At 39.9% G+C, this 60,948-nt stretch overlaps 1 protein-coding gene across 1 annotated transcript; it reads left to right on the plus strand.

Moving 5' to 3' along the window:
- Nucleotides 1-32,871: 32,871 nt before the first annotated feature.
- Nucleotides 32,872-60,692, plus strand: DSG1 (desmoglein 1; the record flags this gene model as incomplete). The annotated part of the gene is made up of 15 exons (XM_080920517.1): nt 32,872-32,919; nt 42,228-42,263; nt 42,788-42,919; nt 44,062-44,217; nt 45,879-46,023; nt 46,834-47,000; nt 48,406-48,540; nt 48,825-49,010; nt 51,403-51,662; nt 51,970-52,109; nt 53,360-53,719; nt 55,749-55,885; nt 56,194-56,266; nt 58,355-58,563; nt 59,643-60,692. 15 exons carry the CDS (start codon nt 32,872-32,874, stop codon nt 60,690-60,692), a joined length of 3,234 nt encoding a protein of 1,077 aa, XP_080776643.1.
- Nucleotides 60,693-60,948: the final 256 nt, after the last annotated feature.

Consider the following 60,948-nt stretch of genomic DNA (forward strand, 5'->3'; position numbering starts at 1 on the left):
ATGTGGCTTTTTAAAATATGAACATGGCCAAGAAGCATTTACATAGAGCACTTTCTACTCATTTACTCCCCCAAGTTGGTTCCTTCCTCTGAATAGTTAATACAGGGGAGAGGTTCTGTAAAATCTGGACGTATCCTCTTCCTTCTGGGAGGTTATACTGAGTGTGTGGTGGGTGGGTGGGTTGAAGGGTGGGTGTGAATGTGAAGTGGGACCTGTGAGAGTGTGGGGGTGGGGTATGAGTGAGTGTGTAGGTGGGAGTGGGGTATGTGCAAGTCTGAGAATGGGTGTGCATGGAGTGAGGAGTCAGGTGTGTGTGTGTGTGTGTGTGTGTGTGTGTGTGTGTGTGTGTAGAATGTGCAACAGAACACAATAGGCGGGGCCCTGGACATCAACAACCAAGTGCCACTCAGGTAGGGATGAAGATGTGGTTTGTAAGGTTATAAGATTATAAGAACATATCCAAGAGGCATGTGGAAGGAAGCAACATCTTCCCCATGGGTTGGCACTGGTGGCACTGTGATGGGCAGAGCAGAGGGCTCACTCTCTGCAGAAGCTGAGCCTCGGGCAGGGGATGCGGTCTACTGCCCATGAAGGAAACGACCAGGCTCTTGTCTGTCTTTAAGTGGAAGGAATTAGATGTCTCCTAGGCTTGACTCTGAGGCTCACACCCCATGGTCAGGTAAAAGCTTGCACTTTCTATGATGTACATGGTCCCAGGTAGGATGATTGAGTCTCTAAGATGTCAGCCTCTCAATGGACCGCTTTCTTGTTGAAGTGAACCATTTAGTTCAAACCTTGGGAAGATGGGATCTGGGTCTCAGTGTGACACTCTATTTTCATATGTTTTACATACATACATACAAACACACACACACATTTATTTAATCAGTAAATATGGTAAGTGAAACTTGCTAACAATAAATCTAGAGAGTGCATGATCTCCTCACAAGAACTGATGATTTGGTGATTTCTGAATTTCAGTTACAGATTTTCAGTATGATTCCCCCTGATTCTCTGACCACTTTTCTTCTTCCTTTCTTTAATGAGTTTAATGAAACAGGGTCGAAAACAGCCTGGCAGGCCTTTGCTGATGCAAAAACACAGTTCTCATCTCCAGTGGGACATTTATTCTGGAGACAGATACGAGTGGCCACAGCTCAGAAACATAGGTTTAGGTTGCTCCAAACACCATGACAATGCAGTAGCAATGTCAAACGTTTTCATAGTAAGAGACCAAAGAAAGTTATAAATCAAGGCCTTAGCAGAGTTAAAAATACAGTGCTAAAACGAGTGGGTAGTTGGGTGAAAGGCAGAGCAGGGAGGTTTCTGTTACAGCCTCAGATGTTATACAACAGCATTCTTGCCTTTGTGTTGCTGGAAGTGATGGACTCTGTTTATGCATTCCAGAAAAAGGGGATTTTCAGCAGAAAATTGTCAGGTCATTAGGTCAAACACAGAGGTGGTTAATAAATGTCTATTTTGTAAACTAGAGATAAGGCAAGATAAATAATGCTGGGCCCCAAATGTTCCACCTCTCTGTAATCTGTGACGTTTCAGTCAATCAGCCTGAGCAATCTTTAACATATGTGTAACTTTTTAATGTTCCTCTTGGGGGAAGGGACTGGAATTAGAGATGAAAATAATCTTGAACCTCTGATCTGCCTGCCCCTACTTCCCAAGTACTGGGACCAAAGGTATATAGCACCAAGCCAGGTCTGATTGCTTATGTTATAAATAACTAAAAATTGTTAATATTTTCATTTATTCATTTTCAGCATTTGTGACAAGAGGTTGTATTCCAGTAATTGTGGGAGAATTTCAAAATAAGACATTTTACAAGGGTTCCTGGTGTTGTGTGGGTTGTTTGCCTTTGCTGCAAATGTTATAATATAAAGGAAGCTGCATAAGTGCTCTTTTGGGAGAACCCAGAGCCCTTAAGGGTCTGAGAATGCCATGTTGCCTAGCAATCAAAATGAAGTATGGTTCCAAAGCTTGGCTCAAGCTGGCCCTGAAGTAAAGGCAGGAGTGGCAAATGGAATAAGACCTGTGAAAAGTGAGAATCTGGGAATGATTGGCAGGCGTGACCAAGAGACTAGAGAAAAGAGAGTTACAATGGAGGGTCTCTGATGTGAGGAAGAAAGTCAGCTGGGATGGAAGTCAGCTTCCTGCTGCGCCCTGTAACTGTGAGGCCTCAGGTTTACAGCTCCCAGGCCTGAGTTTGAACTCAGAGATAACTCTGTGTAGAAAGAGAAAGTGTAAACTCCAAAGCAGGACTGTCTCCAACCACCAATTGACAGTCCAGACAACTCCAGCTCCCTGGGTGGTAGCTCATCACAGTGAACGTTCAAAGCCCTCACAGAGAGTCTCAAATCAGCTTCATCTGGCCAAGGCATAAGCTCTCGGTGGGTCCCTGTAAATATAGCTTCTGTGACAACCACGAAGCAACTTCTGATAATTCTAATATAAAAACACATGGTTCTTGGGCCTGTGAGATGACTCAACAAGTGAAGGCCCTTGTAGCCAAGCCAGATGACCTGAGTTTGATCCGTGGGACCCACACAGTGGAGAGGAGCAGTTCTTAAAAGTCTGACCTTCATATGCCCACCAAGGTATGAAAACAGCCTGCACACATGTATACACTTACTACACACACAATATGACTGCATGTAATAAAAATGTTTGAAGTACTAAATAAATGAGCATCTCTCCCTCCGTGCTCTTGGCTTATCCGGATTAAATGAGCATGTAGGAAATAAAAGCCATCACTGTTCATAGAGGTCTACATAGAATGCTTGCTCGTAGCACACAATGTTAAGCTGTGTCATTCTATTTAGTCTCAGAGCTGACAAAGAAAATTTTTGTTTTATTATCTTTTTGCAAATGCGTAAACTTGGACAGAGAAAGTTTCGGTAGCTTGCTGTAGGCCACAGTTCATAGCTACTATACCAGAGCCAGCTCACACACTGGCTCTAAGGTCTAGACTCCCGGCCAATCTTCTATAAAGAAATTCTACAAACAAAAGAATGAGTGTATCTGACCATTGTGGTTTTGGTAGCTCATTCAACACTGGAAGCATTCAAAGCCATCTTTTGTATTATGATCTTATCTTTAGAATGTTGGTAGATAACCAGGTAATTTCCTGTGATGTTATATCCTGGTCTCACTGCCAGATGGCCAGGAGGCCGTTTCCAATATTTGTCTTGAATCTCACTCTATGTGATGGAGAAGCATTGCCACAAACTTGGTCTTACGAGACATACATATGCATAGCTGGAGAGGTGGTTCTCTGTTAAGAGCACTTGCTGAAGACTAGGGCTCAGTTCCCAGCTCCCATATGGTGGCTCATAAGTACCTGTAACTCCAGTTCCAGGGGCTCTGATGCCCTCTTCTGGCCCCCATGCTGCACATAAACATGAAGGCAAACATACTTATACCTATAAATTATTTTTAAATGCTTTTTTAAAAAATGTGTTCTCTGCTTCTCCACTGTTGGTGGGGTTGTAAACTGATACAACCACTCTGGAAATCAGTCTGGCGATACCTCAGAAAATTGGACATAGTACTACCTGAAGACCCAGCTATTCCACTGCTGGGCATATACCCCAGAGACACTTTAATACACAACAAAGATATATGCACCACAATGTTCATAGCAGCTCTATTTATAATAGCCAGAAGCTGGAACGAACCCAGATGTCCTTCAGAAGATGAATGGATACAAAAATTGTGGTACATTTACACAATGGAACACTACTCAGCCACCAGAAACAATGACTTAACCAAATTCTTAAGAAAATGGCTACATCTAGAGAATATCATCCTGAGTGAGATAACCCAGTCACAAAAGAACAGACATAATATGCAGTCACTGATATTGGGATGCTAACCCCAGAGGCTTGCACTCCCCCAGAAACAACTCACAGACTGTATGAAGTCCAAGAAATAAAGAAAACAAAAAAAAAATTTACAAAACAAGAAGACTTTGACTATTTCTATGTTGCGCTTTGTTTTGCATGTACTTTACGCTCATTGTAACTATTAGGTTTTCAATGCATACTGTCAAGCCCTTGAAAAAATCAAGTACTGACTAAAAAATATATTCACATAGTTTTATGTAAAAATTATTTTAATATCTGAAAAAACAGTACTGACAAAAATGTATAATTTTAAGCAAAAAATGTTTAAAATCTGTACATTTATCTTTGTTTTGTAAAATAAAGTCGTTTTAAAAAAAAAAAAATGTGTTCTCTGGATTGAATTCTCCTGAACACACAAATGAATGTTCCTTTTTCAAATCCAAGGTTGTGTTTTTTCATGTCTGAGAAGATGTATATTTTAGTTCAATTTCTTTTGTTTTTATTGGTTTTGGTCTTCCTTCGCTTTGCTTTATTTTAGTGGTGGTAGGGAAATGATTGCATGTATGTAGCCCAGGCTGGCCTCAAGCTCAACCATGTAGCTGAGGATGACCTTGAACTCTTAATCCCCTGCCTCCACCTCCGCAGGTCAGAGAATATCAGTGCGTGCCATGCTTTATGCTGTTGCTAAGGATGGAACACAGGGCTGCATTCACACTATCTTCAAACATTGTAGCAGCTGAGCGATACCCTCAGCCACTCTGTTATCATCTAGTTTAGGCTGTATTCACTCTTTTTTCCCTAGACCCTTCTCTCCAGCTTTCTATCCCTCAGGTTCTCAGAAATTGGAACTAACTAATAGTCAATGTCAGGTGCTCAGTATAACATGATTGTACTCAGTATAGAAATCGTTCAGGCCCAGTGTGCACACTTCCTGTTCCACATCCCTGCTCACCTATCTGTACACTCATAGGCCAGCTCTGCATCCCCTTCCTAAACTCTTAGGGTTTTTTGTTTGCTTGCTTGCTTGTTTCACTCCCCAGATCCAGCACCATTTCTCAACTTTCTCCCTATACACTACTGGCTTTCTCCTCTTCTCTCGTGGTCTACCGTGACTACCGGCGTGTTATATCCAGCCCAGTCTTCTTCCTCCTTCATAAGGTTTTATCCAACCTCTAACTAGACATCTTCTCTTAGAAACTTTATCAGAATATCAAGCATAACATTTTCAACTAAATTCTTTATCTGTACACACATTTGACATCAAACTGCAGTGTCTGTAGTTGTTCACTGTTTATTTATATTATATTTATGTATGAGTTCATCTCTCCAGGCGCTCGGACAAATAGGGACAATGTTATAATGCTCCTTTCCTCCCATATCATACTGGCCCCACTTCCGGTGGCTGTTCTGAACAATAGACACCCCGCTGCATGGTTCCAAAACTGTCTCAAGTGACTTGATTCTCCTGAATCACTCCACTAGCCTAGTCGTTTCTATGTCTGTCGCTCTTTCTACATTCTACAGCAGCAGCTCTCAACCCGTGGGCCACACCCCCTTTAGGGGTCATAACTTGGGTATCCTGCCTATCAAATATTTACATTTCAATTCATAGCAGTAGCAAAATTATTCTAACAAAGTAACAATGAAATTAATTTTATGGTTGGGGTCACTACAACATGAGGAACTGTATTAAAGGGTCTCAGCCTTAGGAAGGTTGAGGACCACTGGTCTAGCGAGCATCCATTTTATACACTGTGGCTAGAGGATCCTCTATACATGAAGGTAAAATCACATTTTTTCTGTTAGAACTCAACCATATTACATCAGGTTCATTGCAAAATTCAAGGTAATTATTTTTCCCAGTGGTTTTACAAAGTCTCCCTCTGTTTTCTTTAGCTTCCTGACATTATCTCCTTCCCTTAAACTCTGAAGACTTTCATCTTTAAGGTATTTTCATCAGGTGCCATGTATATAGTCCAGTTGGGAATTGCTTGCCTAGCATTCCAGAAGCCCTGGATTTCCTCCGTAACACTTCATAGAACAGATGTAATGGTATATGCCCCTAATCCTAGGACTTAGGGTAAAGGCTACATAGTAGGCTGAGGCTGGTCTGGGCTGTAGAAGACACTGTTTTAAACAAACAAACAAACAAAGAAGGACGAGCAAGGATAATTGCTTGGCTCATTCCTCCTGATGAAATATCCGTTCCCCCCCAGAATGGACAGTCTCATTTTTATTCAAAGTTGGACTCAACAACTAAGAATTTGGTAAAGCTTAACTCAAGTCTCTTACTCAGCCACATGAAGTTCCACTCTTACATTCCCCTTTCTGAATTTAATTTCTTCCCAATGTGGCTCACACATTCTTAACTGACAAAATTGATTTATTTTGTTATCTCTGTCTGCTTCCCCCCCCCCCCCCACACACACAAGATTGTGAATGCCAATAGCTCAGGGATACAGGGATAATTTATTTACATCCTAAATGCTTTCAATGGTGCCTTGCACATGGTGAGAATTGATGAACAGATGCTGGGTGAATAAACACAAAGGTGTTTATTTCTTCCTTACACTTCTGTGCTCAAGACTGGTACGCACACTTTGTTGCTTTCAGTCTGCTTTTAAGTTCCTAGCTTCTCATCCATATTTATCACACAATTGCAATTCTGTTTACTATACTATTCCAAAAATCCGAAAACAGTTTGTCTTAGAAGGAAAAAACAGGAAGCTTGAGTCTGTCAATGGAGAAAGGGTCTGGCCTCTGACAAGCACATGATGTGACTGGCAGATGACTTGTTCCCTTGTCTAACTTCTTGACCTACCCTGCAGATGTTCTATAAGATTTATGCTCTACTGCTGTTGATGTTACTGCTGCTGTTGTTACTGTTGTTGCTGTTTTGAGGCAGAATCTCTACCTTGAAACTCTCTGTGTACCTGATGTTGACCTTGAACCCCCTGATCCTTCTGCCCACACCTATTCATGCTGGAATGACAGGCATGCATTATCTTTATGAATTTGTATATAGTATAAAACATTCAGCTGCCGCCCTACACTCTGCGTCTGCAGTTCAAGATGCATTTTGGTTTTGGTTTTCTCCTCTAACTCGCAAGCGCTTGGATTGTTCTGGAGACACGTGGGAGTTTATTCTGCAACAGGAAGATAGCTTTTAACAAAGGAACTGTGTGACAGCTACAAAAGCTCTTCCTTGTGTCAAGCATGATCTTATATACCCCATCAGTACCTTTAGCAAGCACAGTCCTTTTGAAAACAAATTGTAATTCAAGGGTCTGTTGAATAGAGAGCAGTAGGAAAATGACATACTCTTTCTTGATTTTTTTTAATTGTCAGATAAAATTTATAGTAAGACCTGTTGACAGCAGAACTTGATGTATTTATATTCAATTAAAGCAGACACTCATTTCTCTTCAAAGAGAGGGCTTACAGGAGGGCTTACTGTTAGAAGAGAGCTTCTGAGACACAACACTTGTTTCCCAGCTACTCCCCCTTACAATTAGTGAGCTTTGTTCAAGTCAAAGCCAAGTCCATAAGGCATATGTGTTCATATCAATAAAGATCTTATAATTTAACTGCAATGCCATAAACCCTACTTTGTTATTCAACAAATGCTTAAATATTTTATGCCAATTCTGCTGTGTATGTTTGACATAAAGTAGTTAAGTAGTAGTCCAAGTTTTCTGTTGTTCCTATGGTACTTAATCACAGCAGTAACCTCTTTGGCTAAACATTAGTGTTGCTGGGAATTTAAGAAACCATTTATAAAGTGTTGAGAGTAATTAAAGGCAAGTCTCCAGACAGTACCTCTTTTTCTCCAGTGAATGGTGCCTCATGCCCAGCACGGCAGTTCCTAACACTGATTACAAGCAGAAATTCTAATCTAGAGTTCAGAGTATTTGCTTGGAATTGATGATGTCTTTGAGCAGTACTTGATAAGTCAAGTGTCGACCACACACTGTCTATTCCGAAATGTTCTACGGGGTAATGAATGAACTTGGAAGAGTAAGTCAACACTGTCTCAAGCCAAGGTAAAACAGTCATTTCTCTTCTCTAGGTCTGCTTCATGCAGAGACCCAGAGAGAGGCTCTTGATTTAAGGCTCCAGAGTTTATTTGCAGTTGCAAGATTTTATGGTTCTACTTCTTTTAATTGTCCCAAATATGTATTTTAAGAACCAAAATATATTCTATATTTGAAATAACATGCTCATTTATGCATTCATATATAAGTTTTCTAATTTTATAGATTTAGAATATATATTTAAATTTTACCACTTCTAAATAAATGAACCCAAATTTCAGAGTCCTCTGCCTTGATATCTCTCTCTCTCTCTCTCTTTCTCTCTCTCTCTCTCTCTGTGTGTGTGTGTGTGTGTGTGTGTGTATGTCTATGTTTTGTTGAGGTATTTTAAAGAAAATTAGTGTGGTAAAAGAAAAAGTGAAGAAATAAAAAAATTATGACTTAGAGTTTTAATTTTCACAATAAAACACCCTGGCCAACCTACTTCCAATGGACAGGGACACCAACACACCCACAAAACCTTCAACCCTCAAGATGTCCCAGCTACCAATGTGTAAGAATAAGATGGAGCAGAGATTGAGGGAATGGCCAACCAATGACTGACCCAGCTTGAGACCTACTGAGAGAGAGAGAAAGAGAGAGAGAGAGAGAGAGAGAGAGAGAGAGAGAGAGAGAGAGAGAGAGAGAGAGAACCATTGGCCCTATTAATGATACCCTACTATGCTTGCAGACCAGAGCCTAGTTTAACTCTCTCCTAATAGGATTCAACCAAAAGCTGATGAAAATTAATGTGGAGACCCACAGTCAAACATTAACCAGAGTTCAGGGAGTCTTGTGAAAGATTTGGAAATAGGACTGAGAGAGACAGATGGGTTAAAGACACCGTAAAAAAAAAAAAAAGAAAAGAAAAGAAAAAACAAACAAAAAAACCCTACAGAGTCAACGGACCTGGGCTCATGGAGCCTCACAGAGATTAAACCATAGAGCATGAACTGTATCTAGGCCCACTACACATTTGTAGAAGATGTGCAGATTGGTTGTCCTGTGGATCTCCTAATAATTGGAATGGGGTCCATCTCTGACTTGAACTCTGATGCCTGCCTTTGAGTCCCTTTCCCCTAGCTGGGCTGGCTTGTCTAGCCTCGGTAGGAGAGAACACATTTAATCCTGCTGTGATTTGATGTGCCAGGAAGGACTGGGGGGGGGAAACTATCCTTCTCTGAGGAGGCAGAGAGAGAGAGAGAGAGAGAGAGAGAGAGAGAGAGAGAGAGAGAGAGAGAGAGAGAGAGATGGGAGAAAGTGTATATAAAGGTGAGTCTGGGGAGTGGAGGGTGGGACTGTGTCTGGGGTGTAAGTGAATAAATAAATTAATTAATGAAAAATGAGCATCATGGTCAAGAGTAACTTGAGAACGAAAGTATTCATTCCACCTTGTATGTCTGAGGTACATTATCCAGGGAAGTTGGGACAGAAACTCAAGTCAGAATCTGACATGAAAACCATCAAGGAGTGTTAGTAGCATTTCCTCCTGGCTTCTTCAGCCTCCTTTCTTATAGCAACAGGACCACCATTCAGCAGTGGTACCGCCCACAGTGAGCTGTTTTCTTCCACAGCAATCATCAATCAAGAAAGTGTATCACAGGTTTGCCCACATACTGATCCATTGGAGCATTTCCTCAATTGAAGCTTCCTCTTCCAACATGACTGTAGCTTGGGTCAGGAAGTCACAAAACTAGCAAAGAAGCACATAAGCACACACACATTAGTCTAGTCCCCCATACCCTTTAATCATAATGGTTTAAGATACTTATGATAAGAATCAAAACAATGTTAGCTTTTTTTAAAAAAAGTTTTACTTTCCAAGCAATGAATCTATTACACTAGAAAAGAGTCCTTGATCTTTAGTAGGGCACTAGACCAAGAACCTATTTATACAAAGCCATCCTTCAAGGGTTTTGAATTACAGAGAGAGAAGAAACCTCCTTTTTCATTGAAGTCCTTTCCATTTGAAATTAAAAGTCTTAGCAAATGTTCTTGCCCTAAATAATTTCACACCCTAAATGAAATACTGTTTAAAACATACAACCAATGTTCTCCCAAAAAAAAACTTAGACAAGAATTAAAAACACAGATGTTGTTAACCACTTTTTGCATTTTCTTTTCCAGTTGGTCAAGGGTACAAAAGCACTTCCTATAAGCTCCAGTCTACTCTTTGCTGGGTGCTAGAAAGCAGAATGCAGTCCAGGATTGGAAGCATCACACAGAGGCAGAGTGCCTACCTAGTGTGCAGGGCCTTGCAGTCAATCTCCAGCTCTAGGGAAGAAAAATAAATGCAGCCCAATATGGAGGACATATTAGCAGCTAATTAAACAGGGGAGTGTATTGGGCACCATAACCCACTAACTTTTCTCAGAGACTCACGAAATATTGCATAGTGGAGAAACCATCTGAGATCCTTCTCAAGGAATGAGAAAGAACTGAACTAAAAGGGAGAGGGCTGGAGGAGAAGAAGGAGGAAGGGAGAAAGGTAGGGACTAAGAAAGATTTCAAGGATAAGCCACAAGGGCAACATCTCATATGAGGAAAGGGCTTTGCTTCTGAAACTAAGAATCAGTAAAAATGGGCTATGTGCTGGATGCTAGTGGTGTGTGGGTAAGATTCTGGGATTTTTATATGCCATGCACACAACAGTTTTTGAAGTTAGTAATACTCTGCACATGTACACACACATACACATACACACACTTATAAACATAGGCTAAATTCATGCTTTTATGGTACTAAGAATTAGGAAATGAAGTGACAACTGAGCACTGTCCTGATGATTAAGGTACACAATTGTCACTTTGAGTTGCTTAAGATAAAAGTAAAATACATCTCTCTGTATTTATTTACTTAAAATAAAAATAAAAAGCATTTCTCTGTGCCCAGCCTCCTGTTCCAGCTCTCACATCCGTAGACCCCCATAGCTGCTTGAAAAAAAAATCTTTCTCATGCCCTATGCACTCTTCAAACAGGCATGTGTGACGCCATGGAACCTCATAACATACTGAATCCCATTCAACTGAGCTATACATGTACATGACTGACCTACAGAGAAAGAGGTCTGAGCTCCATTGCACATGAAACTGTGAGAAGTTCAGTTGGTAGGCTCTTGCTACTCTGCTGTCTATGAGACAGTGTCCCATCCCTAGGAAATGGATCCTGGGCTCAACTCTGTCCTAGGACACCTAATGTGTCTCATTCAGGCTCATGAACTTGCCTTCAAGCATCCACTACTGTCTCGTCCTCCCTCTCTGGCTCACTCTGGTGACATTTTATCCCTGTGGGACACAGTGCCCAGGATTATTATCCTCTTCTACTATTGTGTCCTTCTAGAGGAACCGAGAATCATCAAACTGAAGAAACAGTGTTGGATTTTCCAATGAGCAATCAGACGTTAATGAGACCCCCCCTAAATTAATCTGAATCCCCAGGTGTCATTGAAATGTCATTGCAGTGCCTCCTTTTCACCCCTTCAGTGGGACACACTGGGGTCAGGAGACAGCTACATGGCGATCAACATGATATGTTCCTGAGTGTGCGTGTGCTTGTTTTGTTCTTCCTTTTCCAACCAAGTTCTGTTTTGCTGAATAATTTTTTCCTCACTCTGTCCCCAAACAAGATTCTCTCTTATTACCTCATCAGTCCCTGGTGTGCATGACAGCTCTAACCAATTTCCCCATCCTTACTGAACCCAAGATACACAAATGGATACCAGAAAGGGAGGCTTCTGGGATATTCATCCTTGAGTCCCACAAGTCAGCAGGTCTTCTATCTTAGAACACACAAAAAGACAAAATTTTATTTGATGTTTGTATTCCTTGTATGTACCAAAACAGTTCTCTGTGTGAAAGTAAAAACTACTTTTAGATGTACAAAATGAAAGGATCTATACTTTATTCTTCCCCTCTAGCCCCGAAACCTTTGAAGATTTCAAATATTTTTAAAATTAGGTGAAGATATAATCAAGAGTTCAAATACCAATATGTGGGTATGAAGCTAGGCCGAGAAGGGGCAGGCAGAGCCGGGTCCAGCAGCAGAGTCTAGATTCTGAGAAGATGAAGCCACGGAGTACATAGAGTTAGTTATACATCAACAATACACCTCCTGTCCCACCTACACCTGAGAGTTACATAGACAGTGTTCAAAACCCTCCATTAAAAAATGTGTGTGCATTTACATGACACAGCCTTATACCATAGCCCTAGCTGGCTTCTTCATGTAGACCAGGCTGGCCTCAGAACACACTCACTCCTTCTTTACAGCTTACAATTTTCTTTAGAGAGAGAGAGAGAGAGACAGAGAGAGAGAGACAGAGAGAGAGAGAGACAGAGAGACAGAGAGGGGGGGGGAGAATTAGAGGTGTGTGTGAGTTTGCGTGTGTGTGTTTGTGTACGTGTGTGTGTTAGTTCTCAGAGGAAAGTTTGGAGGGATCATCTCTCTGACTCTTCATGTAGATCCAAGGGATAAAATACAAGTAGTCTGCTTTGATGGAAAGACTCTCCCCCAAATGAGCTGTTCTGCTACACTAATGCCTCATTTTTAATAAATAGATACATAAATCCTTAGCTCACTTAGCTAGGCCATTATTTGACGTAATATCTCCTTGGAGAAGGTCCTTAACAGACTCCAAAAATAAAAATTACATTTCGGTTTCAGTTCATTATGAATTCAGTTAAACTCAACCCATCATCAGCTGAGCTCAGATAGCGAAGTTAGACTTGGCTATTGCAGGTAGCAACAGCCTTCTCTTCTTCCATGAATCCAGTGTAAATCATACAGAGCAGCATGGCGTCGGTGGCTATTGTACCATGCAACTCTTACTTGGCTTTAGAAGCACAGTCTGATGCCCCATCTTCAGTCACGAGGACACTAGAGTGTCCACGATTTTATTCAGTTGATGCCAACCTTTCCTTAGCTCCTGTCTTCGATCACCATTGCTCTGCCCAGTCTCTCCCTCTGCCTTTTCCCTACCAAGTTTTCGACAATACCCTCCTCAGAACTGCACCCTACACCGTGCAAGTTCTGGCAGACATTCACATGTTTCCTCCCTTCTCTCAGCCTCCACGCCGTCTTTGCAAGGCCCAAACATGCCTAATCTCAGCAAAGCCTCCTCAGCCCTCAATAAGTCCCAAGCCCAGCCCAGAGTCTGAAAGCAGGTTGCTGCTTGCTCTGGGATCTCCTCCAGGCCCGCCCTGCGATCTCTCTCCACCTACCGCCCCCACCTACGCCAGTCTACGCCCAGATGTGATCACCTGCCCTGCCAAGCTAGTGATGCTCTCCAGCCCCAGAGCAAGTTTTCCTGCTCATTAGTCACTAGAGGGTGGAAATGGCGAGGCAGCAGTTCAGCGAGGCAGCACTGTAGCCTTCTCACCTTTTCCTTTTTCATTATAACCCATGTCAAACATACTTTTGTTATTCTGACTTAGTGCATGTTCGTGTGTGTGTGTGTGTGTGTGTGTGTGTGTGTGTGTGTGTGTGTGTGTGTGTGTACTCACACGCACACAAAACAAAGAAAATAGAAATGAACTCAATAGAAGAAATAACTAAATGCACAGGATAGTATGCACACACAGCTCCCACTAATTCAACTACACGTTTAAAAAAAGCAACAGAAATCAAAATTGCATGTGTGACTTTCATTATTTTATTCATTATATAGATTTCTGCATTGTAATAATAGGTTATATTTGTTCAGCCCTTGCTGGAGTCTGGAAAGTGTGTTAAATTACACAATCATCTGAGGTATCAAGTAAGCACGGAGTTTTGCTCTGTTATCTAGTAAGACCCTGAGAAACAGAAAGGCTGAGAGCATAGGCAGGCTGGTAGAAAGTGGTAGGAGTCAGATTTGAACCCACACTAATACAGTTGTAACTGAGGCCCTGGCCACAGAATCACCTATGTGCGAGTTTGTATCCCTGAGTAAGATTCAACAATGAAGTATATTGCAAGTTAGGTTAATTTAAGGCTTTTCACAGTTTTTTTTTTTTTTTTTTTTTTTTTTTTTTATGATTGAAGTTATCCCAGTTACAAGCCCTATTCAGAGGAAAAACTCATTTTGACACTTTTTGGTAAAATTTTTGAAATGATGTAATCATCTTAACACAATAATTTCTGTTAACAATATAGTATTCCTGTTAAATATAAAACACATTTTAATCAATCATGTATCTAACTTTTTAGACAGATGGATATCATAAATAAAACAAGAAAGGCGTTAAGCTAGCCTGCCTGAGTATCTTGTTTATTCTTTAGTTAAAAGAGAGAAAGTGCATACTAGTAACAATACTATAATGAATGGCAAAAAAATAATAATAATAAAAATAAAAATCCTAAAAATAGGACTATACTCATTTTCCCACAGTCTTAAAACCAAGAGTCTTATCCCCCCACCCACTTTAAAAATCTATTTGAAATTGATAATTACTGGGAGAGGAAAAATAAACATAATTCAATGGAGTAACACTGGGGATATCAACCTAGGGTAGGCCCCATGCTCAGACATAGTTGGCCCACACAAATCAGACTCTAAGTCTTGCTTGTTTATTTTCTGTTATTTTGTTGGGAGTTTATTTTCATTTTATAATAATAATAATAATAATTGTTATTATTATTATTATTATTATTATTAAACATGAATTTAAGTGGATAGACATTGGGAAGCATCTAGAAGGAGCTAAAGAAGAGCAAAGAATATGACTAAAATATACAATATGAAATTCTTAAAAAAATAAAAGCATTTTTAAAATTTAAGAGGACTAGCAAACTGAATAGATGTGTCATGAAAAATTCTCATGTTAGGAAAAAAACAACAGAACTCGGATCCTGTACCTGAATCTGTCTACCATTTTAACTCTTAATCGTGGCTCGCCTTGCTTAACTGTGAAACAAGTAGCAGTCTTGATATTAGTTTCATTATAGGGAAGTTTTCCAAGGAAAGTGTCGCCTCTAATGAAATGATGAGTGGACACAATGTGGAAGCAAACATAAAAAGAGCCAGAAGACTAAAGTGATGCTTGGACTACTTGTTGTCTGTGGTGGCCCTGCATTAAAGTGACAGCTGTTCCCAAACAGGGTTGATTTCTCTTAAGAAATATAGAGTGTCTGCTGGGAAAGACAAACTCATTAGCACTTCTAAAAGAAACAGCTTGCTATTACGACAGATTACAATTTTCAGCATGCAAAAAAAAAAATCACTGGGGAATTAATGACTGCCTTAAGGGTCGTCCAAACTCAACACAATTTCAATGTTTCCTGTCTCTGAAATTTAGAAGAAACTCCACTTATCACTAATGCTTGTTTCCTGGACTCTCACACTGCTATAGTCAAGAGCAGCCATACTTCATCCACCAAAACAACTCACTCTGGAGAAAAGAAGCCTCCAACCCAGAGATGGGCCAACAAGGTTTAACCGTAAATTATTTTACGATTAAGGCCCGAAGAAAATTACACACAACTTTCTTAAATGTCACCAAGCAAATGTCTCATCTTTAATATCAGGAAACTGGGAAATGTTTTAAAATTAAGCTTAGCTTCGTAATGCTCCATATGTCTAGACTCTTTGAAACCCTTCGTCCTCCAAACTGTTCTGTGTGACTAAAAGTTGGCCAAGAGGGAGAACAAATAGAGTGAAAAGCTTCATGAGCAGGATGCACCCACGCAGAGAAGAAACAGGTTTAACACGTTCTTGCTAAGCACACCCTTAAGCAGACCCATTAATTTAGCAAAATAATAGTAATATTAGTATAAGCAACTGCGGTAGTCAGTCGGATAATAAGACAGGAACCAGCATAAAACAGTGGGAAAACCTTCCCAAGTTGTGCAAGGTTTGTTCCACTTCAACATGAACCTGAACCATTAAGGCCAGTGGGAGGTGTTCACTTTGTGCTTGTGGTCCTGCCTGGGAGTAGCCACCAAAGAACAGAATGTGTAGTTAGGCAAGAAAACGATTCTGCTACTAGTAAGATCTCCAAACTCAAACTATTCTGAGATGCGAGGCTTAATGTTATAACTAGTCACCCCAGCTTAGAGAGCTTGGCAACAAGGTATCACTACTATATCTTAATTCTGCCTCCAGTTTGGGTTCTTGAAAATTCTATAATGTATCAACTGCCCAAGGTTCAGGGGATACATTGTCCAGGTTGGTTCTGCAAACACTTCCTGGACATGCTTGGACCCTCTAGAAAGCACCAAGCACACAGGTTATGTGCAGAGGATCAGCAAAGGGGCCCTGGTCTTCTAATTTCTTCATAGAATTTATTTTGGCTACTTCTAGACAGGACCTGGAACACTGAAGCATCCAGAACTTACTGGAACTCAAGAGCTGTCAACCAAACCATGTAGAACATCCTTTTAAAAATGTTTCAAGGGGTGGTAAATATTTCACTTCAAACCTCTCTCATACCCCTTCTCTCAGGCTAATAGTCTCTTTTTCTTTGATTATGTTTTTGCATGCATATATATGGAAATGTCTTCTCAAATATATATAAATGAAATCTGCTGAGTTCATATTTTGTTGTCCATGTGTATATGGTTTCAAGGTTAGCCAGTCTATACTGGACAACCAGCCAGGGGGCTTGTCCCAGGAAAAAGCTAATTCTCCTTTTCCCAGCAGTCATTAGTCTCCTACAGTTCTTTACTAGGGTAGCATCCCCTGAAACTTCCCCGTTCATATTAGCATGTCTATTGATGCTAAAGGTGTCCTGGTCTTCTTTATTCAGTCCTTCTAGGATGTACTGTTCCGCAGAGGACTTCCTAGCATTTTGGCTCTTACAAACTTTCTATCCCCTCTTCTGCGATGTCCTGAGCCATGGGTGCAGTAGTGATAATGCAGGAATTCCCATGATCCTCTGCTTCGTATCTCGTACTTTTCCGTGATGATCTCCAATTGCTCTACAGCAATGAGGGCCGACAGCCACGCCTATGCAGGAAACGTGGCACGGACATGGGGAAGATTCCTAATTCTTTTAAAATAATTTCCCAAATAGTTTGTGAGAGGAGAGGGTAATTTAGACATCAAGGGAAAGAGGAGAGCAGAGGAAATATAACTCGCCACTTTTTCTCACCTAAAATACACTAGAGCTGCAGCCACTGCTTCCCACACTCTTACCCGGTCAAATTATCTACTAAAATTGATAACAATTTAGCTGAATAGTAACAACTTTGTATGCAATTAATAAGAAAATTAGTTCATTGTGAAAAATTAATTTATTCATTGATTGTTCTAAGTAGCTCATTTCATTTATATTCAGCATTTGACATAAAACCATTGCTTTCAAAGTTCTGGTAGCTCTTGGTTCTCAAGCATTTGCTATTTTTAATGTATGAATTTTTTCTTACAGACATTATAGTTGTATAAAAAGAGTGTTACTGTAGCACACAATAACATCTGTGAAGCAAATTCTCAATGACTAGAGTTGTAACTAAGTGATTAATTAGCGTTTTATTAATTAACAGCACTTTGCAAGGAAGCCACACCTTATAAATACTTGGGAGTGTTCCTAAGATGTTTTATTCCAAATAATGAGTGGAAGCTGTGCAGGTTTGAATCTAACAATTACTAAGATTCTGATGATGGATTCATGCTCTCGGTCAGAGAGGCTCCTTACAGGAAAATTCAGCAATCCAATTCCTAGCATAGTGATTAGGCTCCTATAAACCTTATAAAATACATAAAACTAATAAAAATATAAAACAGTGCTCTCTAGACTGTGAGTCTCCATAAGTACATGCAATCCTACACAGAGCACCGTATCTGACAGTAAGTGTTTAACTTCTGCATGAATCAATAAATCAGCAGTGACTCCATTACAGCTTCCATTGCAAGATGGGTTTGTTGATTGTCTGTTTTATTCTATTGCTTTTGTTTTATTTTATTTTGGAGGGGAAGTCTGTAAAGGCAGAGAGTAAATACAGAGGGGGGGGGTGAGTGAATCTGTGGTGCATAATGTGAAATTCAAAAACAAATCAATAGAAAGGAAAAGAAAGGAAAAAAAATAACATGACAACAATAAAATAATGGTCACCCTTCCCTAGCAAGTCCATAAATCCATTCTCAGTCAGGTCTTCCAGTTATTCTTCTGCTACAATCTTTCTGTGTGGTGATCTGCTAAGACTCTTGTTCCAGAAGAGTGGTTGTGGGGCAGCATATGGTGGAGAGAAGGTACACTCATTGTAAGAAGAGGCAGGCCAGTGCTATCAATCTCACCACACTGCGCCACCACTGTCCCCACCACTGTCATTACCATGGTCCCCACCACTGTCCCCACCACTGTCACTACCATGGTCTTCACCACTGTCCCCTCCACTGTCGCCACCACTGTCCCCACCACTGTCCCCACCACTGTCCTCACCACTGTCCCCAACTCTGTCCCCACCACTGTCACTACCATGGTCTTCACCACTGTTCCTACACTGTCCCCATCACTGTCCCCACCACTGTCACTACCACGGTCCTCACCACTGTTCCCACCTCTGTCCTCACCACTGTCCCCACCACTGTCCCCACCACTGTCCCCACAGCAACAGCAAAACCACTAACCCTGATCCCCAAGTCTCTTCTTCCCTTCCATGTGTCCATTTTCCCAGCACACATCCCTCCTCATCAGCTGTTTCCACTCTCTCCTGGGCTCCGTTCTTGGGTTTTAGGATTTATTCATGCTCACGTCGTTTAAATGTACTCGTGAACGCTTTATCGTAGTATTCTCAGCCTCTGGGTTGCAAACCCTCTGGCAAAAGTCTGTCTCTGAAAATTTATAACAATAACAAGATTAAGGTCACAAAGTAGCAACAAAGTAGTAGTTGTGGGGTCACCACAGCATGGGGAGCATTAAGAAGGGTGGAAAACACTGTTTCACAGGCTTAAGATCTGGACAGAGAACCCATGAAGCTTTCTCAAAAGGTAAATATAGGACTATCTGACCCAGATATTCCTGAGTAACACGCTAAAGTCTCCATAACCTTCCACAGACACACTTACACCTCATGTTAATTTCTGCTCTGTATACAATAGCCAATGGGCCCAACCTAGATACCCATCAACAGAAAGCACATAATGAAAATGAGGTACATATAGACAATGGAATAGTCTCATTGTAAGACTCATTGTAAAGAAATATGAAATTTTCATATAAATGGGTGGGAGTAGAAAAGGTTTCTTTTTAAAAGAGGAGTGGGTCCTCCAAGGTGAAACCGACTCTTACCAAGAATCTCAGTCTAAAAAGAACGCTGGCCTTGGTAATATCAAATCCAAGGCCAAAGAGACTGATTCTAGAATTAGAAAAAAATGTAGACATTTCTCAGGAGATATGCAGCTCCATAAGAACCCTTCTTAGTCCTAGAGCATTTTTTTATGCTGTTACTTTGCTTTGCTTTGCTGTGTTAGCCGGGGTCTTTCTATTATTTAGCTCTGGCTGTCCTGGAGTGGGATGCAGATCTGACTCGCAGAGATCTGCCTGCCTCTGACTCCCGAATGCTGAGATTAAAGGTGTGTAGCACCACACTTGGATCTGTCCCAAGGCCTTAAAAATAAGTACAAGGTAGTCATGAAAGGAAAATGAGTATTTAACACACTGAGCCTTACATAACACACCAAGAAACATAGATGCACTAACACTCGCGCGCGCGCGCACTCGCGCGCGCGCGCGCACACACACACACACACAAAGAAGACCACACCCACCCCCAGCAGAACATTCAGGACAGAAATTGACAATCATATACGTTTTGAAAGGAATTTAGAAAGTTCTAAGAGTGCATTTTGTATTCTAGTTGCATAAATAAAATGGATGCGAAATGTCACCATCAGAAACTGTTCTTCTCAACCTGAGCTCAAGAGGAAGTGAATGTCATAGAGTATCCCAAGATACTGAAGAAAAGAACACTGCACAACTGCTGGACAAGCTTCAGGACAGTCACTCTGACGTGGGCTGCTGTGAGCAGCCTGGTGATGATTGCAAAGACACCTGTGAGGGCGTAGCTTGGTGAGGAAATAAGCAGAGGGGAGAATGACAGCCCACGTGGCATGCCAACCCTGTGAGGCTTTAGCAGCCCACTCTCTGGCAAGAAAAGGAAGTTCACTGGTGACTAGTAGTGAAATAAAGAAGGCAGAGCCATCTACAGCAGAGTTAATCCCAACGAGCATCAAGACTGCATCTCTTCCAACTTGTCAGGCTTAACACAACTATGCTCCCTAGAATGACAGTTTCCTCCTCCCGTTCATCTCCATTACAGACCTCCTCCTCCCCCTCCTCCTCCACACCTCCTCCTCTAACCCTCCTCACCTCTCCTGAGACACACCTCAGTTCATTCAGTCCTCTGGGAAGGCCTTTGCCAGTCCTTAGTGGTTTTCCCTTGCCTTTTCCTATAGATTTTTATGCAAAATTCTATTACAAAATTAGCTGCATTAACCAAGTATAGTGGCTCACACCTTTAATCCCAGTGCTTGGGAGGCAGAGGCAGGCACATCTCTTTTACTTCAAGGCCATCCTGGTCTACACAGTGTGTTCCAGGACATCCAGAGATGAATCAGGAGTGAGACCCTGTCTCAAAAACAAAAAACAAAAACAAAAAGCAACAACCAAACCCTAAATTTGCCACGTGACATTTTGATAAAGTTTGACATCCATGTATTTCCCCAACAGATTGTATTAATGAGTCCATTGGCCTCTCTTTCATAGTGTACTTAATAAATAGTAGATCATGCGCTGCCCCATGAAGTAACAATATACATAACTTCTTCTGATGCCAGATAGCATCCTCTGATGGAGCTCAGGTTGTCACTGGCAATGTTTCTTGTACCAAATCTTTCCCCATCTTTGTTCCTAAAACAATGAGTCTTCTCCCCTCCTCCCCAACTGCCACCTCCTTTTCTAGATTCTTAGATAGTAAGGCTAAGGTTAAATGGGGCTGAGTTTGTTCAAGGACAAAGCACAACTCTGGATATATCTAATAAGATGAAGACTGTGGAAGCACTGTGGATTTGGAAACCCGTCAACAAGTTCAATGACTCCCACTGGCTCAAAAACCATTCGTAACCACATCTGTGAGTTCCTTCTCTCTCTCTTTCCTTTCATACTTCAGCTCAGCAGACTAAAGAAAGCTACAAATTCATCATGGTTCCTCCTGACTTCATCTAAGCTATCACTTGCCTGCTAAACGTGATACAAAAGTCCACTAAGACATGTTTACTGATTAGACCAAAGGCTCACAGAAGAAGGCCCTGGGCTAGAGCTCAGCTCTTTGTGAGTCAAAAGCTTGGCTTTTCCTCTATATCTGATGGTCTCCTAAAATCAGCAGTGGCATCCAGACTGCTGAAAATCCCGCAAACTAACAGAAGCAGTTCAGGTTTATGTGTTCCCTAAGTGACCAGTCTTTGGTCATTTATCAAATATTTCCAGTACATGCACTAAGGCATTGTGGTGACATGTTATTAACAAACATATTACCACATCAAAGATCTTCAGATTTGGGAAGACAGCTACTTCATTATGGAAACTTGAGCTAAGTCATTTCCTGCCTGTGTTCTCTCAAAAGATGAATTAAAAGATGTAAAATCTAGCAAAAAAAATCTACATTTTCAAAAATTATCTCTATGGTTTTTATACAAGGCTATTATTAAATATCTCCAGTAAGAAGTATACACGTTTGATGATAAGATTTCTGATAGAGTCTTCACCTCTTTCTCTACTAGTGTGAATTTGGTGAGGTCAGCCTCTCCTCAGACTGGTCTGAGTTAGAGCTGTGGGTACAGCACAGACCCAGGATTCCTGATAGCCTCATGTGCTGCCACAGCGCATCTTCTCAGTGTCTCTGATCATACATAGTTTTGACTGGGTGTCTTCTCACTGCCTAAGTCCACTGTTGTGTGACTCAGAATGGACGAGTTTGACAGCTTGGATGTGAGCTTCCAAAAATTAGTCATCGGAGTTTCAAAGCACACTGCTGATTATATCGTGGAATTCTGATGATCTTCGCAGTTGCTTGAGTTGAAAGAAAAGCTTTTCCCAAACCAGGAATATGTTTTAAAGATCTGATCTCTGGCTTCTTGTTGTAAATACTATCATAACTGTCAGACACTATTCTCTGCTCCCTGACTACAACTTCAACTGAATTCTCCAAGTCATCAATACTAGAAAAGTTACATATAGTATCAATGTATATATGCACTTTATACATATTCGTCTTTGATTTTTTCCTTCAAGAAACAGCAATGAGGTTGAGTTTGTACAGAGGTTACCATGAGGCAGAGTCTAGATAAATACTACAAAAACATGGTGTGAGATTTTCCCGAAAAATGAGGCTTAATTTAACTGATATATTTTCCACACTTACTGAGTCTCCTCAAGCTGAGGAAAGAAGCGAATTTCTCTGCCTAAGCACCTTGTCAATTCAGGGACTGCATACACAGCTCCAGACCATAATTCAAGCCTCCCGAAACACCAGTTCCCAGGGCCACACCCTAAGGCTTTTGAGATCTTATGTCCTGACATGTAACCTCTAAGTGAAGGGTTCAATCTGCTGTACTGGAGATTACATTCACATCTGGTGTCTCTTTTGACCTATTAAGGCCTCATATTCTTATATTCTTGTATTTCTTAAACACAAGAACTTTCTCAATTTCATTTTTTTTTCCCTTCCAGAACAGCCCTCAGTCCAGCTTGTGGGCACTCTTTCCAAAGTGCCCTCTATTATTTGAGATGTTTCTAGAATTTCCTGAAATTTGTTTGCTCTTTCTAGGTACTTATATTTCTCTATAAAACTTGTCTTATTCTTGAAAACTCTTTTTGTTTTTATTTTACTAAAACACACACACAGAAAAATGGCTCTGTTTTCAAGTTTCTCTGATGTTTTCAGACTCTTTAGAAACCTTTTGTGTTGAAGATTTGACTATAATTTAAATTACTCCGGTCAGAGCTGGTTAGTCTTCGAAGCAGTGTTTTGTCATCTTTGCTGACTCTTTTCTAAGCAAATGAAACCAGAACCTCCCTTCAGGTAAGGTCTTCAGCCTTTCTCTCCAGGCCCTCCTCAAAAGGTTTCTTGTACTATCCAAAGCATTAGCATTTTTAACTGACAATCTTCTAATACCTCTCAGACTCACGTGGGCATTCAACACGATGGTCTGCTTTCACCACATCAGAATGACAACCATGACGCATAAAGTATTTCTATCACTCATGAAGAGTGTTTTCAACTATTGAAATGGCTTGAAAAGGTACATATTTAAATGTTCCCTTGTCCTATATGAAGATTTATGTGAATAATTCCAGAAAGGTCTTGGGCATATATAAATATGTATCCATAACATATTTTTTATTTCCTTACTGTCTACGTTTCCAAACTGAATATGACTTTGACATCTTCCTCTACCAATATCTAGGTATGTCCCTAATTTTGTTCCAATATGCAAATGTACAACAGTTACTTTGCCAACTCTGTTGTGATTGGCCTAAGTTGTTGGAATTTTTCACTATTCTACCAGCAGTGCAGCAAATATCTTCACATGTGACTTATAATCTGTTGAGTTGCTATACCTGTGACTAAATTCAAAGTCTAAGAAAATGCTGCATCAGGGACTGGAGGGGTGACTTAGTGGTTAAGAGTACACACTGCCTTTGCAGAGGACTTGAGCTTTGTCCCCCACACCCACATCAAGCAGTTACAGTGCCTGTCTCTCTAGGTTCCGGGGATTTGACTGACACTGTGGTCTCTGTGCACATTCCTACATGAGGACACAGGCATACCATTAAACAATCATGAAATATATACCTTGAAAGCTTGTTGCAACAAAAGCCTTTATGCTTTCTATTTTTGTTAGACTGTATCACATTGCCAGCAACGCAACTCTCACTCTCAGAGAGGTGCTTTCCTGTTCTCCCATCCTTGTTCATTAAATACATGTTTTGCTATCAAATGTCTAATATTTGCTCATCTGATTGGTGAAACACTTTGTTTTTGGGGTTGTTTTTATGTTTCTGTCTGAGGTCAAACATCTTTTCTTCTGCCTGTTAATCATTACACATCCCATTGAATGGAGGCTCCAGTTACAACCGCTGCCTGGGTTTGGATCAACTTTCTTACTGATTCACAAGTACTCGCTGAGCGTTGGGTTAGCTGGACCTTTGTGTTTTACACATATAAATCATCTTGTCCTGCTCTGCCAGTGTTCTGTGCTAATGCTTACCTTTCAGACAGACTTTCAGACTTTGTATTGGCGAACATCATCAGCCTTTTACTTTATTGGTTCTGGATTTGCACAGCCGGTCCTCACTTCAAAGTTCTTAAATTTGCACTCACTTCTGTTTTCTTCTACACTCACCATTTTTTTTCCCTTAAAATACTTGTATTACATTTGAAATATAAATACAGAGAATATCTGAAAAAGATGTTAAAAACAAAAAACCCTTTTATTAATTCTTTTTAAATTATTGTATAATGTATTTTGAACATATTCACCCCTTAGGCACCAATTCTTCCCAGATTCACCAACATTTCTCTAATCGCCTAAATTTGTGTCCTCTTTTTGTCTGTATGTCTGTCTCTCTAGCCATCAAGTGCAGATCTGTGCTGCCATGTGGAATGTGATCCTCTGATCTGGGGCTCCCAGAAAAGAAGAAACCTGACTGTCTCTCTGCAGCAGCTATCAACTGCCAAGAGCGCCTCAGCTAGGGGTCAGATTTTATGTCTGCCTCCACTCTCCATACTAGGACTTGGTCTGGCCTGAGCTTCCACGCGATTATAGTCTGGTCTTCTATTATAGCAAAATCTTCTCTCTATTAGATTTCTCTGATACAAAGGAGTAAGGCCAATTTCAAGTGCCTACTCAGGTGTCTCAGCATTAACAAGTCATCCTTGGTTTAGACAGGAGATCATCTCTTCACACACACACACACACACACACACACACACACACACACACACACACACAGGAAATTGCTTACAATACTGAGTTTTTTCTTCACAAAACCAAGGTTTCTTTTTATCCATGTTGCCTCCATATCCCTCTGGAAATTGTTAAGTTTTATTACGCAAGCACCTCACTTGTCATAGTTTTATTACAAAATACTTCCAATGTACAATTGGTCCACGAGTGGTGTGTATTTCTTTCTTTACATTTTGTATCCAACAACTGAACTAGTTTTCATCCACTTGAATGTTATTTCCTTCACTTTATGATGCAAACATTATAATTTGGTGATTGTACAATTTGTTTGCATTTCGGCTTCTCATTTTAAAATGAAGAGCAATGTTAAACTCTTCTAAGCTTTCGATAAGCTCTGAGCAAAAGCCCACGCTTCTTTACGACACTCACCTAAGGAGCCCTATGAGCGCACAGATCTTGCCAATTCTTTCTCAGTCAGTAGCAGGGGTGGTTGGCATCATTCTTCTTGCATCAAAGACACTTGAGCTATTATTATGCAGCGAAAGCCTGTTATTAAAACATACAAACCACAGCACTTAGAACCAAAGCAACATTCTACTCTTGGGTTATATTCAATCTTTTAATAAAATAAAAACAAGAAATGCATAAGTGGAGAGACAGACAGACAGAAAGACTGATGTGCCAAAATGTTGGGCACATTAGTATCCTTTAAATCTGTCATCCTCTCTTTGCATTTAATATCTAAGAGGAAAGCTTTCCCTGCCCCCAAGCCCCTGCTCCCCCACTCCTCCCCTCTACAGAGTCTCCTCTTGAACCCTCTGTTTCCACGTCATCCTTTCCTGCCTTAGCTTCTCCTTAGCTATTATGATTGTGTCCGAGTGGCTCCCTGGAGCCTCTCTTCTAACTGTTCCTCACAAAGCTTACAGAACAAACTCAGAATGCATAATGCTAACATGACACCTGACGGTGACTCTGTGACACAGGACGTCACCCATAGCCCTCAGCAGGACCTTCAGATCGCTGCCCCTGCTCTGCCCACCCTTTACCTCTGCTGCCTCTTCCAATGCATGGCCTGCTAATAAGGTTTTCTTCCCGCCTTTGTTCTCCACTCTTTGTGATGAGGGTGATCATCACAAAGTGTCCCCATTTCTCCTGTTTCTTCAGACGCCCCCCTCGATATTGACACTGTGCCCTGGCCCTTTTAAGATCTAGGCCACATTATCCCTGTCTTTGTGATGAGAACATTTTCAATTTTGTTTTTACTCTTTGAGGATTTCCTACCCACTTATAATGTGTTCTCACAAAGTCCGCATCCACTCCTTCTGCTCCATTTTCTCCTCCATTACTCCCATTGCTTATCCCTCTGAACTCCACCTGTTGGGTTTTGTTGTTGTTGTCGTTGTTGTTGTTTTGTTTTGTTTTTTGATCCACTGAGTCCGTTGATGCTGGTTACATGCAATGAATATAAGACTGCCTTCCAGAGGCTGCTTCCCTGAAGAAAACTGATTCTTCCTCACCTAGGAGCCATCAATAGATATTAGTTTTTCAGCTAGGGGCAAAGAAATGAGCCCCTCCCCTACCCATGCAAGGATTTTGGCTGCCTTGATTATATTTACGTCATATGCTTGCATTTATAGACTCTGTGAGCTCATGCATGCAATTGCCCTGTAATATCTGGAAGATATTTTTCCACTGAAAACATCTACTACCCCTGCATCTTATAATATTCCCTTTCTTTCATTATGATTTCTCCAACTTGGTGAGGGGTTCTCTGCAGGTGTCAGACAGAGAAGCAAATCGAAAACATGAAAATGGAAACTCGGGGTCAGACTGACTTCATCAACCTACATCAAGATTTCCAATGAACCTGCTATCAAGTTTATCACCAACATATTTAAGCCCAGAGTGATTTGGGGGAAAACATTTCCTGGTGTAATGCAATCTCCTGTGCACAAGGAACTGTAATTATATCTAAACTCAACTTAGGGTACATGCCATTTCTTCCAAGAATATGGGTTATAGAAATAGACTACCTGTGATAGTCTGAGGACTAAGGGTCTGGCCTGGTTTGGGACCTACAGATAACCTAGATGTCATTTGGGTTATTGACCAGTTCTGATCCCAGTTTTAGAAGCCTGGAAGAGCCTCTGTTTATGAGGATCATTTAGATTATTTGGTATCTCCAGGCATGAATGAGCTTGCAGGAGCATCTGCTTATGAGGGTCATTTAGACCTTAGGTATCTCTAGCCCTGTTTGTGATGGCCTGGGGAGCTCCAGTCTGCAAAGGTCACTAGATTCCTAGCCATTCTGGTCCTGGTTGTAGGACCTTGATATGGTTGACTCAACCCATTATGCAGGTCACCCGGCTGTTAATCACCTTCAATTCTCAGCTTTCTGGGTAGAGGAACAGGTTTTTCATTCTTCTCACTGGAAAGACAATCCTGTGTGCTTAGCATTTCCTGGTTTCCCTGGAGATCTGTGGGCATAAGGTCCTTCATGCTGTGCTCCCAACAACTTGTGAAGAGAGGTGTGATATGGATATCCCATTGAGAGATGAGCACTCCACAGTTTCTTACCCTCATGACCAGAGTCTCTGTGCTAAAAGGAAGCTACTGTGAAGAGTGCTGAGAGATGCACTAATCTATGGATAAAGGATAGAACGTTGGGTGGCGAGGTTTATCACTGTAGCCAATAGCAGAATAATAGCATTAGATTTTATGACCTGTGGACCTTGCCAGCCACAGATTCTTGGCTCTGTTAATGATACCAACATGAATTCCATCTTATGTAACAGATTTTAAATCTAGAAATAAAGTGGTTTGTTACTGTTCTATTGCTGTAAGGGGACACATCCTAACCACAACTCTTAAAAGAAAATATTTATCTAAGGACTTATTTACTGTTTCAGAGGATTAATCCATTATCATCATGGCAAGATGCATGGCAGCATGCAATCAGATGTGGGGCTGAGAGTTTACATCCTGGTCTATAGGTAGGCAGGCAGAGAAAGAGATAGACACAGGGACACAGAGAGACAGTGAGACATAGACTTTTGAAACCTCAAATGTACCCCAGTGACACCACCATTCCTCCCACAAGGGTATACCTATATACAAAGCCACACCTTCTAATCTTTCTACTAACTGGGAAACAAACACTAAAATGCAAGAGCCTATGGGAGCCATTCTCATCAAACCATCACAGTGGCTACTGTAACATTGGTCCCAGTACTGAACCAGAGCACATTTTGCCAGTTACTGTAGCTCTCAGGACTCGTGCTGTTTGGTAGGACCCTTGATGACTTTTCTCTCCTGCCGATGTGCATGGAACTGTGGCATCTGGGTATGAGGGAACGAAGCTTTCACATTGATGCTAGCTTGACTTCTCCTTGTCAAGTATGCGGTGTCTCAGCAAGGTGGTCTTAACAATCAAGCTCTGGAGAGCACCCAGGAACAATGACAATAGCGTGCAAATTTTGGGGTGTCTATGAGAGTCTCAAGCAATGCGCTTTTTATTGATAGCCTGGGATGTCTGTGAGAAGCATTGTCTCTACACTATATGTATATGTTTTAGAAATTTTCAAAAGTAACATAATTTACATGTAGACTTTTTAAAGTTTAGATATTCCTTGCTCTAACCTGCCTTCCCATTCCCCATCCCATTTCGTCCTTCCTGTTCTATTCCCTTTTCTCCTTCAGATCACCCAGGTTCCCACCCCACTCCCATAAAATCCAAGCCCATGGGCCTCACTGATGCCCCGACTTCTATATGTACTCCAATTTAAACACACATATTTAAAAATTCAAAACTAGCATCCAAGAGAGAGAACATGGGGTTTTAGTCTTTCAAAGTCTGGGTTGCTTCACTCTGAATAGTTATTTCTAGCTGCATTTATTTACCTACAAATTTTACGGTTTCATTTTTCTTTGCAGCTGAGTAACATCCCATTGCGCATATGGACCACATGTTTGTAATTCGCTCATCTGCCGATTCACATAGACTGGTTCCCATTTGCTGTGACTATAGCTGCAGTAAACATGAATGAGCCGCTGTCTCTGAAGTAGGACAGAGACCTCTGGAAATAAGCACTAGAAAGAAATGGGTGGGTCATACGGCCAATCTATTTCTAGATTTTTGAGAAATGCCTATACTGATTTCCACATGTGTTGCACCAGTAAACTCTCAAATAAAGTATAGGAACTTTTATAAATATATACATATATATGGATGTGTGTGTGTGTGTCTCTACAACCCTAATAGTCCATAATAGTCCTAAGAAATGTCGGTGGAACTAAATTTTTTACAAACACAGGAAAAACAATAGTTTCTGAAAATTCTGGAAAATCAGTGGAAAATACCGTGAGCCCACAACAATCACTGCTGTCTATAAAGATTACATAAGCTGTTATCTCTTAAGCTTTTTTGACCACCTGCTTTCTATGAAAACTCAGTGTTGCCTGTACAAAATAAAATTACCCATAAACCCCATGTAAGATCCTGTGAGGCTGATGACATTCCAACTATAAACAGAAACAGGCCAATATCCAGATTTGGTCAGTGTTTATCATTTTTAATTTCTACTCTAGTCTATTACTTTAATTTTATTATAAAATGTTAAATAAACAAAAAACAATATTTTATTCTAGCATTAATAGTTGCTAACAATTTTACTGTATTTTTCATTTATTTTAATTGCTGAGTGACCAGAAGAAATTTATGTTATCACAAGAGTTCCGTTCATAATATGTAACATATATATATATATATATATATATATATCATATATAGATATATAATGTGACCTATCATAGGAAACCTTATACTAATTCTCTAATAATCCTGTTTAAACTTTCCTAAACATCTCCATAACTACTTTCAAAGCTGCTTTATTGAATCAGTAATTTATTAAACATAAAACTGCATGTCTTTTTTTTTTTAATATATCTAATGTAGACACCACTCTTTTGGTCATTTTTGTGTAAGACACTAACTCATTAAGGTGTCACCTCATTTTGAGCAATATGCAACACTACATCACTGGAAAATTATCACATAGCTAAGAGTAACATAGAAATCTATCCTCCTTTTCTACCACCTGAGCTCAGGATTATAAGATTGCACCACTGATGGGGTACATGCAGTACTGTGGTTGAAACCCCCATCTGTCCTATATAAATGAACTCGTAGGGCTGGGTAAGATAATTTTAATACATATTGAAGCTAGAGGTTCACATGCATCAAAGTAGCATATTCTCTAAGATTTTTCTGAAATGTGAGTGTCTGCTCTGGGCACTCTAGAAACGAGGTCAGATAAGCAGAAATTCCACAGACTATGCGAACAGATTTCTAGCTTAGCGTGCTCTATCATCCTTAAAGATTCGTTTGTGTTCCGGAAAAGCGTTACACTGTCCTGAGTGCTGAGCAAAGACAGAAATGCTATCCCTTTGAGGTGACATTCCGGGGTTTGCCATGTATTATCAAGAAAAATGAAAGTTGATTGACCTTGTCAACTCACTAGGGAAAGTCCAGTTCAAAATTACCCTTCCCCTGACAAATATCATAGACGTTGCTATGAAATGAAAATTGATAAGCATAGTGACCAGGACTGAGGGGGGCTGGGGTGTGTGAGGATGGACAGGTACAAACTGAGTAGCCGTCACACCACAATAAAGAAGGGATGCAGAGCAAAGACCATCTAAAATAATGCATAAGGCGAGTGAGATTTGCACAGTTTATCTCAAGGGAGCTTCACTTCTTAGCATCAGGACCAGCTAATGGTATGAAGTCAGGAAAGAGACTGAGCCCATGGCTCATGGAATTCCTTTAAAGAAAGAAAGGAAGGAAGGAAGGAAGGAAGGAAGGAAGGAAGGAAGGAAGGGAGGGAGGGAGGGAGGGAGGGAGGAAGGAAGGAAGGAAGAAAAAGAAAGAGAGAGAGAAAGAAACGAAGGGTAAGCAGGCACAATGACTCACAGCTGCAACCTTAACTCTAGGCAAGCTGGAAACAAGGAGGTGCTAAGTTCAAGGGCAGCTTGGACTGTGTTAAGAAAAAAGTAGTGCTATTTGAAAACTGGAACAAAAGTAACAAGTGCATACCAATACATACATGTGCCACATTCTAAGTAATTAAAAGTACTTCCTCAGTGGTACTGCGGAAACTTAGATGGCACTGAAAGATGAAAAGACAAGGAAAGATGCAAAGGAAGAGCAATGGAGACTTGTGAGCATCCTCCCCACTTGTCTTGATGTAGCTGATTCTCCCACTGAGACTGTCACTGCTCCACCAGACTGGGGCTCAGCCCTAACTCCTCCCCAGAAAGCTGCTAGAGAAGTTACTTGTCCCCCACACTATCTGGTTGGTTGGGATTGTTGGAGCAGGGCCTTGACTTGGGGTGGAGCCAGGGATGGGCCAGGGAAAGATAATTCGATGGGTGAAGAAGGGCCATGAGCTCCCTGGCAGCAAGCCCAGAATTCCAAATGGGTATTCCCTTGTCATGCCAGTGACTACAAGAGTCCGCCCTCCTGTCGCTGGAGCCTAGTGAGTGCTCTGTCATTCCTAGTCCCAAGATCTATTTACTAATGCAGTGTTCAAACTGAGTCACAGGTGGACCCTCACACTGTCATTCCCTAGTAAGGAATTCAACCTGCTCCTCCCATTACTTTGCTTGGCCACAGCAACCAATTCCTCTCAACCATTCGACTCACTGCAAGCGCAGAAGGCCCTTATCCGCCCCTCTGTGTTCTCCAGTGAGTCATGTGACATCTCAAAGCACTGTCAAGTAAGTGTTGCCACACACCAATAGCAAAATGACAGCACTGTATAGACTGTCCCCCAGAGAGATCCTCCTTTTCTGGGACAAGTTTAGCCGTCTTAGACGATAATCTACATGTTATCACACTGGCCTGGGTTCAGAGTGCTATATCAAACCCTCACGATGTCCAGCTCCCATCAGGTTCCTGAAAGGGTATTTGAGAGAGATATCCCACGAGAGTCTTTGACTTGCTGTGTACGGGTCAACATTCTTGCTCACCTCAGACTCTTGCAACGCTGCCTGTGTGGGCAGCCTTACCCTGTGTCTTAATTGGCTCTGTGTGCAGTCTTGGCCCAGTGCTTGGGAATTGACACTGGCTTTTAACCACCTCACCTGAACTGTGTCTTCTGTATTCTCCTCAGTATCTCAGCGCTGGACTTTCACAGGATTCTAACTGGACACTGTGGCTCTTTCCTCCAAATCTACCTTGGTGAAATTTTCAAGTTTGTTTTGGTGCATTTTACGAGAACAGGCCCTTAAAGAGGAGAAAGTTAAAGAGAGAGAAGAAAATGCCCATAGAGAGGAAATGGGGACCTTCCTGGACTTACACAGGTCACACAAAGGAGAACAGGAATTACACAAAGAAGCCAGTGACCGTAAGGATTGTGTCTTGTTTGTTCAAAAAATACTTTTTAAAATTCCTCACTTGTCATTAGTAATTTTTAATCTTAACAACTTTGGAACTCGCCGCATCTTTCACAACATCTACTAAAATGAAAAGCTTATAATTTTCTACCGTGACCCGAGGGTTTGGCTCAGAACATAAGCTATTCGCATTTATGAATGACAAAGACACTCCGAATATGCTTGTCTTATTAATCTGATGAGGACTGAGAAGTTCTGAACAGCTGAGAAGCCTTTCAGCGCAAGCTGGAGCCCCCATGCTTTGGTCATGTTGACTGTCTGTCACCAAGAGCCTTCAGTAGAGGAGAGACAGGTACCACCCCCGTAGAGAGCAGCTTCTCAGCTGGCAGAAGGGTGTGTCCCTTAGCTTTTACCTGGGAGCAATGATGATCTTGTCAAGCATTTCACTGAGACCAGCCCAAGTTTTTAGGGTGGGGACCCAGACAGGTTATACCTATCTTCCCTCCTTCACCCAGTGGAAGGCAGAAACACCTCAAAGCCTGCATGTAAGAACATCTACTGGGAAATTATTTTAATCAAACACCAGCGGAGTGGGAGAAAGAAAAAGCAGAGAAGAGCAAACAAACTCCCTTGGACGTGGATGTAACAGAAGCCAGCTGCAGCGATGGACTGGCACTCCCTTAGGAGAGCTGCCCTGCTGCTCACTGTCCTGGTAAGCGGATCCAGCTGAAAGCATCTTATACCCGATAGCCACGGCTTAGCCAAGCCCAGGCTTTTCAGAGAATGTTATTTCCAGGCACTTCTATGCTAAACCATTAAAAGTTTATGTTAATGACAAGGTGGTTTTTATGAACTGCGATTTTAAAGTGGTGTTTCTCTCTTTAATTGAAGACTCCAGATCATATTAATGTCCCAGTTTCCACTCACCAAACCATGTCTGACATCCCAGTCAATGGTTGGTCACTCTGGGAAAATACTGAATTTAAGAAAGGCCTAAAGTTGCTGTGTTTGTTCAAATTCTCACTGGCAGGGATGGAGCTTTTGACCTGGATATTTCAGGTCTATCTGGGTTATCAATGGGAACATTTCCCCTTCTCTGGGTATTTTGATTGACAGACTGACAGTGTGTTTTAAAGCCAGGAAAGAATTTATAATCATGAGAATTACAGCTGTTGGTGATGAAGCTCTCGGTATGAGCAATCTCTTCCCTCCCAGATGCTGTCAGGATCTATCTTCTAACACCAAGTCTCTTTGCTGTTTAAAGCTTGAATGAAAATTCCATTAATTTCAAAAACTGTGAACATGGGGGTTTTATATAAATAATATAGCAGGTGATGGGATGAGCTTAATTAAGGGGTAAGAGTAATTGTTGCTGTCCTTGACCTCCACTTAGGATGTGGCACAGAAGTTGTATACCTGTTAGTCAAACCATACAAGTCAATACTTTTTGTCACCCCCTTACAAGCCACACTATTTTCTCTCACAGTTCATACATGTGCCACACCAGGATATTAATCTCATGTTCAACAAAACGTTTTAAAGTCATACTCTCTCTCCAAGTAGGATAAATGTCATCTCAGAGAACAAGGGCTACTTAAATCCCTCCCCAGCTTTTGGCAGGATATGGCTCTTCTTTGTTTTACTTGCTTGATTTTTGGACTGGAATGTCAGATTCATATTGCAACACATTAGAGTTTTGATTTACTATGCGTTAGCAAGTTTGAATCCAGTTCCTTTATTAAGAGGGGTCATGGGGATGTTGCTCAATGATGGGATATTTGCTTAGCTTGCATCAGGCACTGGGTTTGATTCTCAGAAGTGAATGATAAAAGGGCAGGGGTCATGAGTAGTAATACTTAGTTACATGTGACTCTCAGTAGCTTTAGTTCTAAGCCACTCTTCACGTGTGACTGCTATTCCATATGCTTTTTAATTGATGTTTTAGGCTCAGTTGATGTCACAGCCTGGGCTACATAAAAAACTAAAGCAATGACTATTATGCAGCAGGTCATTGAATGCCTGTGTATTGCTAAATAATCAAATACTTTAACTTTTGATTTCACATAAGTTTGACTCCTGAAGGCTTCTTGTAGCATTTCCACTCATGCTGCTTTTGCACCTGTGTGCTAACTTTCACTGAATTTATGAAAAAGTCTTTGTTTCTTGGTTTATACAACTATTTCTAATTAACTGCATTTTACTAAATTCCTCCGAACAGCTGTTTTCTGATTAATGATTTGTCAATGAAATCTATCATTAAAATCCTTAGGGAACTTTCTGCCTAGGGGAAGAGGTTTCTAGAAATATATAGTTTATTCTCTAGGCATGGAGAAGAGAGGGAGAGAGAGAATTGAGAATTGAGAATTAGTTTGGTGGTTTGCAAAAAGAGGTCTGTGGCCATATTTACTGTGGAATCTAAGCCATGTTTCTCAGATGCCTTATAATTCTTTCTGTTTTTACGTGTGTGTGTGTGTGTGTGTGTGTGTGTGTGTGTGTGTGTGTGTGTGACTGTATGCCACAGGTGTGTGGGTGCCCTCGAGCAGGAATTACAGGTGCTGACAAATCCAGGTGTGGGTGCTGAGAACTGAATTCAGTCCTCTGCAAGAACAGTGCATGCTCTATACCACAGAGCCTTCCCCCCAGCCCATCTTTGAAAACTTTTACTGTAACAACTTAAAATAGAGTATTTCCAGGTTAATTCAACTTTTCTGGTAAAATGTTTCACCTTTGAAGGTCTTGAGGATCCTAGTTTCACTGCTAATTTTAGCAGATAATTTTGCAATCTCAGTCTTCCGTCCCTAGCCTCACTGAGTGTATCTGTCTTTACCAAAGTAAAAGAGGGTAAAACAATATTCTCCACTGTTAAATGTCAACAAATAAAAATCCATGTTAGGAATATATTTGAAAAAAATTCCAATATATTTTAGATGCGAAAGCTGATAATTTTTTATACAAAGCTGTCTAGAGAGCTAGAGAACCATGTGTTGGTGGAATATTTCATGACCTGCACAGCACATGTGGAAGTACATGCTTTAAGCCTTCTCTAAATTAGTAAGTTGGGTCAGAGAGACTACAGCAGAGAAATTAGTCCTAAAGGGACCAAGGTTGTTGCATGAGCTTTCTACTGATTGCCCATCCACCTCGATAAATGGTAGCTCATATCTGCTACAGCACTACAATCGAAGGCATGAACTGACTCTCCCTCCTCCTCTTCCTCATCTTCTTCTTCTTCTTTTTCTTTTTCTTCTTCTTCTTCTTCTTCTTCTTCTTCTTCTTCTTCTTCTTCTTCTTCTTCTTCTTCTTCTTCTTCTTCTTCTTCTTCTTCTTCTTCTTCCTCATTCCTCTTTTTCTTATTTATTATCTATCTCCCATCTATTAATCAATCTATCTATCTTCTATCATTTATTATCTGTCTCTATCTATCTCTATTAATCAATCTACCTTCTATCATCTATTTATCATCTATCTATTTATCATCTATCTCTCCATCTTATATCATCTATCTGCCTTCTATTATCTATCATCTATCTATCTATCTATCTATCTATCATCTATCTATTATCTCAATGTATGGAAGGAATATTGTATTTTTTTCCTGCTGCAGAAAAGTGCTACCTGTACAACAATGAAAATAACGAAAATCCTTGCTGTTGGTTGTGACAATTATGAAGAGAATACCTCAGCCTCCATGAGAAAGAAAGTAGGATCTGAGAATTGCAGTGATTGATAAGAATGTGACCTGCAAATTTGCCAGGGCTGATTAATCTTCTAAAAGAGAACACAAATATAAAGACATCTCTCTCTACAGAGGCAACTTCTGCAGGTTAAGCTAAAGGAATATGGGGGGGGTGGGAACTCCTTATTTTATCTGCTAACGAAAATAATGCTAGTCATAGTTTGGTATTTTCTTTGATTTCAAATTTTTGACTCAAGATCTTCCTCTGCAGCTCAGCCTAACCACACTCACTAGGTAGCCCATGCTGGCCTTCAACATGTCCTCCTGTCTCAGCCTCCTCAATGCTCCAGTTATAGGCATGCGCCACTTAAGTAGGCTTCAGTCTACCCTTTTTATGATATTTCAATTAAAAACAAGATTTCTAAATGCCCAATAAACTAACCCCACGATGTGAACTTGATTTCACCTTTTAAGAGTATAAGCAGGAGTTAAAATGGTACTCATTTATGACATAGTTTATTAAGTTATTTGAACCAGATATTGAAAGTTCCCTTATTTATGTTAACTGACACCAAAAGTAAAAAAAGTATTAAACAGCTACTATAGACCAAACAGAAGCCAATTCACTAGGGAACCTGATGCTTGTCTGTACATTACTATATTACAAAGGGTAGCATTTCAGTCCATCATGTTATAGGAAATAGAGTTAGTGTTTCTAGTCCCCTCTGGTTAGTGAGACACAAACTGTAGTTGTACAAAATCATCTCCACAAATGTGGTGTTTGCAACAGTTTTATTAAGTCATTGACAATTTAGGAGTAGTGTATTCCTTCAACTTGACATGAATGAATGGAGAGGGCAAATCCATCACCAGGCAACTGGGGCTGTCCCAGTGTGAAAGAAAGCATTTCAGTGGCAAGAAAAACTAAGACATGGATGCTGGAGGGATGAATCAAGATGCACCTGACACCCTGGTCCCTCTGCACATCTCCTGCTTTATTTTGCACTCAACAAGGACTCTGTTGCTAAAAATCCTGGCACCTTAGCCAGACATTAGATATTGCCTAATACAAAGGCAGGAAGCTTGGTCTGTTGGGCATTGTGGGTAAATCTCTTCTGCTCCTTCAGCTGAGTTGACACCCTCCAGGGTGCTGATTCATGCCACTTGTACCATTTATGCTTGGCGTGCAAACTTGCAATGGCCTTAGATAGATCCAACTTTTCTCATGCCAATGGCTGGTGATCCATGCTCTTAATTGCTCTACAAACACGAGTACAGTCTTTAATACATGTCTAATTAGAATCATATTCCTACAAATTAATAGCTGATCACTGCTTTTGAAACTCTTTAACTCTATGCTACTTGAAGGCAAGCCCCATGTCTGATTAACCTTTGTGTCTTTCACAGCTCTTTCAACCAATACAAGACCACTCCATGGCGTTTCATTGCTCAGAACAGTAACACCAAAAGGGAATTCAGAATAACTCAAGTTACCTTTCCCCTACACACTCCAAAAATACATGCTATCAAGAAAGTCAGTGTGGAAATAATCATGTTGCCTTATTCCAACAGTGTGTGATGTAGTATTGCATCGTTTGAAATTTCAACCAAAGCTTGCCCAAATGTTACAGTCTCAAGCTTCCTAAGGCTGTAATTTTTAATACAGATTCTTTATGTTGTGATGATCCACAGCCATATGATCATTTCATGTTACTTCATATCTATAATTTTCTACTATTACAAATCATAACCTTGTATGCATGGTATCTGATATGTGACCCCCATGAAAGGGTTGTTTGATCCCCAGAAGGCTCATGACCGTTGATTGAAAAGGTTGAGAAGCACTGCTTTAAAGCCACCATGCTGTCTTAGACCCTTGTAGTACACCTTTGTCAAAGAAATGAACAAACCATGAATAAGTAGGAGAAATTGACACACTGAAGTATGGCCAAGCCCCACATCATAGCCTTTGTCAGACAGATATAAAAGAAATATAAAATGGGTGTTTTGTTTTGTTGTTTATTTGAGGGGTATTTTATATTTTAAAAAAAATTCTATTTTACCAATTTTTTCTAGCTTATGCTTGTGAAGTACCTAATAGTGAACAGAGACATTTTATTCAATAAATTGCCACTTCCTTGCTATTATTAATATAGGACATTTTCCTCATAAAAATGCCCTCAAGCCAAGTTTTATTATATCTAAATGACAAGTTTTAATAAAATAAAAAATCTTGTTAAAATTCATTTTTTAAGTGGATGATCATTACAAGTTGCACATGAAGTTGCATCCTGTGACTTTTAAATAAATGAACCTTGATTGGCCATAGAAGCAGGTGTGACAGAAAGAACTTATTGAGGTTAGTTATTTACTAATGTTATACAACTTTTAGACTCCAAGAGAATTTAGTTTTCAGTGTTGGTGAGATGAGACAGAGGTACAGACAGATAAGGTTTTCAGTGGACAGGAGAGTGGACACTTGCTGAACATTTGATCGTTCATGTCTCTGGGGAAACTGCCATTGCTGTCTACATTACAAAGTTATTTCTGAGCTCAAGCTACTCCATCATTGTCAGAACATTCCCATTTAAGTCATAAGACAAATGTTCTTTGACTGTGCTTTTCTGATGAATGTATCATAATCCCCATCCTCCCTCTCCCTTTCTGCTTTTTCCAGCCTATCCCCTCCTGCTCTCTCTGTTACACCTCTTTTAAAAATAAGCTTCTTTCTAATTAAAATCCCTTCTCAACTTCCAAACATAGAATCTCCTTCCTCTACAAATTTTCTCCTGATTCCCACACCTAATGCTACAATTCTATCTTGCTCTTTTCTCTTATCAACATGCTTGGGAAAGAAATTTTATGTCTTCCAATTTCTCTTCATCTTTTGTTCTCCTTTGGTAAAGCCAATCTTTGTCTTGTGTGACTGAAAATATTCTCTGGATGGACCCTGGAACTCCAGGATTTTCTCTAATTTCACACAGTTCAGTTTTTTAACATCATCTGGTCTTTCAATGACTGGTCTTTGACATCTGTGAGTCCTTTTATTTCTTCTGATCTGTATGGGACCACTTCACACCTGCCTTTCTTCCCTCTGCCCCCTGCTCCCTTCTTTCTAACTTCTCTTTCTCCCTCTCTTTCTCCCTCTCTCTTTCTCCCTCTCTCTTTCTCCCTCTCTCTTTCTCCCTCTCTTTCTCCCTCTCACTTTCTCCCTCTCTTTTTCCCTCTCTCTTTCTCCCTCTTTCTTTCTCCCTCTCTCTTTCTCCCTCTCTCTTTCTCACTCTCTCTTTCTCCCTCTCTCTTTCTCCCTCCTTTTCCCTCTCTTTCTCCCACTCTTTCTCCCTCTCTCTTTCTTCCTCTGTATCTCTCTTCCTCCTCTCTGTCCCTTCACAACCAATGCCACCACTCCACCCTCAGCTCTCCACACCCCACTTTCCAGTTACTCCCAGTTAAACAAAGTTCCCTGTAGCATCCTGGGGCATAGGCTGCTTCTTTGTCGCATCTTCCACTTCACAAACATCCAATTCTCCCATAATTTCAACAACTCTGCCTGAGTGGATGCAGCTCAGAATTGCAAAGCTAAGCCAGGTTTTTGCTCAGTGGCTACAGTCTTTATCTTCCATTTCTCCAGTACCTCCAACATTCTTCTTCCTCCACTTCTAGCCCACATTTACCACTGCTAGTCCCAGAGATCCCACCTGCACTTTATCTCCCACCGCATCTGTTCTCTAACCTTGTGGATCCTGTCAGTCCAGAATCTCTCCCTTGATCTTTCCCTGTGGCTCCCACTGACTCTTGCATCTACTTAGCTCTTCCTCGCCTCTGCTTTGATTGGTACGTAAGACCCAACAACCTTTAGCCTGTAATTTCTAAGTCTTCCCATTGCTCCTATCAACTATTGTCCAAGTAGTCCTTCAAACCTATAATTTCAGCATGCCTTTCCCATGACCATAATACTTCAGTATCCTTGTAACACACAAGGAATGATGTTAGGACTAGAAAGGCATTTGTGTGAGGTCTGATTACCCACATCTCAAATGCAATAAAGCTCTGAAAATAATATAGAAAGTAATGTGGGTGTGTTTGTGTGTGTGTGTGTGTGTGTGTGTGTGTGTGTGTGTGTGTGTGTGGCTTTTAGACTACCTAATGATCTTTCCAGGTCATTGTTTTGTCTTTAAAAGCCTAATACTTTATGTATGAGTTTATTCTACATTCTGATAAAATGAAAAAGAAAAAAGAGGAAGAGTAAGAGGAGGAGGAGGAGAAGGGAAGGAAGAAAAAAAGGGTGGAAGGAAGGAAGAAAGGAAGGAAGAAAGAAAGAAAGAAAGAAAGAAAGAAAGAAAGAAAGAAAGAAAGAAAGAAAGAGCTGCTTACACTATATTTTAAAAAGCAGACTAGGCAGTTTTTTAATTACCCATTCAATTTCGAGTTAGACTCTGTGGTGAAACCTTGGTCTTCTGCCGAAGTTGCCTCTCATGGGAAAGAGGATGACCTAGCTTCATAAAGCTGGGCAGAGTTCTTAGTCATCTGGCCAGTTACCCAAAGCTGCAGGCACAGGCACTCCACTCCTGGAAGAGAAGTGCAATAGCAGATAGCCAATGAGTAAACAGGGCTGGAGCTATGAAGAAATGACTTCCAGACAGATAAGGCAGCTCTGCAGCCTCATCACACCCAGAAGCACAAGCAAGACAAGAGTGCCCAAAATAACACGGGCAGCAAGAACTCCCTGGAATACATGAGCTCTGCAGTCCAGCTCAACTCCATAAACAAGGTTACAGTTGTACATCCTAACTAACAAGCCGTGTGGCTTCCACCGTGACCTTGTAATGTTATAAGCATTACCTATGGGGTGAAGTGTCAGCCAGGTGGGTCAGAGTGTGCTGGTTCTCATCAGTGAGCATCTGAGATTGAGTCCCCAGCATCCACATAAAAAGCTGAGCATGGCCACAAGTGCTGTGACCATACTGCCATGGAACAGGATGATTGCTGGGGTGGGCTGGCCACCAGACTAACTCCAGGTTCATCTCAAAGAATTATGACTAAGAGAATTAGGGCACTCATCATCAATCTCTGTTCTGTGCACATATGCATAGGTATTCACCTGGACACACGTATTCATACATGAAGCACATACACACACACACACACACACACACAGAGAGAGAGAGAGAGAGAGAGAGAGAGAGAGAGAGAGAGAGAAGAGAGAGATGGGGGAAGAGGGGGAGAGGGAGGGGGAAAAGGAGAGCAAAAAACCTCAATATGAATAATATGAGATTAAATCACTTTTAGTTCTCAAAGATGATATATCAATTCTTGGCAATGTTTTACTTAATTTATTTGAGGAACTATGCTCTTAAACTTGACTATAAAATAAACACATATTTACACTAAACTGTATGAAACTGCATTCTGCAGTAAGTTGGTAGCCCTGTGTGAGTTCTTCACCTGTGTAAAGAGATGATATAATGACCTCCTGCATCTGTAATGACTATACGTGTGCAGAGCTCACTAGCCACATTGTCTTATTCTTAATTATCATCTAGCTAATGGCAATAGTAACCATTACAGTGACTGACATAATATTGTGGGTAATAATTTTCTTCATGTTACTCATGTAGACCATAGATACATGTTTGGTTGTTTAACTTTTCCATTTTCACAGTTCTTCAAAACATTTTCTTGGAAATTAAAATTTGTATTTTCATTAAGGATGAAACTGAAATTGGCTATAAAAGCTAATCACTATGTTGAAAAATCAGTAATATTCATATTTTAATGTTACACTGTAGCTTTTTGTATCATTGCTAAAGTCTGGTTGTGAGCACGGATGTCAGGCTTTGCTCTTCTGAAAAAATTTAATTAGAAGTTGAATATCTCTTATTTGAAAATATATTTGCAAAACCTAAGGCTGCACACTCACATAAACTAACCCTCAGTGAAATATAAAATAATTAATGTAAAAAATGTTTAATTGTTAATTATACATTTTACCATGTCTTAAACAAATATACAGACACATTACATTGACATGTGGATATCATTGTCTTAAAAAATAATTGCAATTCTTAAATTAAAAATAACTTAATATATCCTGGTACTTCACTGCAAGTTGTTTGTAACACTCAAATCTGGAGCGTAACTTAAGCAGAGCTTTGCTCAGTAGCACACAATTTAATATAGAGAGAATTAACTAATCAGGAGAAATAGCTAAGGAACATTTAGTGCCATTAATTTACGCCACGCCTATATTGTTTGGTTTTATTTTTATTTTGTGTGTTTTTATTTATTGAGTAATATAGACTTTAAAACAGTTTAAAGCTAACTATTGTGACTGCTTTTGACAGGTGGTGCTTGAAGTTAACAGTGAATTTCAAATCCAGGTAAGATGTGAAATCTATTTTTCTCCAGACTGACTGATAAACAAAAGGGCCAGGCACAGTAGTGCATGCTTGTAATTTTAGCACCCCAAGGCTAAGGCATGAGGACTGTGGATCAGAGGTCAGCCTGGGACACATAAAGAAACCCTGCCTCAAATCATTTAATAAACAAACAAAAGAAAATAAAAAATGAGAAAGAGAAAAATGGAGAGAGGGGGAAAGGAGAAGACGGAGAGAGGAGAAGAAGGGGAGGGGAGAGAAGAGGAGAGGAGGAGAAGGGGAGAGAGGAAGCCAACCAAAGGAGAGTTTACTTGTCCATGAGAACATGTCCTCAAGAAAACCTTAATTCTTCTAAATACAAAATCACTGTAATATGATGGTTGCAAATGCTAAAATTATCAGAATTCTTAATTTTCCACTTAACCACCTATCTTCTCTTCCTGACTTCATTACTCTTCCTCCAAAATCTCCAGTGGAATCCCAATAATAAGCAATAGTTAACAGACACAATATTTTACCTATTTAAGGTACGAGATCATAATGCAAAAAATGGTACCATCAAGTGGCATTCCATCAGAAGGCAGAAAAGAGAATGGATCAAATTCGCTGCAGCCTGTCGGGAAGGTGAAGACAACTCAAAGAGAAACCCAATTGCCAAAGTGAGTGTGAACCCACAGCATGAGTTCGAATGGCACGATGGAGAAGATGCAGTTCTAGAAAAGTCCAGTTTCCATGTGCTTTGTGATTACACACTACTGAACAGTTATGGCCTGACAGCACCTCCCCATCCAACATATAAAAACTAAAACTCATAAAGGGATAAACCAAGAAAGCTGAGTACTTGGATAAAGTGCTAAACATGGTTTTGTTTCATTGGCAAAAATAATGCACATGAATGCTTGCTAGACTAGACTCTAAAAAGACCATGATCTACAAATGGACTGAGGACTCAACATGCTCAGAGTATGTGCTGTGTATGCTGGATAACCATCAGAAGTTACCTCTTATTTGCCTATATTTATAAACATCCAGAGGTTGCCTCATTCACAACCTCAGTCTCATCTCATTTTCCCTGTCTTCTCTTTTTCATACACAAAAGCACAAACTCAGGAACCTACTCTCTACATACACACAGGTTCATACCCACAGACATATAGATTCATACAGAGATGCAAAAACAACCATTTGTACAGCTATACATGCCAACTCCCTTGTAAGACTGACTTATATTCGTAAGCTATTTATTTAGAAGAAAAAAAAAACAGACTTTAACCCTTTATTGGGCTAAGTACTTTCCTTCCCCTTCTAACTTACAAAATTAGAAGTTTCAAATAGCCTATTACTATAAAATACTTTTAAATGTTTTTTGAATCTTTTTATTTTTAAAGTTATATTTAATTTGAAGACCAACATTATGTGATAACTGCATTATGAAACTCTCTACAAAGGCTAGCTCTAGACCAAGAGCTAGCATAGAGTCCAAAACTAATATGAAAATAAAACTATAAATGTTGAATGGTTATGACATTTATGAACAATGTATATAAAGACTTCTTGAGGTGACATTTGTTTCTTTATCGTTTGGTAGACATAGAAATGGAATTATTTTATTACATTGCTATTTATCATTAAAAATTCTACAGTGTCCATGTATCTACTGCTGCAAGTACATCTCCCAATTTTAAAAATTTCAAGGTGATGTCATAGACAACACATTCAACAGTTCTCGAAGGAGACAGTCATCGTTGCATGTAGAGGATCACATAGTCCTTGTAACATCTTCACCTGTGTCTTTACACAGATTCATTCAGACTGTGCTGCAAACCAACCAGTGACATACCGCATCTCTGGAGTAGGAATTGACCAGCCACCTTATGGAATCTTCATTATTAATCAGAAAACCGGCGAAATCAATATAACATCCATTGTTGATCGTGAAGTCACCCCCTTTTTCATTGTAAGTGGGCTTTGTGTCAATATCTATGTGCAGGTAGAAATTATTCTTGGAAAAATCTTAGACCATACAGAATTTGATTTCAAGAATCTCAATATTAGGTCTTCTGAGATGTTTCTTAATTCATTAACTCAATAGATGAGGAAATAGTAATAGAGAAATGTTTTCCTTGTAGGTTGGCAAAATGCTAGTTTACATTAGCTCCTTAACAAATTAGAGTATTTGCTTGAAAGGACAAATCTTTAGCTTTTACTCAAGCTTTAAAAGAGAAAAATTCATGGAAATTAATACTTCCTGTTTTTCATTAATTAACTTGTTTACTTTGCATCCAGATCAGAGCTTTCCCTCCCTGTCCTTCCCCTCTCCTTATGTCTCCTCTCTTTCTCCTTTTATGTCCACTGCTAAGAGCTGAGCCAGATCTCCTGGAGACCAGTAGTCTCATGTGAATGTACTTCATTATAATCAAGCTCATCTGAGCTCTAAATGAACTTCAGAAACTCACCCACCCTTACCTGGCCTTGTCTCTCTTTTTTATTCCTTCTAGTAGAAACTGTCATACAGCTTCCGTAATGTGGCATCTCAGTTCTCTTTAAGCAACTAACCCCAAAACAAGGCAGCTATCGTGATGACTCCCATACATACACATAGCATCCTCTCAGAAACGTTCGTCACTGAGTCTGAACCAGGATCAGCTTTGTGCTTTCCTGGAGCTCTCTCATGACATGTGGGCCATCCGTTGTTACTTATCTCTGAAAGAGCCTTAACCTCTGACCTGCCTTTTCCCTCCTGTTCTCCTTATCTATTGGCTGCCTCCATTTCCATCTACCATATGGTTGACGTTTCTTCATTAAAAATATAAAATAAAATAAAAACAAACTTTCCACTGATCCTGTAGTCTCTTCTATTAAAATCCCATCAAAGCTCTGAGAATGAAACTCAGTGATTACCCATTTCCTGACTGCATGAAAATGCCTGGGCTTTATTCTCAGCCCTGAAAAAGAAATCACATTTCATGCTCCCTTCAGATATTTCTGACTTTTTGCTGCCTTAACTCACACTGCTCCACTGTATCCCTAGAATTATTCTAATCACTTAGCCTCCAAATCCAAATCTGTCTTCTTGACTTCTTCCTTGTGCAGTGTCTCCCAACCAATTCACCAAATCAGCAAATCAGAATTTGAGACACAACTTGGTGTTGTCTCTCTCTCTCTCTCTCTCTCTCTCTCTCTCTCTCTCTCACACACACACACATACACACACACACACACATCTGTGAAGTAATACACATTACATGTCTTTACACTGGAAGCTGTAATAATAAAATAGCCACACAGCTACCCAACACTTAGGAATACCACTTGTTTTTTCCAAGTGCTCCTCAGATTCTCCCTGACCACATTCTCTAATGCCCTCCCCTGGCATTCTTCTGCTTCCTTTTAAACAGAGAATATACAACATCCCTTTTATCTAACACACCAGGCTGTTTTTAATGCTTGCATTTTATGCTCTTATTTGCCTATTCTTTTTTTATTGGTTGCTCTTGTCAATATTTTAGTGGGAAATGATAATAATATGGTGTCCCTGAATCTTGTGGTACCAAGAGCTTGCCTCAAGAAGTTACAAACACATGCCTTGCCACAAATTTTTTTTTCTTTCCTGTCTAGATCTACTGTCGAGCGCTGAATGCACAAGGTCAAGATTTGGAGAATCCACTGGAGCTTAGAGTCAGAGTGATGGATATAAACGACAACCCTCCCGTGTTTTCAATGAATACATTTGTTGGACAAATAGAAGAAAATTCTAATGCAAGTGAGTCACCTGCACTATTAAAGAAACAATGTGTTGATGACTAAATTGCTGTTGCTAGGCAATGGGGCTGAGCTGTGGTAAATATCAACTGGGAGAAACTGTAGAAAGCATAGTTGTAGTATCAGCCCAGGAACAACTCCAAAGAAACAAGAGGGATTAGTGCTCAAGCTTCATACCCTAGCTCCTATCTTACACTACATCCCAACAGGATCTGCAAGTGCCTACAGGCTCAGAGAAATGAGAATTTACTCTCTGCCTGAATGTGTTTGAAATACAATCACACTTCATGAGATCAAATTCCTTACTTTAAATGTATTTTCTATCCAAAGGTAAGAAATGTACCTCTTTATGGGAGTACATTATTCAATACAAAAAGGACCAAGACCATCCCCCTGTCATTAATCAGTCATTAACCAATAAGCACTGAAGAATTCCATACTCCCCTTTTGCAATTATTTCAAAATGTATTACAGATTGGTACTCTATTCTTCCGAAGAAGAACTCAAAGGAGCTTGCACATTGTAACTTTGATCACCCCTACACAAACCCAGCATCTTGTTTAAAACAAGTTATATTTAAAGAATAAACAGTCAGAACAACAGACTCCATTTTACCCTTCTGTAATATCTAGGCACCTCTTCAACTGTGGTCTTTTTTATTAGGACAGAAGTGAAGAAAGGAGCTATTATATTGGTATGTTGGTGTTGTACAAAGGGGAAAGAGTTAAATGCACACTATATGGACACAGGGAACATATTGGACTATAATAATGTTCAGTATCCAATTCTGCCTACTGCTCTTGATTTCTAGACACGCTGGTAATGAAACTCAGTGCTACTGATGCTGATGAGCCAAATAACTTAAACTCAGTAATAGCCTTCAAGATCATAAAACAGGAGCCTTCTAATTCACCAATGTTCATCATCAACAGAATAACTGGAGAAATCAGAACAATGAATAATTTTCTAGACAGAGAGGTAATCCTTCATCTTTTAACAGACTATTATTCAAAGGAACTAGCTCTAAAGTAATGGTACTTAAAAGAAAGAAAAACTAAAAGAATGTGTTCAAATGTATATTTATTGTTTGTATGTGTGGTCCTGTGCATGCTATAATATTCCTGTGAAAGTCAGAGGACAACCTCAAAGTTGTCCTCTCCTGGTATCAGGTGGGATGTCTCTCAAGTTGTCAGGTTTGTGGTAAGTCCATTTACCTACTAAGCCATCTCTTCAGTCCTGTTTATACTAAAACATTAATTTAAAACATTTTACAAACAATATGTTTTGATCATATTTTCCCCTCTTCTAACTCCTCCCAGATTTTTCTTACGTCCCTTTCCACCCAACTTCACTCTCTTCCCCCCTCACTAATAGACTCCCCACTCCCAAAAGAAATCAAAGATCAAAACAAACTCACAAAAAACAAATAATAAAGTAAAAATTTTGCACACACACACACACACACACACATAGGAGTCTGGTTTGTGTAAGTACTCCTAGACATGGGCCCTGCCCTGAACCGTGGCTGATATATGGCATAGCACTGATAGAAAAAAGGCTGTTTTCTCTTTTCCAGAAGGAATCACTTGCAAATAGCTTCTCAACTGAAGGTGGGACTTTATGTTCATTTCTCCCCAGTACTCGGACTTTGTCTTGTTTGAACCTATTCAGATCTCTGTGTGTTTTAGGTTATTTACGTTTCTTTATTTACTTGTTTGAAAAACATCTTTAGAAAAAAAAGATATGGTTGGCTAGCCTTTTTCTTTTCTCCCAGATTATTTTACATGGTCCGACAAAAATATATTAACAGCAAAATAATTTTAGCAATAGAGTTCTCTAGGAAAGGGAATCAGAAGTGAAGGCCCTCCACAATCACTGAGGATTCTGGGGAACATGAAGAGAAGTGCTGACGTTATATCCAGAAATGGGACTTATTATGTTTGTGCACAAGTCTTCCCATGGCTTTCACCAACTTCTAACAGTGGAGTAACCAGTGAATAGAATCAAAATAGAAACATAAGTGACTCCATTTCCCACTCTCTGCCTTCCACTAGCACCTCTGTACTTGTCTTAAATACGCAGTGGCTTGTTACACATAGCGTGCATCTTTAATGAATCATATCTTTCTCCTCTTATATATTTTGGCCTGTCTCATTCTTTATACCCTTCTCCTCTCTCTGGAGACACAATGAATAAGAAATGAAGTCTTGAACAACATTGTTGTGTCTGGAGAGCATGCTGGGTAAGCGTCATTGGAAATGGACGTACTGAACGGTGTGAGATCTGTGGATTTTACCTTCTGTTACCTTGTCTTCTATGGTGGATTTATGTTGAGCCAGTGTCTACATCTAGTGTGTGATTGCCCATAATGTGTCTTTTTCAGCAATATAGCCAGTACTCTCTTGTGGTGAGAGGATCAGACCGTGACGGTGGGGCAGACGGCATGTCTGCAGAATGTGAGTGCAGCATCACCATCCTGGATGTCAATGACAACATCCCATACTTGGAGCAGTCATCTGTAAGCAATCCTTCTTAAGGATTAGATTCCATGACTTTACATTCTTTACATTCCAGTTCTTGTAGGAACTTTCAGTTTCCAGATGCACTTGTATGTGTGCTATCTACAACACCAGCATAGACTCACACTTTCTCTTTGTTTCCTCAGTGGGAAAAGTGGATTTGAATAAAGTATGCAATTATAAGTAGAGATGCTTCTGAATAGATAACTATGAACATGGCGCAGACAGCTTGGTTCATAGATCTCTCCTGTGCTGTGCTCTGATACTTTGCCTCTCGTTCCAGTATGACATCAGAATTGAAGAAAATGCACTGCACTCTGAGCTGCAGCAGATCAGAGTCATTGATTTGGATGAAGAGTTCTCAGACAATTGGAAGGCAGTCCTTTTTATTGTCTCTGGAAATGAGGGGAACTGGTTTGAAATAGAAATGAATGAAAGAACAAATGTAGGAATTCTGAAGGTTGTCAAGGTATGACATTACCTTAAATTATTTGTTTTGCTGGTCTTTTCTATTTCATAACATCAAGTTAAAATGATATTAGCATTTCATAAATGACTCTATGAAATAACAGAAGTTGCTGTGTTTTAAAATTATGTAAAATACAAATAACTTTAATACAAATGCATATGTGAAAGAATCTCAGAAAAACAAGCATTAAAATTTTGAAACTCTTTTTATCAATGCAATTCTTCCAAAAGATCAGGTTTGGGGAAAGCATTTCTTTGCAAGAGGGTTTCAAACAACAAAGTACGATTAACCATTAAAGTTGGGGTTTGGTTTACATTTATTTAAAGATCTAATTCAACATTTTAATTGCATGTATGTTCTTCTGTATATGTGTAGGGGCATGTGCACATGAATATAGTGCCCTCAGAAATCAGAGGTATCAGATCCCCTCAAGCCGAAGTTTTGTGCAGTTATAAGCTTCTCAGTGTCTATCCTAGGAACTGAGCTCTGGTCCTCCTCAAAAGCATTATGTGCTCTAAATCATTAAACCATCTCTCTAGCCTCAAAGTCAATAATTAAATAATATTTTTAAAACCAGATTTTTTAAAAAATATGCCCATGTTAACATTGAGATGCTAAAATTATGCTTTAGGAATATTTATCATATAAATTAAGAGTTGATTCCCCCCCAAGGATAATAAAATTAATCATTGTAATTCTGCCGGTGTGCTTTTATGGAATTAAACTGTGGCAATCATAGAATCATAAAACCTTCATATTCTCATTTTATTGTGTCTGTTGGCCAGGCTCGTTTAGTTCTCCTCTGTATCAACCATTCACCACATTTACATTCAGTAAAATATCCTCTGCAATGCAAGGTGAAAATCTGACTTAGGAGAAGCTGAGAGAGAAGTTTTTAACCTTCTTACATCTTTAATAATTGTTTATGATTGTATGTGAGGCACACAATATGAATCATTTACAGTGCAACACAATCCCTCTTCATCCACCTCTTACTTCCACCCTCCTGCAGCGGCCCCTCCATTCCCTGAGGATTCTGCCTCTTAGTGTAGACCCAGGGGTCCCATAGCTTCTTTGCTCTGGTCTTTCTAGACTTATCTTTAATCCTGCTGCAGTCTGCCTTCCAGAATAACCTCATGAAGCACATTCCCAATAGACTCAGTCCCTTAGGGAAGTGTGGTCTTATGACTCCCATGTTTCTCAAATTTTTATTCACTGAAACCGTTGTTTCAATTTGCTTGAAACAGTTTCCAGATGTTTCTGGTCAGCTCTTCCAGTGCCCCTTGCAAATTAGGTTATATCAAATCTATATTTGAGATGGAGGCTCAGAAAGCATGCAACCTGTCCTAATTTTTATTGCTAGTAAATGACACAGTCAATTAAACTTAAGTTTCCTTGTCTATTAAGTTCATTTTTTCTGGTACTATCTAAAATTGAATGTTAGGAAAATTAATACTTTCAATTTTATGTTACTCTAAAAATTATTCAACTTATCTATTTGTTCTTAATATCTCTACCTAAAAACTAAGATACTTCTTCCTGATATGATATCACACATCAAATTCTTTATTATGAGTATGAAAAAAGTAATATGATTATATATCATTTACACACACACACACACACACACACACACACACACACACACACATATATATATATATATATGCTATAGTTGGTGTTTAAAGTTTTAAGTAAAACTAATTCTATAATCCCAAAATCATAGATTACTAGGAGAATTCAAAAGATTCAGAAAAGATATATTTGGTACATGGGAAACACATCAGCTTTCTAGTAAATTCTACAAACTGTAGATTTGGATATCAACTTCTATAAGAAAACTTATAACTTGATTATCTTATAACATGAAATAAATTTAAAACAAATTGAAGAAAATAAGGAATATATATGCATACATGCACATACATATATGTGTGCATATATGTATAACATTTACATTCAAAATGTCACACTTCAGTTTTTAGATGGTTCTTTGGGGATAAAACTAATTCATCTTTAATATATTTAACTCATGTTTTGTTATAAAAAGAGCTACTGTGTCAGAAACATGAAAGGTCACTGAACACAAATTGTCTTTGCATTGCAAATATATTAATTGAATCATATTCTGAATTTAAGTAATTAGGTGGTTTGGTGAGCAATTCAAACTCATTGCTCATGCTTTCCACCTTTTCAACAAAAGATCCAGGACAGACAACTAGATGTTTTCCCCTTACTAGGCTTATACTGTCTACCTTGAACATAATACCCAGCAAGTAAGACTAGACTGCATATTCATGTGGATTTGTGTTCAGTCACATACCTGAAACCATAACATGATAAATGTCTCTAACCTGTTTTCTTACAGTATAATTCTCTGTGTGTTTTCTAGCCCCTAGATTATGAAACCATGCAGAACGTACAGCTTGGTATTGGTGTTCGAAATGTAGCTGAATTCCACCAGTCAATTCTTTCTCAATATAAACTCACAGTGACTATGATCACTGTGACTGTGTTAAATGTCATCGAGGGCTCCGTGTTCCGGCCAGGTTCAAAGACATTTGAAGTGAACAGTAAAATGGAGGCAAATTACAAAGTGGGGGAGTTTGTAGCTACAGACCTGGACACAGGTCGAGCTTCCACAAATGTTAGGTAAGAATGGCATTTTCAAACTAAAATGTTAACCTTAGGGGACCATGATAAGGGGGAGGGAACGAATAAAAGCAAGAACCATTTGGAGGAAGGAAGGGAACCAGCCAGGAGGGCAGGCAGCAGGAGGTGGGTGGGAGGGAAGGAAACCGACTGAACACGATGTATATTTGACAAAGTGTGTTTTCAGAAACACATGGAAAGACATAAAAAAAAAACATTATTTTGTATATTAACCTGATAAAGATAATTTTACAATGTCTCAATTAAAAAGAGAGCTTTAATCTCTATTGTACTCTTATAAATGCAGATATGTGATGGGAAATAACCCAGAAGGCCTGCTGGCTGTTGACACAAAAACAGGCGTAATAACTTTAAGAAACAGAGTTACTATGGAGCAATACCAAAGGCTTAATAAGAGATATGAAGGAACAATCCTCTCGATTGATGGTAAGAAATCTATTTAACTCCCAGAGGAAGCAAAATATAAATATTCTCAGACAAGTTAAAATTTTTTATTGAAAAAAAATTCTTTTTGGGGTCCCTGTGAGGAAGAGGAGAAGGGGTAACATGGCAGAGGGAAGAGGGGCGGTAGGGGCTGTGCTCGGAATACATGAGAATTTGAAAAGCCCCTTTTCAGTAGACGTTGTCCTGTTGAGCTGAGCTGTCCTGTACCATCATTTGCTGCTTGTCGGTTCCTAGATAAGCCACCTTCTCCATCTGCCACCCAGTCTTCTTCAAATGGGAAGATAACAATGTCCGCTGATAATGGTTTAAAAAAGAAAATAGCAAGTCATGGAAAAATAGCATGAACCTTTAAGGTCGGATAACCAGACTTAAAATTATGTATGTTACACATCTCCAGAGATCCCTTGTCCTTTATTCACAAAGTATGTACCGAATCTTAACTAAATAAATGTGAGTCGTTGTGCTAGGCTCTGGGGCTCTGTCAGAGAGAGTAATCCTCATATCTACTGAATAGCACAAAGCAAACTCAGCTCTTCTCCTTATTCCTATCTGAGAATCCCACTAACAATGATCCTTGGGAAAGCACTGAATATAGAAGTCTGAACAAAGATGATAACACTTGAGTCTTTACCAGTGACTATTGAAAGCAAGAATCAGCAGGTAACTAAAGAAAAGAAAAACAATAGCCATTTGAGATAAAATCATGTGCCCACCAGAAACTCTGTTAATTAAAGGTGTATTGAGGCATGAAAACATGCATACAATTTAAACTAAAATCTCAAATCCCATTAGAAGTAGGATGAACCATAAGATAATATCAACACACCATAAACAGGCAGCATGGGCCTTATACCACCAAGGACAACTGATAATGAAGGAATCTAGAGGGTTATCCCTTAGATGCTGGTGCTATGGATTAGCTTTTGTTTCACGTATTTCTATGCTCTTGGATTTTTCAACCTAGATAAAATATCTAACTGGCAACACTATAAACTACTCAGTAACAGTTTTGCCATTAATAATGTTAACGCTGGTTATAATGATACAATCACTGTTTGGCTTAAAAACTGAGTAGAAGGGCTAAGGAGATAGCGGAGTCGGTGAAGCAATTGCTTTCCAAGGATGAGAATTTCCAGAAGCCTACAAGCTGCTGGGCATGTGGAGACTTGTAATCTATTCATTGTTAGGCTTGAATACAGACAGTAGTGCTTCCATTGTGAACCTTGTTACAGATTCCCTTCAGAGGACCTGCACTGGAACAGTCATCATTGAACTAAGTGGCACTGGCTGGAGAGAGGGTTCAGGTGGTGGTGGCAGTGACAATGGCACTGGCGGTAGCACTGGCGGTGGCAGTAACACTGGCGGTGGTGATGACAATAACAGTGGTGGTGGTGATCAAGGAGTGACTAATGGATATGAAGTTACTTCCACTAACGAACTTCAACGCCCCACGGGATCACGGGAAGACGGCACTGGCAACTGGGATGGCGATGGCGGAGGCACTGGCACTTACCAAGATCCTAATGGAGACAACGTTCACTTCGGTCCTGCAGGCATTGGGCTGCTCATCATGGGATTTCTAGTCCTAGGATGTAAGCATTTCAATACTTCTTTTGACATGCATCTCTCAAAAAAAATATGGCAAAAAGAAATCAAACAGTCTAGGTGTTTAACTTAATATATGTCTTGCAAGGATTACCTAACCAGTTGTTCTGAGTTTTGCTGTTGTTCTTACTAACCTCACAGCACCACTAGGTGAGGAAAGGTCCCACAAGCAAAGGCTATGGTACATCTGAGGCCACTGCAGTAACCTTCCTTAGTCATGGACAGAAATACAGAGAGACCATCAGATGTTCCTGTTGGAATTTACTATTGCTCTAAATCACAACAGAAACTGGAGTGGAAAGAGGGTAGCCTCTTGAAACCTGCACATTGTCATTAAATTAATATAAGCATCGACATTTGCAACTGAGCATGGTGACACATACCCACTGACACTGCATGTAGGAGGTCACCCTCTCTAAATGTAGAATCACAAAATAATGGTGGTAAAACAAGCTTCGCATATTTAATTGATTAATCACAAAATGTACATGGGAAGAACTCATGTACAAATTTTTTTAAAGTTTGCTACCTTCGTTTCTTTCTGTTTAAATATATTTATTTTTACTTTATGTGGAGACATTTTTCACCTACATGAATGTAAACATAAAGCACGTAGGCCTGGTCCACACATGCCTTGAAACTGAAGCTATGGATGGTTGTGAGTCACTGTGCAGATGCTGGGATCAGACTCTTAACCCCTTCCACTTGCTTAACCACCGCACCAGCCCCTCCTCATTTGTCTTAACGAGTGACTAGCTACTTCTTCGATAGGTTTTCTGTGACTTTCATAACTCACCTTTTAAAATATTTCCTCAACACAGATCCATATAAACAACAAAGAAATTTGGGCACACTGAGTGCAAGTTTAAAGTGGAGCATTTTCTCTAGAATTCTCTACACTTAAAAAATAAAAGAAAGAGGGTGGGAGGGAGAAAGGGAGGGAGAGAGAAAGGAAGGAAGCATGATCTGCGTTAAATAATAGGAATTCACCCATATTGGCTCACAACAGATAGAGATAAAAACCAGGAAAATCCCATAAGAAAAATAATGAGTTTGAAATGAATTCTTTTCATCAAAATAAACCAAGCTAAGGAAGATTTAAGAATGCTAGCAAACTTGCGGCCTAAAATGCGGGCTGTGTGAGAGCAGAGATAATCCTCCGTGCTCTGTAGCTGGCTCTTTGCTTTATTCAAGCAAACTAAATACCAAAGAGCTGATGATAAGAACAGCTGACTTCATTTTCCTAATGTCAATGTCCACTCCAGATAGTGTGGCTAATAATGGCTTTCAGTGTTATAAATAAGCCTTCGGGCCAATAACCGTACATTTAATTTCTTCTCTGCCTTACGGATTTCGAAAAAAGAGCAAAGCTAGTCATGTTTTTTCGCCTTCTCCTTTCTTCTCTTCCCCCTCTTGCCTGCTTTGTTTTTTTCCCCTTCAACTAATACACATTCTATCTTTCCTATCTTTCCATTCAGAATTATCTAGAAAGATTTTGTGAAGAGCTCAGACAGATTAGAAAGAAAGGACATTGCTAAAGTGTGGTGCTCTTCATGTGAGAATGTCTATAGGAAGATGTCTCTGCAGGGGACAACAGCAACCTTCCTAACAATAATTCATAATTGAACAAGACTTCTTTCTCTTAAAATAGAGAAAGAGAAATGTGTGTAAACAGAAAGGTGAATGCAGGCATGAAGGACCAGAACTAATGCCTGCCTTCAGCTCTTTTTAGTCCCTGCTGTTTCCTGGGTGACGGTGGGGAAAAAAATCACCTTTTTTTAACTGTGTGATTTTATTTATAATTTCAAAACTATAAAGCAAATTGAAATTCATGGCAGTCTAGTGTTTCCACGTTCGTGATTATCTGGGGTCTGACCATTATTAATTTGTTGTCCTGGTATATTAAATAGTAATTTTAAATTCACACAGGCCAGTAATTCTAATTTGACCATTGAAAATCAGAGTGTTTTCTTTCAATGTGGCGCACTGTTAACCCCTTACGCCTCTCTCGTTTAGTGGTCCCATTCTTGTTGATCTGCTGTGATTGTGGAGGGGCCTCTGGTGGTGGAGCTGGATTTGAACCTGTTCCAGAATGTTCTGATGGAGCAATTCACACATGGGCCATAGAGGGGCCACAGCCTGAACCCCATGATGTAAGTGCTGAGTCAAAGAATGAGCTTCAGGGACTCACCAAAATCCTGTCTCCAGATGTGCCCTACAATGACAGAAATTGTTTATTCTACACTAACTAGTGAGGAAAGGAAGAGGGGTCAAATGTACCTCAAAACACAGTAGCATTCACCAGACAAGGCTTAAAAATGGGATTCAACTTTTAAGTAGAATTCACAATTATCCTAATCTTCTTTTAGAAGTTCTGTGATAATTTCAGAATAAAAAAATATACAAGTAGAGGAAGAGAAGGCTCATTACAAATGGGAAAATGTCGTCTCATGTCTTTCAGGGGATCGCCACCATCTGTGTGCCACAAATGCTACCTGGTAATGCCAATATTATAGAATGTATTGACAACTCAGGTAAGAAAAAGACAACTTCCCAATCACATAAGTGGTTAAGATGGGACCTGTTTTCTCTGGTTGGGCATCTTGCTGTTTAGGGTTTTTGTTTTTCCGGGATTTGGGAGGAGTTGTGAGTTTTGGTTTTCTTTTCTCTTTAAATGTGTTTTTATAATTCTTTTCTCAATGACAGATTTGTGAATGAGATGAATGGCAAAAGAAAGCCTACTGTTATTGATCTGACATGCTGTATATTTTATTTTTGGCTGTCACCCTATCTATCCGTTAATAGCTGAGCCATCTGACCAGCCTATATCGGTATTTTAAAATCTCCTTTGACCATCAGAAAGATGATGTAATCAGGTTCTCTATAAATAGGAATACCAAGATGCAATCATGAATTATCTAACAGATGAAATACTACATAATGCATATATATGTGTGTGTGTATGTGTGTGTGTGTGTATGTGAGTGTATGTGAGTATGTGTGTACAGAAACTTATCCCAAAGTTTGCTGTCAGTTTTTTTTACATTCGTGACACTTTTTACAGTCAAAAAATGTGTTCTTTCTTAGCAAAAGTATAATCATTGACCTATAAAACATTTGTTTAAATTTTTAAATTGAAAGCAAATAGATAAAAACACTTTCAAAAGCTCCGAAAGCATTTAGCTAAAGTTGTGCACACACAGGGGAGTTTCTCTTTGCTTAATCTTAAGACAGAGTATCTTTCATTCTCTTGAACCAAATATATAGACTAATGCCCAAACAGAAGCCAGGAAGCTACAGCTTTAATAAAAAAGAAGTAAAAATGACTTATTCTTCTGTTGGTAGAAATAATCTTACTGTTTTACTTTTTTAAAAGTAAATGTTACTTGTTTTCTCTTAGTCTTTTCAACAATTACTTCTTTTATAAAAATTGGTTATTTTTATTTTCTGTGTACAAGTGTTTGTCTGATTGTATATCTGTGCAGAATATGTGTGTGTGTGTTGCCCTTGGAGGCCAGAAGAGAGCATCAGATGGTCTGGAGCTGTAGTTACAGACAGTTGTGAGCTGTTATGTGGGTGCTGAGAAGCAAACCCCTGTTCTTTGCAAGAGCAGCAAGTGCTTTAAACCACTGAGCCGTCTCTCCAGCCCCTATAGAATTACTCCTCTGCTTTGAACACTCTAAAGTGCAGCAGATATAGAAATGCTTCTGTTTTGTAGAATTGGATTCAATGATCTGTATTTCTCTTGTACAACGGACCACTGTTCCCATTTCTCTTCCCAGTGTGCCCATTCTTGTTAGTGCTGCCAGTATTCCCCATGCAGGAAGCAGAAACTCACTGAGTCACACCCCCCACCCGTCATTACTCTGCCGTTGGTTCCTGAGACCTGTCAATTCATCAAAACCAGCAATATTATCTAGGCATCGGTTCTCTCTTTAAGTCTATGAAGTTTCTCATGAATCCTAAAGCAGCATGAAAGGCATTAGGATAATAGGAATATGAAAGGCATGTTTGCCCAGACTCCAATTAGAATGCTGGACCATGGGCATCCGCCTTCCTGTGATCCCAGCTTCTGTTCACCACCTTTAATTTCATTACCTTTTCATTTCATACCTCAGCATTTAGCAGGCTCCTTCAGCCCTCTCAATTCCAAGGGCTTACCCAAGATAAATCCAGCAACCTTTTTTTTTCTCATTGTAGCTATGGCCTCTGTCTGAAATTCAATAGCTCTTAGGCCTTCTACATGACGCCATGGGCATCCAGAAACACATCAGAAGTATGCTAGAACTATTATTTAACTTTTAGAATCGGAGCTACTTAACTCTACTGAGTTTGAGATCTAACTATTGAGCCCACAGATTTTTATTATCTCCCTGAACTTCTTTTAGCATGTCATAAAGAATAATCTCTCAGCAGATGATTAAAATTAGCAGGCTAGTTAATATTATTTTATCTATTATTATTGTCCTGAATGTAATATTATAATTATCCCTCCTTTGTGCATCATATCAATCTCTTCTGTGCTCATAATGCACACTCGAATGAAGAAACGCGCGTGATAATTAGTTTTTAGCTTATACCACACTAAAAAAAATTAAATTTGATTGCTTCAATGTTTGTAGGAGTTTATACAAATGAATATTGTGGCAGAGAAATGCAAGATCTGGGAGGAGGAGAACGAACCACGGGATTTGAACTAATGGATGGAGTTAAAGCATCAGCTGCACCTGAGATATGCCAAGACTATTCAGGAACATTAAGAAGAAATTCTATGAGAGAATGTAGAGATGGGGGCCTCAATATGAATTTCATGGAAAGTTACTTCTGCCAGGTAAGGCTTTTAGCACATGCTTTCCCCTGCATCCACCTCATTCCAAGTTCTCACCAGTCCCCACAAGGCCCTTGCCAGTGGTCTACACTTCATGCTCAACTGTCCTGGTCTGTCGATCGATGTTTCTGAAACTCTGACCTGAGCATCTTACTTTCCCAGTTAAACACTGCAGGGCTCTATCTTGTTTGTAATTTGAAGTCCATATTCATGATTCATGTGCCATCTCCACAGCCCCATCTCCCCCTCAGCACTAGCCTGCTTGACTTACCCACAGGAGGCTGATTACCTCAAGCCACTGGCTATTCTGATCCACTCTGCAATGTTGTGTTGTTGTTGTTGTGGTTGTTTGGTTCTTTGGTTGTTGTTCCCCATGTCTCCTCTCTCACACACATTTCTATACACCCTTCAAGATTCCATTCAAACATCCCCACCTCTCTGAAGCTGTGGCAGCTAATTTCTCTCATTCAAAATCGAATACAAGTTTCTCCCATACTTTGCTGTGTTGGTTTTTTTTTTTTTTTTTTTCAAACACAGTTTATAAAATGTATCAGTACTAGGAGTTTATGTTTTTATGTCTGGCATTTTTATTTGTAACCCATAAATTTCTTACATGATATTGACAAATAAAATCTGAATCCATAATCAAATTGTTCCATCTTACCAAAAATTATCAAAGCCCCATCTATCTTGCCTCAATGAAAGAAAATACAGTGTGGGTGGACCCACCTGTCAACTCTGAATTTCCCTTTTGGAGAAAAAAAAGTTCCTCCCACCAGCTCTTTTGTTCACAGTACTCGTATTTCCTTCCTAAATTCTGATAATATAGACCATGCATGGATGTTTGTATATAATTTTGTGTTCAAAGTGCACTATTTTAAGCAAGTTCACCTAAAAAAAATTTTAAAGATCAAAATGTATTGGAACTATAGCTAAAATAACTTTGAACTGAACTCGTTCAAGCATCTGTAAAATCATTTTTAAAGCAATTCTAATAAATGTAAGAATTTAGATACATTAATCTAACCATAAAACAGATATTTTTACTCTTCGTCTAATATTCTGTATTCTGTACAAATTAGAAAGCCTATGCGTATGCGGATGAAGATGAAGGACGTCCATCCAATGACTGTTTGCTCATCTATGACATTGAAGGTGTGGGTTCCCCTGCAGGCTCTGTGGGCTGTTGCAGCTTCATTGGAGAAGATCTAGATGAAAGCTTCCTGGATACCTTGGGGCCCAAGTTTAAGAAGTTGGCAGATATCAGTCTGGGAAAAGAAACAGACTCATACCCTGATCCTGATCCTTCTTGGCCTCCTCAGAGCACTGAACCGATGTGCCCCCAGCGCACAGAGCCCCTTTCTAGTGGACACCCACCCATCTCCCCACATATTGGCACAACCACAGTAATTTCTGAGAACACCTACCCCTCTGGCCCTGGCATACAGCATCCTATGCCAATTAGTGATCCTTTGGGCTATGGTAATGTCACTGTGAGGGAGTCCTACACGACCTCTGGCACTCTGAAACCCTCTGTCCACTTTCATGATAACCGACAGGCTTCAAATGTAGTGGTGACCGAGAGGGTGGTGGGCCCCATCTCCGGTGCCGATTTGCATGGGATGTTAGAGATACCCGACTTAAGAGATGGATCAAATGTTATCGTGACAGAAAGGGTAATAGCACCAGGTTCAAGTCTACCCACCTCTCTAACCATTCCTAACCCTAGAGAGACCTCAAATGTAGTTGTGACAGAAAGAGTGATCCAACCAACTTCTGGCATGATAGGCAACCTGAGCATGCCCCCTGAGTTATCAAGTGCCCACAACGTGATTGTGACAGAGAGAGTTGTTTCTGGTGCTGGTATGAGTGGAATTACAGGAACTGCTGGGATAGGTGGGGTTGGAGGCATAGGCAGCAGTGGTCTGGTCAGCGTGGGTGCTGGTGGTAGGGGTCTGAGCGGAGCTGGAGTAGGTGATGGTGGCACTGGGTTGAGCATGGGAGGAACAGCCACTATTGGCCACATGAGGAGTTCCTCTGACCATCACTTTAGCCAGACAGTTGGATCTGCCTCCCCTAGCATGGCTCGAAGTAGAATCACAAAGTACAGTACAGTACAGTATACCAAGTAGTCGTGGTCCCAGAGTACAGTTCACCACCACCTCTGTGATTTACATCCACCTCCTGCCCCCCAAATCTAACAGTGCAGTTTATGATGCAGAGCAGGCTATAGGAGACCTGTGGAGTAAGACAGAGCTACAGTGACAGTGACACATGGAAACATCACCTTTGGGAAGAGTGCTCCTTAGCATTGGTAAACTTTTTTCTTATATTCACACTAACAAAATAATGACATTGAATTTGAGGCATAATCTTATTTGTGGCTAT

The sequence above is a fragment of the Micromys minutus genome (genome assembly GCF_963924665.1).
Source record: "Micromys minutus genome assembly, chromosome: 8".
In the NCBI taxonomy this organism is placed as follows: Eukaryota; Metazoa; Chordata; class Mammalia; order Rodentia; family Muridae; genus Micromys; species Micromys minutus.